Source organism: Microcebus murinus, chromosome 12 (genome assembly GCF_040939455.1).
Source record: "Microcebus murinus isolate Inina chromosome 12, M.murinus_Inina_mat1.0, whole genome shotgun sequence".
Taxonomy (NCBI): Eukaryota; Metazoa; Chordata; class Mammalia; order Primates; family Cheirogaleidae; genus Microcebus; species Microcebus murinus.
Window position 1 is genome coordinate 90,931,222 of NC_134115.1, and position 60,948 is coordinate 90,992,169.

Here is a 60,948-nt window from a genome sequence, read left to right on the forward strand (position 1 = left end):
TCGGAGTCAATGAAACCAACGCTCCTTCCTTTAAAGAGTTACAAAATTGGCGAGCCTTTCCCTAGACTCACTGAGAAAAAGGGAAGACCGAAATTGCTAAAACCAGAAATGACAATGGGATGTCACTAATGAGACTTCAGAAAAAAGAAAAAGGAATGACAGCAGGACACCGTGCGCGGTGTATGCCAGCCAGTTGGATGGCCTAGATGGAACGAACAGTTTCCCAGAAGCGCACGACAAAGTCGCGCCGACTCAAGAAAGAGGGGAGAGCGTAGGGTCAGTCATCCAGAGCCTGGCGACACAAGTGCAGAGCCCCACGACTTCACCGGTGAATCTCCCAAGCACGGAGGAGATGTAACACCGAGCCTCTGAAGCGCTTCGAAAATAAAGAAATACAAGAGGCGGGAACGTTTCTTCACTCACGAGGCCAATGACAGACTCTGAACTGGGTCGTTTCAAAGACAGGAAAAAAACCTCAGAAGGAAAGAAGATTGCATGCCACACTCCATTATGGATATCGATGTAAAATTCCTCAACGAAATGCCAACAACCAGAATGGAGCAGCAGGGTGAGAGGACTGTGCATGGCAGTGAAGTGCGGTGTCTCCGGAACGCAGGAGACGCTCAGCCCTTCCTAGTCAGAGCCCTCAGCACCGGAGAAGTAGGCGGGAACTTCCACAGCAGCGGGACAAGACAAGCACAGGGAACAAGACAAGGACTCTCCCCACTTCCTTTCGACAGCGTAATGCAAGTGAGGCCAGAGAGATTCGGTTAGATGAAGCAATAAAGGCGCCAAAATTGGAAAGGAAGAAGTGAAAGTGTCTCTTTATTGATGCCATGAACTTACATGCAGAGCATCCTATGGAATTAAAAAAATAAAAAAACCCTGCTAGAGCTGATAAAGAGCTTCAGCAAAGTTTCAGCAGAGATGATTAAGACCCGCGGAGCAATGGAATATAGCCGGGACGGGAGAAACAAGCCCGTGGGTGACTGTCAATCGATTACGAACCTGGGTACTGGGATCATTCAAGCAGGGGAAAAGGCTCTTGGACAAATGGTGGTGGGAGAAGTGGACACCCACAGGCAAGCTCGCCCCACACCCTACACGATACTGACTCAAAGTGAATCTAAGACCTAAATTTGAGAAAGAAAAGAAGAAAACACAGGGGGAAATCCAAATCATCTTCATGTCCTTTGATTTGGCTTTTTTTTTTTTTTTTTTTTTTTTTTTCTGGAGAGAAGTTCTTGCTCTGTCACCCGGGCTGGCGTGCAGTGGCACAATCATAGCTCACTGCAGCCGTGAACTCCTGGGCTCTTTTGCCTCAGCCTCCCAAGTAGCTAGGACTCCAGGGGCACACCACCACACCTGGCTAATTTTTAAATGTTTTGTAGAAATAGGGTCTCACTACGTTGCCCAGGCTAGTCTCAAACCCCCAGACTCAAGTGATCCTCCGGCATTTGGCTTGCCAAAGTGCTGGGATTACAGGTGTGAGCTACTGCGCCTGGCCGCAATGGTTTTTTAAAATATAACACCAAAAGCACAAGCAACACAAAGAAAAAAGATAACTTAGACTTCATCAAAATTAATTGAAAACCTTTTTTGCATGAAAGCACACTCCCCGGAGTGAAAAGAGAACCCACAATATGGTGGAAAATAATTGCAAATCATAAATCTGATCAAGGTCTTGTACCCAGGACGTATGAAGCGCTCCTATAACTCAGCAACAAAAACACAAACAATGCAAATAAAAGTGGGCAAAGCGCTTGATAGACACGTCTCTAAAGACGTACAAATGGCCAATAAGCACATGAAAAGAAGCTCAACATTAGGAGTCAGGGGATGCAAATCAAAACCACAATGAGTGCAACTCCACACCCACTAGGATGGCTGTAATTTAACAAACAAGAAATAACAACTGTCAGGAAGGAAGATGAGGAACTGGAAGCCACATACATTGCGGCGACGGGGCAGAATCGCCACGGGAGATGGTTTGGCGGTTCCTCAGGACTTTAAGCCTAGCGTTATGAATGACTCCGCAATTCCACCCCTAGGCGCATAGCAGAAAGAATTGAACACACGTATCTAAGCAAACACCTGTGCATAAATATTTGTAGCAGCACTAGTCACGATATCCGAAAGGTTGTAACAAGCCAAGGGTCCGTCAACAGGTGAATGGGTGAACAGAACGCGGCGTGTCTGTGCCTTGGAATATTATTTGGCCATAAGAAGGAATGGGGTAAGGACACCTGCTCCACTGTAGCTGAACCTGAAAACATTATGCTAAGTGAAAAAGCCTGACGCAGAAGGCCACGCATTTCATGATTCTAAGTGTATCAGAGATCTAGAATAGTCAAGTGGGTAGATACAGGCAGCAGGTCAGTGGCTGCCCGGGAGCGGGGAGTGACGGTTTCATGGGTATGAGGCTTCCATCTGGCCGATGCAGATGCCGTGGAGCCAGACGGTGGTGACGGTGCGCAGCACGGCGAATGTGGTCGGTGCCGCGACATTGTACACTTTAAAGGGTTTTTAAAGGCATACTTTATTTTACGCGAATTTTACAATGTAAAACACACGTAATCATAAAGCGTATGAAGAGAGAAAAAAAAAACCAGTCAGAGAAAACCAGAAAGGACGTCCTCGTAGGCGCGCGGCAGGAAGGCTGTCTGGTCTGGGGCGAGCACCAGCCGCGTCTCTGCAGGTGGCGCGGGGCTGGCTCCAGCGCCGCGGCTGGTGGCCAGGCTGACTCCGGCTGTGGCTCCGGCGCTGGGGCTGGCTCTCGCTCTGGCCCTGGTGCCGGGCTGGTGCTGGAGTCGGCTTCTGCTGTGCACACAGCGCCGGCCCAGCTACGGAGCGGGTTCTAGGTCAGGAGGCGCTGCTAAAGCTGGTTCTGGAGCTGGTTCTAGCCCAAACTTGCACTGGCTCTATCTCTGGCATTGGTGTTAGAGCAGGTCAGAGCTCTAGAACCGGTGCTAGCTCTGGCGCCGGAGCTGGGATCGGAGGTGGGGAGACAGCTGCCTCTCTCGCCGCAGTTGTGGGCATCCTGGTCCGCGAGCTGTTCCTTGCCTTGGCATCAGAGGTAGAGTTCTTGTGTCTGGTGTGTGTTCTGGAGCTCACACAGGCTCTAGCTGTGAACTGGTGCTACAACTGGTTCTGGAATGGCTCTTCCTCTGCAACTGGTGCTGGGTCATTTGTTGACCTGGCCCTGGCTTTAATTCTGGAATCTGTTTGAAGCTGGTTCTGGCTCTCGAGCTGGTGCTGGCACTATTGCCGGAGCTGGCACAGGGTTTGTGACATAACTGCCGCTAACTCCGGATTGGTTGTTAGAGCTCATACTGGAGCTGGTGCTGGTGCCAGACCTACTGCTGGAGCCATTCCTAGCTCTGGAGCTGGTGCCAGAGCCGGTGCCGCAGTGGGCTCTTCCTGTGAAGCTGGTGTTGGCTCTAGCTCTGTATCTGGCACTGGCTCCAGGTCTACCACTGCGCTGGGAGCTGGGTGTGGCTCCAGGTGAGGCCTGCCTCCATGCTCTCCTGTGCACTGTGGGGACTGTGGTGGCCGTCTGCCTCCTCCCAGGCTGGGCAGGCTGCCTGGATGGCCCAGAGCTGGCCACTGGCTGAAACAGCCCTTGAGGAGAGTTCCGTACCCAGAGAGGCCCGAGTGATGGGCCGGGGGGATGCCCCGCCTGCCCGGCTCGCCCGGATGCTCTTGTGCACGTGGCCACTGTCTGTGTCCAGGCTGACATGGGCGGTACAGCACCGCCTGCCTGCAGGCCGTGGCAGGGCTGTGGGGAGCCGTGGCTGCAGACCCCGAGACGGAGCATTTGTAGGCAGGTTTCGCCGCCATGGGCGTGCGTGGGGAGGCTGCAGGGGGAGGCGCTGCTGAGGGCGCAGCTGATGCTGGGGGTCTGGGGTGGGCAGAGAGGTTGACTCCCAGAACGGAGGGGGATGGCAAGGTCAGCAGAAGCCTGGACCCTTCAGGACACCTGAGCCCAGTGTCCGCCTCTGGGGCTTCTAGAAGCTCCAATCATGAGTCAGGACTTCATTGTCCCCTTTGTGGGTGCAGAGTGGGGGACACCGGTGTGGGGGGGCAGGAGGTGTGGAGGGCAGGGCGTCAGGGAGGAGGGCGGTAGCCACCCACCTCCCCTGCCACGGGGGACTCCCAGACGGAGCTCACGCTGAGCTCCCCCGCAGCACAGCTGCAGGAGCCCGCCAAGGGCAGCCTCAGCGTGTGACGACGTCCTTGCAGCCGAGGTGGGGCCGCACCTGAGCTGTCCCAGGACTCGCGTGGGAGCTGCCGCTGGTCCTGGGCTTCCTGCTGCAGGCCTGGCGGCTGGGGGGAAGGGCCAGACCCGCTGGGATGGCACTGGGAGGATGTGAGGGATGTGTGGGGAGGGCTCTGCCCGGGGCCAACGGGGCCCTGAGCAAGGTGGCAGTGTCCACGCTGGTGCTTTGCTTCCCAGAGCACAGAAGGCACCTGCAGCCCTGAGTGGCCTGCACGGGGGGGTGCAGCCTGTTGGCGGGCAGGCGGCATGCCCAGCGGCAGGAGATGTTCCGGTAACACTGGAGTCTGGGTGGCCTGGGCTGGCCTGGTCCCCCACGGTCTGTCTGAACTCAGCCACCCTGGGGAGGGCGGCGCTGCAGGCTGCTTAGGGCATGCCGGTGGCCCCCCTGAGTCCTTTCTGCTCCACGTGAACGGGGGCTGAGCTGGCTCCGTGCCTGACCTGTGCCTCCGTGGTAAAGGTCACTGTTGCTGGACAAAGTCACGGTGGGCGGCGCAGTTCATGGTTTAGAAGACATTGATGTTGTAGGGGTCTTCGGCTCTGGAGGAGGCGGGCGGAGGGACGGTCACCTCTGCTCACGGGGGGGGGCCGCAGGCCCGAGAGATGAGCTGCACAGACGGGAAGCGGATGGGTGGTGTCGCTGGGGAGAGGGGACGGGGAGTGGCAGCTCGGTGAGTGTGGGGTGTCCGCTGGGGGACGAGGATGCTCTGGAACTAGGTGGTGGCGATGGCTGCACTGCACTGTGCACGATGCGCTGAGTGCCCCTGAACTGTGTGGCTTCAGATGGTTGCGGTTTTACAAGATGCTTCTCTGAAGGCCAGTCAAGTGAAGCGGTGGGAGCAGAGAGGGAACAAAGGGACCTGTAACTGGTGATCGATTAGTTGTAAACACCACTGCACAAAATTTCAAATTTATAAATAAAAAACATTTAAAACGTAAAGAATAAGGCACCGCAAAACAGGAAGTAATAAAAACCAGCAAACCCATCACGGGAAAGCAGGGCGGCAGCTCGGGCGCGGGCTGGCGAGTGCTGGCGCGAGGGCTGGCTCTGGCCCCGCGGGAGCGCTCAGCTGCAGCAGGGACGCGGGAGCCAGAGCCGGTGTGGCGCCACGAGTGGCAGAGGGGCCCTGGCGGGCGCTGGCTCTCCCCGGAGCTGGCGCAGAAAGTGGCGGCTCTGAGACCGGCCGTGCCTCCCGCGGTGGCCGCGCCTCTGGCGCCAGGGCAGGCTTTAGGTCCGCCACTCGCCCCGAGCCTGCGGCTGGCTCTAGCTCTTGAGATTGTGCCGGGACGGGTGCTGGAGACGGTGCGGGCGGTGGCAGCCAATGCCGCCGCCGCCGAATTGCATGATTAAAAACGATTTATGATGATTGAAAGCTTAAATTTTAAAACATAAAATATGATGAACCATAGAAAATATGAAATAGAAACAAAATTTATTTTTTAAAGTACTGCCATCACAGGTGGGGCCGCAAAGCCCTGGCTCCGGGGCAGGCGCGGGGCTGGGGCCTGAGCGGGGGCCGGGCCGGCCTTGGCCCCGGGGGCGGTGCCCGCGCTGGGGCGAGAGCCGGCGGCGGAGTCGGCGCTAGCTCTGCAGCTGGTCCGAGTGTTGGGGCGGCAGCTGGCTCTGGTTCTGCAGCTGTCCCGGGTTCTGTCTGCACAGCCGGTCCGAGCAGCTCTGGCTCCAGGCCGGCGGCACACGTGACGTAGAGGTGCCTGTGACTCTTTAGGTGGCCCGAGTCCCAGCTCCGCGTGTGGTGCCGCAGCAGCTCGGCCTCCACCCCTGGCACAAGGCCTTGTGCTAGAGCTGGCTCTAGCTCCGTAGCCCACGCACAGGCTGGGGGCGTCGTGCCACTTGTCCGGCTGCAAGCGCCCGGGGCAGGGACGCTGTCTGTGCGTCACCGTTGTGGTTCAGGTGCAGGACTCAAGTGCAGGATGCGTGAATACATGAACCGAATGCGTTTTTTGTTTTTGAGACAGAGTCTGGCTCCGTTGCCTGGGCTAGAGTCCCGTGGCGTCAGCCCAGCTCACAGCAACCTCAAACTCCTGGGCTCAAGCGATCCTCCTGCCTCGGCCTCCCGAGTAGCTGGGACTACAGGCATGCACCACCATGCCCGGCTAATTTTTTGTATGTATATTTTTAGTTGTCTAATTAATTTCCTTCTGTTTTTAGTAGAGACGGGGTCTCGCTCTTGCTCAGGCTCATCTCAAACTCCTGACCTGGAGCGATCCTCCAGCCTCGGCATCCCAGAGTGCTAGGGTTACAGGTATGAGCCACTGCGCCCAGCCGCAAATGCATTTTTGTCTCTCAGGTTTCTCTATAAAATAACGGCGCCTACCTCATAGGGCTGTTGGATGGATCGTATCGATTCATTCATCTGTTTATTCAATAACGACTTAAACGCCCACTGTGCACTGTATTAGAGGCCGTGGAATATAGCAGTGGGTAAGCACAGTGCCCGCGTGTGTGGAGCTGACCTGAGCAGGGTTTAAATGGGAGAATGTGGGTCTCAGGCATGTGGTCTGAGCTCAGTGGGAGCTTGTCCAGCAGCTCGGGGCCAGCCTAGGGGGTGTTGCTGTGGTGGAGGGGATGTGGGATCCTTGGTCTGAATGCCCATGTCACCCCCAGTCCCCACTGGCTGTTTCCCTCACTGAGCCTCAGTTTTCCCATCTGTAAAATGGGTGTGTGAGGAAATCCACTCCTTGGTTCCCTATTAAAGTTGCCCTTGATCCTCCAAGACAGACAAAGTAGAACTCCCTGTGGTTTGTCCCCCTTTGGGTCACCACATAGAGCCAGAGTTTGAGTTTGCCGAGGGACCTGGGCTATGCACCCCCAGGGGACTAGTTAGTGTCCCCCTTTTGGATCAGACTGCAGAGTTTAACTGAGGGAGTGTGGGTCTGAGGCGTGTGGTCCGAGCTCAGTGGGAGCTTGTCCAGCAGCTCAGGACCAGCCCGGGGGGAGGGGTGCTGTGGTGGAGGGGATGTGAGATCCTTGGTCTGAATGGCCAGGCTACCCACAGTCCCCACGGGCTTGCCCCTCACTGGGCCTTAGTTTTCCCATCTGTAAAATGGGCGTGTGAGGAAAGCTGTTCCTTGGTTCCATAATGAAGTTGGTCTTAATCCTTCCGGACAAAGTAGATCTTGCCGTGGTTTTGTCCCCCTTCAGGTAGCCCCAGAGGGCCAGGGTTAGAGTTCAGTGAGGGACCTGGGCTGTGTTCCTCCAGGGCACTGGCTACTTTCTGCCTCCGGCCCGCGGCTGAGCTGGGCTGGGAGCAGGAGGGCCTGCTGCGCGGCGGCCACGGTGACCCAGGTGCCGGCGGCTCCTCACGGTGCCTGCCAACGCCAGCTGGGCGTCTGCGCGGCGGGCCTGCGAGGGCCGGGGACCTTCACGGACTGGTGCCCGGAGGGCGTCCCCTTCACTCTTGCGCCTGCTTCCTTCCCCGCCCGCGCTGTCCTTCCCCGCCTAGACGGCGGTCGTGTGTCCAGCCAGACCTTTGGGGGAGGAAGCCGGCTCGTCCCCAGTCTTCCGCCCTTGCGACCGGGCAGGCGCGTCCCGCGCGGGGGCGTTCCTGTGGGCTGCGTGCCCGGACCTGGCGCGCCGTCAGCGCTCGAAGGCCTTTGCAGCTGGGGTAGGCACGCTCAGACTGCCCCCCCGGAGGGCGGCCTGTGCCCCGACAACGGCGGGTGCGTTTGTTTCTGACTCCGCGCAGCCTCGGAGTGCGTTTCCAGACCTTTGCATTCGGTGGCTTTGAGTGTCGTGACTGAGAACGGAGCCTGTTGTCACGTGTTTAAGGCCGTTTACATTTCTTTTTTCGTGGAGCGTCTGACAGTGTCTTTTGCTCATTTTTCTGCCGTGTGGCTGATATTTCTCTTATCAGTTTCTAGGAGCTCTTTGTATGTGGGGGCCCTGAGTCATTTTACTTGAGCTATGAGTGGTCGGTATTTGCGCCCAGTGAATCGTTCCCTCCCTTTCACGGTGCGGCCGCGGCCCCGGCCCCGCGCGTGTGTCTCGAGTGGCGCTCCCCCGACCGGCCTGCGCGCTCGGGCCGTCTCCCTGCAAACGCCGCGGCGCGGAATCCGATGAGCTGGTGGCGAAACCTGTGCAGAGACGCAGAAGGCCGAGCTCGGGCCAGAGGCACCTTGGATAAGAAAGCCGGAGCGCGGATGCTGCCGGTGTCCGGACCCGTCGCCGAGCCACAGGCCACAGGCGTGGGAGCAGGGCCGCGGTGCGCGTGTGGACACACAGCCGGAAAGGGCGGCGTCCACCCCGGCCTCTCGCACGGCGCCCGCCTGAGCCCGGCACGCACGACGGAGGAAGCCAGACACACGGGAGTGTCCTGAGGACGGGTCAGCGCGTGACAGCCAGCCTGCGTGCGTCGCGAGGGCAGAGTGGAGGAGAAGGCCCCACGGCTGACGCAGACGCAGGCGCAGCACGGGACTCGACCCCTCTCCTGCTTGTTCTCCAGGCCCGACGGCGCAGCGCTGGGTTCCAGACCCCGGGACCGCAGGGTCTAGATTCATACCCTGGACCTAACCTGTTCCTCCCTAGGCGGCCTTGGCCAAGTGACTGACTCTTGAGCTTCAGTTTCCTCATCTGTAAAATGGGCTGATTACGGTACCCCGCCCCCAGTTCTGGGAGGACTTAGTCCTTGCCGACACAGAGCAAGGGCACAGAAATCGCGCTGCCGTGGCTGCCTTTGCCGGGCTTCCTGCAGCGGATCAGGGAGGTGACGGATTGTAGCCCGGGTGTGGGGAGGAGGAGAGTGAGCCGATGAGTCCAGAGACAGTCTCAGGTGCGGGCTGGGGGTGGGGGTGGGGAACAGGCCAGGCTGATGCTGGGGTGCGGGAGGAAGAGTCCAGAGGCCTGGGGTCCCTCCTCCACTCCCCGTCTGGGCCTCCTGCCGGTCTGTAAACAGGAGAGTTGAGTTAACCAGGTCACGCTGGCTGGTTAGTCCTTCCAGCGACACACCGCAGCGGCGCGGGAGTGCAGTGCGGTGGAAAGGCCACCCTCAGGGAAAAGCCCGTTGTCACAGCTGGGTTCACGCTCAAACACAAAGGTCCAGAAATCCGGGAGTCTGGGGAGGTGGACTCGCAGCGGCGGGACAGTGGGTCATTTCTGCATGCTTACTGTGCACTTCAGTGCCCTCACCTTCTGCAGCAACTATGTCACCCAGTCAGAACGCAAGTCCGTGCATGATCTGCCACCGTATGCCCATACTGTTTTGTAGCAAGTAAGAAGCCAGACACCAGGCCCAGACGGGATCCGCTCAGGGAACTGTCTCTGGTGGACAAGGACAGGCACGTGGGGGCCTCCCGGGGACGGGGACGTCCGTGGCTGCAAAAGATGCCTGGACACCTGCTGGCTCTCACCGTGGGTCTCACCCCTCAGTTTCCTGCACGGTGTCCAGCAGAGACTAGTCCAGCGTTTTGATAATACTTCACTGTTTTAATAACACTGAGGACACAACCAGGAAAATAAACTGTACATGTTTTCCTCCTCACTGTTTCTTCCTTTCTGAGACTGGACTGGACAGAATGTGCGCCTGCCCAGGACCCTGGCGTGGCGCGCGCCGGCCGCGGGCACGTGCGCGGGTCGGGAGGGGACGACTCCGCGCGGCTGAAGGCGCCGCGCAGCGCGTTTCGCCGGGAGGCGCGCGGGCTGGAGACCTCGCTGCAGCTGTGCCCAGGGGCTCTTCCCGACGGCCAGCCTGGCCAGTGTCTAGAGGACGTGCCGCCCCACCACGGCAGCCGTGGTTTCAGGTGTGGTCAACCTGTAGGACAGACGTCACCTGCAGTTACCTGTCGTGCCCGTGCACTGCGTATAAAGTCGGGAGATTCTACATGAACATGTGGATTTTTGATTTTCGCTTTAAAATCAAACTGTGGCAGTTGTGAGTTTGTATTCCACAGGCATTGCTGGCTGCAGCTCAGTGACCCTGCCAGGGTGGGTGCTGCTCGGTGTCACCCGTGGTCCCATCGTCCTTGGTGTCTGCCGGCGATCTCCACCACCCGCAGCATCCGCCCCTGTCCTCACCGCCCTCAGCGTCTGCACCTGTCTCCACCTGTGTCCACCGCCTCAGCACCTACAACTGCCTGCAACCTCCTCAGCACTGACAGCCCCGAACCCTCCTAAGCATCTATACCTGTCTCCATAGTCCTCACCTTCTGCCCTGGCTCCACCCTCCACAGCACCTACCCCTCTCCACCCTCGTTATCATCAGCGCCTGGCTCCACCCTCCTCAGCACCTACACCTCTCTCCACTTTCTTCAGCACCCACACCCTCTCCACCCTCCTCGCTGCCTGCACCTGTCTCCACCTTCCTCAGCACTTACACCTGTCTCCACCCTCCTCAGCATGTACAGCTGTCTCCACCATCCGAAGTGTCTGCACCTGTCTCCAACCTATTAAGCACCTGCACGTTTGTCCACAATCCTCAGCACCTGCACCTGTCTCCACCCTCCTCAGCACCTGCACCTGTCTCCACCCTCCTCAGCACCTGCACCTGTCTCCACCCTCCTCAGCACCTGCACCTGTCTCCACCCTCCTCAGGACTTACACCTAGCTCCAGATTCCTCAGCATCTGCACCGGACTCCACACTGCTAAGTGGCTGCACCTTTTTACACCCTCTACGTGTCTCCAGCCTCCTGAGCACCTACACCTGTGTCCATCATCACAGGTACCTGCAGCTGTCTGCATCCTCCTCAGCACCTGCACCTGTCTCCACCCTCAACCTCTCTCCACCCTCCTCAGCACCTGCACCTGTCTCCTCCCTCCTCAGCACCTGCACCTGTCTCCTCCCTCCTCAGCACCTGCACCTGTCTCCTCCCTCCTCAGCACCTGCACCTGTCTCCTCCCTCCTCAGCACCTGTACCTGCCTCCATCATCGTCAGTACCTTCAGATGTCTCCACCTTCCTCATCAACTACATCTGTCTCCACTCAGCACCCACACCTGTCTCCATCATCCTGAACACCTGCACCTGCCTCCACACTCTTCAGGACCTAAACCTGCCTCCCTTCTCATCCTCTGCACCTGCTTCCAACCTCTTTTGCACATACACCTGTCTCCATCATCCTCAGCTCCTGTCTCTACCCACCTCATTGCCTACACCTGTCTCCACCCTCCTAAACACCTACACCTGTGTGCAGCCTCCTCAGCACCTACACCTGTCTCCACCCTTCTTAGTGTCTGCACCTATCTCCACCCTGCTCAGCATTTGCCCGTCTCCACCCCCCTTAGCATCTACATATCTTCTCCATCCTCAGCAACTATACCTGGCTCCACCCTCATCAGTACCTACCTCTGTCTCCACCCTCCTCAGCACCAACACCTGTCTCCACTCTCCTGAGCACCTGCACCTGTCCCTAGCTCCTCAACACCTACACCTGTCTCCACCCTCCTCAGCGCCTACACCTCTTTCCACCCTCCTCGGCACCCTCAGCATCTGCATCTGACGTCACCCTCCTCCGTTCCCGCGTCTGTTCACCTGCCTCAGCGCCTGCTCCTGTCCCTTCCTCCTCTACACCTAGACCCGTCTCCACCACCTCTCACCTGCACTTGTCTACCCTATCCTCGGGACTTACGCCTAGCTCCGCACTCTTAGCTTCTGCACCTGTCTCCACCCTCCTCAGCGCCTGCACCTGTCAACATTCTCCTCGGCACCTACAGCTGTCTCCACCCTTATTAACACCCACATCTGTCGCACCCTTCTCAGCACCCATACAGGTCTCCACCCTCCTCAGCACCTACGCCTTTCCCCATTCTCCTCAACCCCTATACCTGTCTCTACCCTTCTCAGTACCTAAACCTGTCTCCACCCTCCTCAGACCCTGCACCTGTGTCTACCCTCCTCAGCACCTACACCTGTCTCCACCCTCCTCAGCACCTACACCTGTCTCCACCCTCCTCACCACCTACACCTGTCTCTACCCTCCTCAGCACCTAGACCTGTCTCCATCACTGTCAGCACCTATGACTGTCTCCATCATCGACACCTGTCTTCACTCTTCTCAGTCCTACACCTGGCTCCACCATCCTCAGTCCTGAACCTGTGTCCCCGCTCCTAAGCACCTGCACCTGTCTCCATGCGCCTCATTGCCTACACCTGTCTTTTTTTTTGTTTTTTTTTGAAACAGAGTCTCGCTTTGTTCCCCAGGCTAGAGTGAGTGCCGTGGCTCCAGCCTAGCTCACAGCAACCTCAAACTCCTGGGCTCAAGCGATCCTTCTGCCTCAGCCTCCCAAGTAGCTGGGACTACAGGCATGTGCCACCATGCCCGGCTAATTTTCTCTGGATATGTTAGTTGGCCAATTAATTTCTTTCTATTTATAGTAGGGACGGGGTCTCGCTCTTGCTCAGGCTGGTTTAGAACTCCTGACCTTGAGCAATCCGCCTGCCTCAGCCTCCCAGAGTGCTAGGATCACAGGCGTGAGCCGTTATGTACAGTTTTGATTCTTCTCTAAATGCATTTGCGGTCTAAATCACAGTCCAAAATTGCCTTTTCCTTCATGGAAATCATGGAAAAGACTCAGACAAGTTCTCTTGAATACTGATTTCTGATGACTTTAAGATCAATGGAGTAAGTAACAATTTCCAGAACTCTAACCAAGAAACTGGTGGATCCATGGAACCGCCAACCGCGATCAGCAGAGCAACAATTGATTACATGAGCCTAAACAACTGATGAAAATACTGTGTTTATAACTTTTTATTCAAAATCTTGTCAGTTCTTTTTTTTTCAACGCATTTATGTTATTAGCTTTATCTGCCATTATTGGTTTCTTTGTTCATGAATATGAAAGTCGTTATATGTAGTTTATTTTCAAAATCACTCAATTCTTACATTACACACTGGCTTTTGTTTTGTAGGAAGTAGGGCACTTAGAACAAAGAGCAAAGAAACAGAACCAGTGCTACTCTCGCATTTTATAGGTGAGAGAGACAAACTGGCTTGTGAGAGTCACAGCGTGGCAGAGCTGTACAGCCGCCTCCTGACTCCTAGTGCTGTTTGTTCTGAGTCACACTACCCCTCCTCGAACAGACATTTACTGAGCGCCTGTGTATTAGGCATTCGACAGCAGTGTGTTACCTATTCGGTATGCCTAATGTTGATTATTGGCTGCTTTCCTCCCCAATATTTTTCACTCGACCACTTTTTAAATGGCCTTTAGATTCAGAGTTAAAGTGGAAAAGGCTTGGTGTCAGGCACTGAGTGGCGTGACCGCGGGTCGCCACTGGTCCTATAGTGGCGATCGAAAAGGGCAGTGACGCCTTCTGACCAAGAGAGTGACTCCGGATAATCCGGGTGTGTAGCGAGCCAGAGAGGCGTGGGGCCGGGTCTCCAGGAGACGACGCCTTTGGCCTTCCAGTGGCCCCACTGGTCAGGGTTACCGGAGGAAACTTCTCCTGTGCACGATGCCTGTGCATTTGGCTCTGATGCATGGTGACTGAGGGTCTAAGCTGGCATCCGGCCAGGTCTCCAGCCCTCTCGTTCTCCACTCCGGGTTTATCCTTCCTTCCGAGTCTCCAGCTGCCGGGAGGCATTTCTACCTGGGAAACGACTGTCCCCGAAAGGGACACTCCCATTATCGCCGTTGGCCTAGAGTCCATGGCTACAGCCTTTCTCCGCCCCTGACCTGAGCCCTCTTGTCAGTTCTTTATTTTAATGTTTTGTTTTCCAGATTTAAGGAAACTTTTTCTCCTAAGCCATCCACAGTTTCCAACAATTGGGCAAAGTATACTTTTATGAACAAAATTTGAAACATTTACCTTTGCTCCCTACCCAATCCCCTCAGAATTGGAAACTATTCATGAGTATTTTTTATTTATATGGTAAGTAGTTGTTGAGCATACGTTCAATAGGAATCTGCTCTCTCTCTCTCTCTTTTTTTTTTTTTTTTTTTTGAGGTAGAGTCTCACTCTGTTGCCCGGGCTAGAGTGCCGTGGTGTCAGCCTAGCTCACAGCAACCTCAAACTCCTGGGCTCAAGTGATCCTCCTGCCTCAGCCTCCCGAGTAGCTGGGAGTACAGGCATGCGCCACCATGCCCGGCTAGTTTTTTCTATATATTTTTAGTTGGCCAATTAATTTTAATTTCTATTCTTTTTTTTTTTTTTTTAGTAGAGATGGGGGTCTCGATCTTGCTCAGGCTAGTTTCGAACTCCTGACCTTGAGTGATCCTCCCGCCTCGGCCTCCCAGAGTGCTAGGATTATAGGTGTGAGCCACCACACCTGGCCAGAATCTGCTCTCTTGATAAACAGGATACAATTGGAAATATTGATTATATTAACAAGGATTTGACTGGGATGTCACATGTAAAATTATTTATGTGTACTGCAGACAAAGTCTGAATTGCCTTGATTTGGCTTCCTAACCTTAAAGAGGTTTTTAAATCTGAGATTCCTGTGTGGCCAATTGTTAGCCTTGCCGTACTTATGTAGATAATCAGGCCAAATTTGGTGAGGCTAAACTTATTGTACAACAAATTGGCCTTATTTTTTAATATCTTTGGGGAAAATGAGGGCAACAGCAGAGAAAAATGATACTTCAAAAGAAAAGTTATTTCAGAAGAAAAGCTATAGCTCACCTGTTAGTGGACTACAGCCCTGTGTTCACTGTTCTGGAGTTTTTATCACCTGCCTGTAGACTGGACCGAATCCTGAACTCTCGCAGTTTCCCCTGGCTGCGCGCAGACACCCGGCCCTGCGTCTGGTCCAGTTCCCGGTGGTCGTTTGGTCCAATCAGCCGGCCAGCTTCAGGCTTCCTGGTTTGGAACGATCACGCAAACCGGGTTTATCGTGTCACTACTAATGTTGCTTTGCGTGGTCCTTTGCACACTTTGTACCTGTTACTGCCGCATCTCTGCAGAAGTACAACTCCTAACAGAACGGTGCCGGCCCCGCACCTTGAAATGACAGCCAGCACACACGGGACCGACGAGACTGAACTTGACAATGAACTCCAGGCAGACCTAGCCGAGAGCTACTCCTGCCACCCTCCTCGTTGCTTGAACACGGTCAAAAGAGCCTGGACGCTGACTCCCGGTTGTTAACACGGGGACAGGTCCCTCCTGGCGCTGAGGGGCAATCAGAACCTACCCACAGAATAGTGGGCCAGCAATGCTTTTGGGGAAAGGTCTTGATCAAAAGAGGGAAATGTGAAAGTTGTCAATATCAGGATGGAGTCGCATGTGTCAAACCCTAGCAAAGGTAGAGCAGCCGGGAGGTGAGGAGGGAGGGAGGGGGCTCGCGCACGCATGGCCGCGGCGAGAGCTGTTGCGAGGGGCTCTCACGCACGTGCGCCTGCAGCGAGGTCTTCTTCCAGGGCCTTCCCGGCTGCAGCCTGCTACGGCGGTCATGGTAGCGGGGTGTGCGGCAACGCTCGCCTGCCACGCCGTCTCCACCGTGAGCCAACGAGACTGGCCCCTGGAGCCAGCGTTCTCTTTGTCTCAGAACAACTTACACGCAGTCCCGTTTCCTTTATAAACGTCCCCTGCCTCAAGCTCCCCGAACGCGGCGTCTGCGTCTTGCCCACGGCCCGGCTGCACACCCCACGCCGCCGTCTTCTGCCCAGTCCTGAATAAACTCGTTATCTTTGGAGGATTTCTCTCTGTCCCTTATTCAGGTTGACACCTCACATTTACGAAGGGGCTTAAAAATGCAAAGTTCCTACCAAAGGATGACCTTGACCTCTGGGGAAGGGGGTCTTAGAGAAGCTTCCGGATCTGCCCGTGTGAGTTTCTCCATGTGGGGTTGGGAGGGCCCATCGCCAATGGGAATCTGTCTGGCAGAGCCGCCTACACCCACCCTCCACCTGGCCCCTCTCGCCCCTTGGCCTGTGGCATGCACTGTGGAGACCCAGGACTAGGCTGGGCCTCTGGTCCTTGCACCTGCTCCCCACCCCCTCCCAACTCCCAGCAGAGCCCCCCCTCCAGGGAGCACCGGAGGGGCCCCACAGACAGGCAGAGTCACCGGGGACTGCTGAAGCTCTTTATGCAGAATGGGAGAGGGGTGCAGGGGGGAGGGCAGTGGGGGTGGCGGGAAGGGTGCAGCCGGCCGGGCCCCGGGGGATCGTCCCACGTCCCTGCGCAGAGGAGCTGGGTGGTCTGCCCTGGGCGCCGGGGAGCCGAGGTGCCCCCTGACCTGGAAAGGAGTAGAGGGGTCGGTGAAGGCGGGAGGGGGGCAGGGGGACAGCAGGGTGGGGTCGCATGCTGGGCTCTCTGGGGTTGTGACATGGGGGACAGATGCCCGGTTCTTGCGGGCTGCAGAGCTGGCCCGATGGAAGGGCTCCCCACGACCAAAGACCTGCCGCCTGGGGGAGGCCTGTGGAGGGTGCGGGGGAGGGAATGGGGCCATGGCGGGCCCGGAGGGTGCCTGGCTCTGCCCACAGTGGATCCGGCGTGGATGCGTGGCCCTCGCGGCAGAGGGGCTCTCGGGCCCCAGGTGAGAGGACACCTCCAAGCCCTGTGAGCCTCGGGGAGTGTGCTGGGTGGGTGGCACACACAGGTGACGGCCTGAGGAGGGGCTGGGAGGACGCCACGCCTGATAGACCAGTGACTATGGCCCTGAGGCTTCCACCAGCGCCTGGGGCACAGGGAGCCAGACTTGGCCTGCTGTTCCCAAGTCACACAAACTGTGAACCCAGGCAATGGCTAGAGAAAAAAAAGAGAGTCCCCCAGTGTCTTGGGAATGACGGTTGGGACAGGCAGGATCTCAGAGCAGAGAAGGCGGGCTCCCTCCTGCCCCCGGGGGCATCGTGACCACGGTGGAACCCCAGTGCTCTTACTGCTGCAAGTGTCACTCACCCTAGTGTTGTCCAGGAGCGCAGCTTTCTGTGGAGACCGAGACAGACCCAGGGTGAGGAGACACGTGGACGGAGCCCAGACGCCGCCCCAGCCCCAGCTCAGATCTGCCCGTGACCCAGGCCCGAAGCAGGGTCCGGGCATCCCTGTGAGGGGACTCTTGGGTCCCGGGGGACCTAGGAGTACATGGAAGTACCCGGGGCCATGGGGGTACCCTGGAGGTCACAGAGAGACTTGGGGGTGCTCAGGGGACTTGGGCAGAGCTGTCCTCTCACCTATATTCAGGGGCACGAAGATGTCTTTCTCTGGGAATCCCCGATCCCGAGCGAATGCCTTAAATTCCTCCAGGGCCTCCGAGTTTATGTTGAGGTTCTTACCTGCAGGGGAGGTGGCCAGGGGAGCTGAGGTGGGGATCACCGCACGGCTCTGCAGAGAGCAGATGCTGCGAGGAGGTGGCCACCGCCCAGCCCACAGGTCCCCGGGTAGGGAGACAGTGGTGGGGGCTCCCTGAGCCACTGAGGGACCCTGGGGAACCTGGGTGGCTCCAGAGCTGCCCTGCAGGGTCACCCTGTTGGCACGGCGGAGCTCGGGAGCAGGAACTGGCCTGCCGGCAGCACACGGTGCTGGTGCCGGGACAGGCAGGCCGGGGTGAGCCTCTGCGGCTCATGCTCAAATGCGGCTCTGCTCGGAGGTGCGGACCTGCAGCCAGCAGATTCCAGAGCAGAAGTGGCGGGCAGGGGCTGAGACCGGGAGTAAGCAGGCCCTGGGGGGCGGGAAACTTACTCATGAGCTTGGCTACTCTGAATGCTTCCCCCTCGTACTGTCCTTCACTGTAAAACAGCAGGTGGTCCACGACGGAGGAGCTCTCCACGTGCAGGCGGCTCAGGCCCCCAACTGCGCAGGGCGGGGAGGAAGGGCACGCTGGCACCTAGCCCTGCGGTGCGGCTCCCGCCCGCCCTGCCTGCCGTGCCTCTCAGGATCCGACACCTGTTTCCAGGTGCACCAGCCTGGCCTGAGCCCAGGGCGTTGGGGTCCCCACATTCCAGAGCCACAGTACTGTGACAGCCCCTCCTGGGCAGGGTGGGGAGTCTGAGTGGAAGGCACCCGGGGGAAGGGCTCCCTCTCTAGGGGCACCGGCCGCCCCGTCTCTCCCAGGAGCCGGCGGGACTCACAGGCGCGGTATTCGCCAGGCACTTCGGTTTTCTCCAGGACGGTCTCTAGCTCTTGGCACTGACTGCTCATCCTGGGGAACAAGCCAGGAGGGCAGGGCCGCGGCCTCATGACCATTCGCACTTTGGGGGATGCACCAGGCCCTCCCCAGCCCCACCGCCAACCTTGGACCCACACAGGGGACCAGACTCTGACGCGGTCTGTCTCCCCTCCTCCCAGCGGAGCTGCCCTGGGGCCCCTTCCCTCCAGAGTCAGGGGCCTTAGGGACACCCCACACCAGTGAGACGGCGGCGGGAGGACCCGGCTCTGCAGCCTCTCCCGCCCCGACCCACCTGGTAAGAGCCCAGACCCGGGGACCTGGGAAACGGAGGACTCCTGGTGGAGCCGGGCGACACTCACATGGACGTGAAGGTGGCCTGCACGTCCCCGCTGCTCAGCACCGAGAATCTCATGGGGAACATCTTCGCCCATTTCCCCTTGTTTGTGACCATGGCCTTAACATACCACTTCCCTGACATCTGGAAAAGGTGTTTCCTTTGCAGCTGCTGCTGTTCCCTCCCCACGGTCCCTGCTGTTCCCTCCCCACGGTCCCTGCTGTCCCCTCCCCACTGTCCCTGCTGTCCCCTCCCCACTGTCCCTGCTGTCCCCTCTCCTCGGTCCCTGCTGTCCCCTCTCCACCATCCTTGCTGCCCTCTCACCACCGTCCCTGCTGTCCCCTCCCCACGGTCCCTGCTGTGCACGTGTCCCCCTGCAGCCCCCCCTCTGGTACAGACCGACCTACGGCCCCCACCATATGCCAACGCGGTCACCCCAGCCACCAGCCCCCCACCCTGCACAGCACTCACCCCCACCCATGCCCCACCCACCCCTACTGCCCACCTCCCATCTCCTCTCCCCCATCACCTTCCCCTGCACCTCTGTGCCTGACGCCATGGAGACCTGCTCTCTCCCACCCGGGGCCCTTCCAGAACATTCTCTCCGGGCCCACCCCCCTGCCCATGAGGGCAGATGACACAAGGAGGCCGTCCTGGAGCTCCCATCCGCCTGCTCTCTCTGGTCACAGCCTCGGGGAGAGGCAGGGTCAGAGCCCTAGCCTGGATCTGTCCCCGAGCACAGACAGAAGCCTGGGCTCCCTGGTGGGGGAGGGGCTTCCCCGCCAGCCCAGCCTCACGTCTGGCTCCTCTGAGGCCGGGGCGCCCTGGGCCTGCAGGGCCATGATCAGGCCCAGGCCAAGCGTCAGGAGCAGGGTCTTCATCTTGGGGTCTGCGCAGGGCTGCCCGACAGGTCACTGGCTGGGCTGGGAGAAGCTGTCCCTGCCCGCCAGTGGCCGCCCTTTATACCCAGAGGCTCGGGGTCCCGGGGAACTTGGCACAAAAGACCGCCCAGTCCCTTCCCACCATGGCCTTGGCCAACTGGCAGGGATGGTTGTCGTTTTGAATAACAGCTTATTAAGCCCTCAGGAACCAACACGCCCCTGTCCTCCCCAAGTACTAGCTCCCACCTTGGCCGCGTGGAGTAGGACGTGGGCCAAACAGGAAGAAGGAACATTTCCGCGCTGGGGAGTCCACGGGGGCGGGGGCAGGGGGGCCTGTGCTCCTCGCCCTCCCAGCCCCCCCGGCCCAGCTGTCCCACGAGGGGACAGCTGTCCCTGAGCCTCAGGGTGGTAGAGAAAGGCCTCAGGATTCGGACAGAGGCAGATGTTCCATCCAGCCCAGCCTGGGCCTGGCCCGCTCAGCCTCGGTGGTCCCCATGCGTGGGACATCCCCCAGGTTGTCCTGCCAGGGCCTGTTCCGTGATCGAGGCCTAGCTTCGGTGTCTCCTCTGCAGGGAGATCTCCCCAGACACACGGTGGAAATGTCACCCCCTCCCCTGTCAAGTCCCATTCCCGGCTTGCTTGTCTGCACAGTGCGTTCCAGCCTCCTGTGGCTGCTGCAGCGACCGACCACAAACTGGGTCTTAACAACCAGAAACTCCTTGTCTCTCAGTCAGGAAGGCCAGAGTCTGATATGACGGTGTGGGCACAGGGTCTCTCTGAAGGCTGCAGGGGGGACCCTTCCTGCCTCTTCCAGTGTCTGGTGGCCCCGAGCATCCCTCGGCTTGTGGCCGCATCACTGCACACGCTGCCTCTGTCTTCACGTGCCGCTCCCCCTGCCTTCCTGTGATAAGGACACCTGCTGTTGGGATTTAGGGCCCGCCCAGTCCAGGATGACCTTATCTAGAGATCCTTAACTTGATTACATCAGCAAAGACCCTTTCTCCTAATCAGCTCACATTCACAGAGCGGGACCCTGACACACAGGACGGGGACATTCACGTGAGCTCAGATAGAAGTGAGAATCCTGACCCCTCCCCGCGTCCCCGGAATCTTCCTGTGTGTCCTTGATTACTGTCCTCTTCCCTTGTTAGATTAAGCTACCTGAGAGTGGGGACTTGGTCCACGTGCTCACTTGGTCCCTGGGGGAGGAGCCAGCCTCTGAGAGGGGCTTGGTCATTGCTCTGTGGGCTCTGGCCTCCCTGTTGTTCTAGAGTCTTCCCGCTGTAGCCCTGTGGCCCTCTCACTCATGGGTGAGATGAGAGGCACAGACGCCAGAGACCAGACCTGGGTGTTTGCAGGGGCACCCTGCCCACCTGAGCCCCTGTAGCTCTCTGAGCTGGAAGTTCCCATTCTCTTTCCTGGGCCTGGGGTAGTTCCTGGGCTTAGAACATCTGTCCTGGGACGCAGGGCTGACCCCAGCAGGGCACCAGGAGCTGCAGGTGGATGCCAGGGCTCACAATGGCATCTTTGTGCCTCTCGGGCCCAGGGTTGGCCTCCCCCATACACGCTCAGTAACCCCAGGTGATGGAACTGTAGGTGTCAGACTGACCCAGTAATTACTCGCAGGAAGGCACTATCGAATGACACCCTGCTCTCGCCAGGTGGAGAGGGCCAGGGCCAGCACCCTCTCAGGCCAGAGACCAGCGGGCAGGTCCAAGCCAGGGCCAGCTCTGCTGGGGAAAGAACTTGCTGATGTGCATTGGCGGGCCAGAATGGTGACAGGGACATCAACCACACCAGGCTGATAAGAATCATTTCTCCACATCTGTTTATAGAGGATGTGCGTGTGTGTGTGTATGCGTGTGCGTGTGTGTTTGTGTGTGTGTATGTTGGAAAGGGCTGCACACATACGCAATAGAGCAAGATGGACAATTCGGGAACAAAGCCACACAGAAAGTGCCAATGCACTTTTTGACAAAGTTCAAAAGCAATTCAACGAACAAAGGGTAATCTTTTTCAACCAGCGGTGTCGGAACAAGCGCGAGTCCAAGGCCAACCAACCGTCCTTGACCTTGACGTAGGCTGCAGGCCTCCCTCACACAAGGTAGCTCGGCCGGGATCACAGTCTCAGTGCGATGCCAATCCACAAAACATTCAGAGGAAAAACAAAGGAGAGGTTGTCATGACTTGGGGTTAGGCAAAGAATTCTTAGGGCAGCAGAAGGATAACTCATTAAAGGAAAAGTAATGAACTGGATTTCATCAATGTTAAAAAATTTCTGTTCGGCAAAAGACACAGTTGAGAGAATTAAAAAAAAAAAAAAACAACCTACCTACTGGAAAAAGTCTTTGCAAATTACATAGGCCAACGAAAGAATATGTAAGGAAATTTCAAACTTCAAGATTAAGAAAGCAAACTACTGAATAGAAATAAACAAAATACTTAAACAGACACGTCACCGAAGAAGAAGTGTGGGTGGGGGCAACACAGGCGGGCTGGTGCAGGCCACCACCAGCCGTTAGGGAGATGCACATCAGAACCGTCAGGGACGCCACCGCCCAGCTAGTCGAATGGCAAGACATTTTTAAAAAGGACCTTCGCGATACTAAACGCTGGCAGGGATGTGGAGCAACTGGGACTCATACATTGCTGATGGGAATGCAAAATGGTGCAACTAATATTGGAAAACAGTTTGGCACTTTCTTATACATTTGGATATACCCATGCATAGGACCCAGCCATTTGTCTTGGAGGCAATTATGCAAAAATAGTGAAAATACAGGGTGACACTGGAGCTTGTACATAAACATCTATGGCAGTTCCATTCGTAATTGCTAAAATCTGGAAATAAATGCCTTCGCCGTCGGCAGGTCAAGCCGCACATCTTGTTATGCTGGACGAACCAAGCCAGTCTAGAAAGGCTGCCTACCGTGTGGTTCCATTTCTGCGGCATTCTAGAAAAGACGCAATCACAGAATCGGGTGGAAGGCTGGCGTCACCGGGGGTCAGGGCTAGGGGAAGGTGTGACTGTGAAGGGGGCAGGAGGGAGTTCTCAGGGTGACGGAGCCGCTCTGTGTGCTGGTCACGGTGGTGGCTGCGCAAATCTATGCATGCGCTAAAGCCCAAGGAACTGCACGTCGGAGAAACCTCCTTTTTCTATGTCGATATTAAAATTAAGTAATCGAAAAATCAAAACCAGACTGATGCTGAAAACAAAAGAATGCAAAAGGATGTGCCAGGAGAATATATTCTGAAAGAAGTTGTGTGGAAAATGAGGAGAAATGTTGGATGTGAACAGACAGAGAGCTCTGATGCCGACAGTAGGCATGGTCCCTGGGGGAGAAGTTGCCATCATCAAGTTGGCCACACCAAAAATATTTACAAACTCCAAATATACGAAGCAAAGACTAATTGAATTTAAGTGGAACTTCAGAAATCAACCACCAAAGTGAGATTCTCGAACAGAGATGTCTCAGAAACAGGTGGAGCAAGGAGACAAAAACTATGTGACCAATAAATTAGATCTAATAGGTGCTTACGGAGATATAAAACCTCCAAAGACCACAAATTCATTTCAAACACATATGAAATATCTGCAAAAATTTCTCAGCCATAGACCAGAAAGAAAAAAACCAACATATTCTAAGAATCGACAGTGTATATTCTTTGGGTTAAAAAGGAACCTGTGAACTATTTGGAACTGAGTATAATAATAGCAATCTGTATCAAAACATGTTGGATGTGGCTAAAGGTGTATTTTGTTGAAATTAGAGGAAATTATAGCCTTACAGGGATTAGAAACATAAAAAATAAAAATGAACGAACCAAGTGTTCAAATAAATACTAAAAGTAATAACGGCGCAAAACCAAGACGTGGAGAGGAGGGACAGTACACCAGTGAGAGCTGAGAAGCACACGGTCGGACACAGCAGGGACTGTCCTCAAAGCAAAGGCTGGCCCATTAGGAAGACTAAAAGAAAGCACCCCGCTCTGGAGAGGTGGTGAAGAACAGAGACCCAGGAGGCATAAATAAATGACATTAAGGATGGAAATAGAGGCAAAGCAAAATGTAAGCTGTTCAAAATCAGCAGGGGAGAGCATTCCGGGAGAGTGGCAGTTTGGAAACGTCCCAGGTGCCTTCTCCTCCCAAAGGCATGCAGCTCAGCTCCCAGGTGGGCTTCCAGGCAGCCTGCGAGTGAGGCCCGGGACCCAGGCAGGAGAGGGTCCCCTCACCTTCTGGGAGGGAGCGTGACCCACAGAGACCCGTAGACCTCTGCATGGAAGGCAGTGCCATGACATGCCCCAGTGCCCTGCTGGGCAGCCAGCCCCTGGCCCACCCCAGAGAGGGGCACACGGTCAAGGACCCCACAGCCAGAGGCTGGGAGGACACTGGCCTTTGCCCGGAGAGGGCTGGGGACAGAAGGGTTTCCTCCAGGAATCTTGGCAGAGGAGCCAGTGACTGCCAGACCTACGGCACTGGCAGGTCACCCCTGCGGGGGCCAAGCAGCCCTGGTACCCAGCAAAGGGAAGCAACCCCCAGAGAGCAAGGGCCGTCAGCTCACCACATGCAGGTGGCTCCTCCGGAGAACAAACTGCAGGAGGTGACAGAGGCCACCACGGATTTAAAAACCAATAGAATGCCACTTGAGGAGAGGTGACCACGGCACAAAATAAGACCAGGCCGGGAAACGCATGGCTTACAGATTGAGAAAGAGGGAGCCAGTGTCAGGAGAGAGAGAAAGCTCTGTGGGTTGAGACACAAGGCAAAGAGGAAGCCACGGCTCACAGCCAGAGCTGAGTGGGCGCCCGTGGGCAGGAAGAAGGGGCTGGGTGGGGGTCCACAGGGGCGTCTGTGCAGACGCTGGACTTCCGGGGGACGGAGGAGCCGGGAGGAGAGCAGGTGGCCAGACTAAGACAGGCACAATATTCTCCCTGGCGGAAGGAACGTCGGCGAGTATGAGTGTGCAGATCGAAAATGCACAACCAAGTCCAGGTAAGGCGGAGGAGAAAACTCACACAGCCGGGTGTGTGCTGGGAGGATTCCGGACTCCAGGATTAAAGAGAACTCTCAGAAGCTGCCAGAAAGGAAGCAGCAGCAGCAGCAGCCATAGATTATTCAGAGAGAAGCGTTGATATCCAGGAGTCCCTGTGCCGACAGGGAGAAATGTGGGCTCTCTGGGGACAGGCAAGCTCCCACCCGGGCAGAGCCAGTGCCGGCTCTCGCCAAGCACGTGAGTCACCGGGTCTGGGGAAGTGGAGGCCTGGTGACGTGTGGAGTCGGGCGAGAGGGCAGAGACGGGCAGCAGGTGAACGCCCAGTCCCCCGGCGCTGCAGCAGTAAACCTCCCGGCTCTGCTTCTGCTTGGTGTGGGCTGGCTGGGGGGCCTGAGTGACAGCTTCTAAAGGCCTCACCTGTCCGGGGGGAAGGCACTGCAACCAGCCCTCTGGGTGTATTTCTCTTGTTTTTCCACCACCTATTGGGATGGAACACTTGGAATCTTCTATCTCCCATGCATGCAACCTCTGCAGCAGGGGGGCTTGATACATACTCACGCGTCACTTAACGACAGGGATAGGTTCTGAGAAGTGCATTGTTAGGCAATTGCATCACTGTGCAACATTGTAGAATGCACGTACACCAGCCCAGGTGGCGCAGCCCAGCCTACTGCACACGCAGACTGTGTAGTACAGCCTGGGGCTTCTCAGCTGCAGACCTGCACAGCGTGTTTCTGTGCCAAATACTGCAGGCAGCTGTGACACAATGGCAGGTACCTAAACATCCCTAGACGTAGAAGAGCCACAGGAAAACTGTGGTATAAAAGATAAAAAGTGGTGCACCTGTACAGGGGGCCTACTGTGAACGGAGGGTGCAGGGCTGGCAGTTGCTCCGGGTGACTGAGTGAGTGGAGAGTGAGCGTGAAGCCCTGCGCACTGCTGTGCAGGCTGTGAACACTGCACACTTAGGAAAAACGTTTTTCTTTCTTGAAGAACCAATTAAGCTTAGCTTCCTGTAACCTTTTTACTTTATAAACTTTTACATTTTCTAAATTTTGACTCACGATAACACTTAGCTGATAACACAAACAGATCGTACAGTTGTACGAAAACACGTTCTTTGTGTCCTTACCCTATAAGCTTTTTAGTATCTTGAAAATTTTTAATTTATTTTGCTCTTTAAACTTTTTTGCTAAAAACTAAGAGACAAACACGCACATTAGACTGGGCCCCCATCAGTGTCACCGCCCTCACCTCCACACCCGGTCCCTCTGGAAGGTCTGCAGGGCAGTGACACACCTGGAGCTGGCGTCGCCCAAGGTAACATGCCTTCTTCTGGAAGACCTCCTAAAGGACCTGCCTGAAGTCGTTTCACAGTCAATTGTTTTTGTAAGTAGGAGGAGCATGCTCTTAAAATAACAATTAAAAAGTACAGTAAATCCACAAACCAGGAGCATGTGTTTATGATCATTACCAAGTACTGTGTGCCGTGCATAATCATGCGTGACTGGCCGTGCGAGAGAGTTATTGACACTAGCGTCATCACAAACATGTGAGTGATGTGTTGTGCTACAAAGTTCCAAGGGCTACTATGTCAGCAGGTGGTGGGAATTTTTCAGCCCAATTATAATCTCACGAGACCACTGTCGGAAATGGGGTCCATCGTTGACTGAAATGTGGCGCAAAGCATGAAAAAGCATGACTGAAATTTTATCTCGTCACTCCTGCTACTAGTTTTGCAAAAACGTACGTGCATCTTGTGTAGGTCCAGCTTTTTGAACATGCACAGGCCAGATGGCAGTGATGCTGGCTCCATGGAGGGACTCGGGTGGCTGGGGGAAGAGGCAGGAAGAAGATGCAGGCACATAGAGTAGCTATTTAGAATGTATACGGGTGCGTGTGTGTGTGTGATTGAATATCTACCAAAGAACCACATGGAAATTCTAGAACTGAAAAGTATAATATGGAAATTAAAGACGCCATAGCTGGAATTAACAGAAAACTGAACACTGCCAAAGGGATGATCGTGAAGGAGAAAATCATTCCGAAGACACCATCAGACTGAAACAGACTGAAAGAAAGAGAATGAAAAAGAAAGAAAGGAACATTAGGGTCTATGGGGTGCTATTGAGTAGTCCAACATATATGTAATTGAAATCCCAGGAAGCAGAAAAATATATTGAAGTAAAAATGGTTAAAATTTTGTCAAATTTGGTGAACACTAAAAACCACAGACTTGGAAACTCAGTAAGCCCCAAGTGGGCTAAATGAAAAATAAAAACTACACCGAGGTACATCAAAGTCAGGTTGCTGAAAACCAAAGATAACAAATCTTAAAAACAGCCAGAAGAAGAAAGATATGTTACTTACAGGAGAAAATGATAAATTTGAATGTTGATTTCTCAAAAAAAAAAATTCTATTTAGAATACAATAGAATGAAATCATCAAAGTACTAAAAGAAAAATGCAAATTAGAAATCTATATCCATTGAAAATATCCTTCAAAAATAAAGGTAAAATAAGATTGCTTTTTCCCCCCCCCCAGAGAAATGAAAACCAAGAGAAGTATTCCTAGCAGAGCCACCCATCGCGAACTGCAAGGGAAGAGCTCCAGGTACACAGCAAAGATGCCGGTGGAGACGCAGGCCCGCGGCATGTCGTGAAGCGTGCTGGAAACGGTGAGGTCGGCACGAAGGGCGTTCTTCTCTCAAGTTGTTTAAACTTCAACTGACTAATTAAAACCAAAAACGATGCCAGTGCATTTTATGGTTAATGATACACAGAGACCTAACATGTATGACAGCAATAGCAAAATGAGAGGGTGAAGAGAAGAGTGCGGGCGGAAGGTTCCGTGGTGTACGTAAAGCAGTGTAATATTAACTCAGTGGAGACTGGGGTGAGGTCGGGACTCACTGCAAACACTGCAGCAACCACCAAACAATAAAATAAGGAGGGACGGCAGACACGTCAGCGGAGATGAGGAAGTGGAGTGTTATGAGTAACAGATCAGTGAAAAGAAGGCCGGGAAGGAGAGATGCAGGCACGAACGACAGAGAGGCCCACGGAAAACAACAGCAATCCAGATGTGTCACTTTTGTTATGTGCAAAAGGAGTATATATTCCAATTGAAAGGTGGTCAAACTGCACACGAAAGCAAGATCTAATTACATGCTGTTTACAAGAGACATGCTTCAAATATTAAAACACAGAGGAGTTAACGGTAAAAGGCTGGAAGAAGAGCTTGCATGCAAACGATAATCGCAGGCCCCAGAGCCGTTCCCTGCGGCCCTGGGAGGCCCGGACCTGCCCACTGGTCTCTGGCCTGGGAGGGCGCTGGCCCCGCCCCTCTCCACCTGGGTAAGTACCGGTCGCACAGGCACGGGGGCACCTGCAGTCCAAGTCCTGGAGTGATTTGGAGACTATGGGGACAGGGAGGCAAACCCTGGGCCTGCGAGGCACAGAGATGCCACTGTGAGCCCCAGCATCCCCCTGGGGCCCGGCCCTCTGCTGGGGTCAGCGCCAGGGCTCAAGATGGAGCCCCAGGCCATTAACTCCCAGGCTCCCTGGAGTAGGAAGGCCAGCCCCCTGCTCACGGCTGGATTTCCATTTGGGTGACCGCCAGAGCAGGCCAGGTCTGCGGTCCTGGCGCCTCCCTTTTCCCCTCTCAGGAGGACTCGGGCGGGGAGGGTTCGACAGGGAGTTAAAGCTCCTGCAGGCAGGAGGGGCCTGCAGAATGGCCTCGCAGGGAGTGTCCAGGAGCGAGTAGTGGAAGGCTGGGACCTGGGACGGGAACCAGGCTCCGAGCTTCCGAGCTTCCTCCGCAGGGCAGGCGGGAGGGAGACGGGCCTGCTGAGCTGAGGACCCAGAGGGGACTGACTCCCTGCAGCTTCCCAGCGATGCAGAGCAGCGAGGACAGAGCCGAAGGAGCTGAGAGAAGGGGAGCAAGGACTTCACTCAGCAAACGTTTGAGGAGCACTAACACAAGCCACTGCCCTGCAGTGGGGGAAAAGCAGGGAAGGGGGAGAGAGAGAGGGGGAGAGAGAGAGAGGGAGAGACAGAAAGAGAGAGAGAGAGAGAGAAAGGGAAAGAAAACCTAATCTATGATATTTTAAAAATCAAGAAAATTGCCACCTTTGGAAATAACAGTAGCTGAAAAGGGGCGAGGGACAATTCTTTGTGTTAATCTGGGCAGCGGTCTCCCAGGTGTGCTCCTCACGCCAAATGCTTTTGATTTCTGCAATTTTCTGTACAGATGTTATACTTCAAGGAAGTTTTCATATACCAGTCGCATTGGATTAGAGAAAAAAGAAAGTTGCTATAAAAATTCGTAGCGCATATGACTGATCATAACGCACTGAGGCCGCACCCTCGCCGGCTGCCCCTCTACCCTCCTCCTGGGAGCGCCGTGTCCTGCCGGGTGTCTCCACAGATCCTGGTCTCCAGGTCCCTGGGCTGAGCCCCCCCCCAGCCTGCACCCCCACAATATGCATCTCGCTGTCTGGTGGATGGAGGGTCCCCCAGCACACTGACCACAGGGCCAGATGGTGGAATCTGGGGCCTTGGATAACAGAGCCAGCCTAGACCGCTCGGTTCTGCGAGCTCCGCGTCCCGCCAAGGTGCTTCTGGCGTCTTTCCCTTTTAATACAAGGCATTGCTGTCTTCCCAGCCTGCAGGAGCCGTGCCCACAGCACAGCAGGCTCCAGAGCCCTGCCAGGCTGTGCCAGCCCGAGTCCCGGGAGACGGCTCCACACCAAACAAGCTTGATACCTGACTCCCCGGCCGGCACCCTCGGGAACCTGCACGTGCTCCTGGGTCCTGCCCGTGCATGTCAGCCACATCCCGCGGCTGCTCTGGTGCAGGTTGCCCCCTCCTTCACACTCCCGCAGCCGGGCCAGCACAGGTGGCCACAGTCGGCTGTTTGTCCAGTGGCCGCATTGGGCAGCACCTTCTCACAAGGGTTGGCCTCGGTGGAGACTCTGCACAGTCTTCACCCAAGGGGGTGTTGGCATCTAACCAGACATGGGGGCCACTAACCTGGTTCTCCCAGTGCCTACCTAGGTACCCCAGGCCCAAGCCTCCGGGTCCCACTCCTCCCGGGGCAGGGTTCCCACTGGCGTAGGAGTTTTGCTGAGGCCGCAGATTCATGCTTCTCTGAAATTCCACCACGTTTTCCATTAGTTCCTGCACTCGGGGTTCACCTCTGTCTACTTTCCGGCTGCAGGAGATGAGGGTCTGTTTAAATGTTACTTTGAGCCTGGCGCGGTGGATCGCACCTGTAACCCCAGCGCTTTGGGAGGGTGCCAGGGCCGAGCGGAGCCAGCTCTCGGGCCCAGGAGCCATCACGTGCCCAGCGGAGCCCTCGGGGCCACAGGAGACGCGGACGTTCTCCCGGAGTTGCAGAGGGTGGGCAAGGGCGCTGCGCGGAGATCCAAGGGCCGTGGATGGAGGGTGAACCCTCGCACCGGTGTGGGACTAATGCTCCCCACGCTAGCTGCTGGGGCCGGGTGAGCGTGGAGTGGGGGCCCAGGTCCAGCCCCAGGCGTCCGATGGCCCATGAACCCGCGTGCACTGCGGTCGCTTCCCTCGTCCCGATACATGAGGGTGGGCGTGACCCGTGGGCTGGGAGCATCTGCGGGGGACGGGGTTCCCATGGCGTCTCTTCAAAGCCCTCATCAGCGGGTCCCCGTGGCTTGCAGGACGGGCCACGCCGTCTGCGGGAGGCAGCCGCGCAGCACCGGAAAGGCAGGGCCAGCACGTGTGACAGCACGATGCGCCTCCAAGGTGTCACGCTGAGGAAAGGAGCCACCCCCACGCTCACAGGCTGTGTGGTTCTATTCACGTGACGTCCTCAAAAAGACACGAGCAGAGCGAAGGACACCTCAGCGACTGCCAGGAGGTGGGAGGGTGTGTCTGTATAGGGACGCCATGGGGAAGTGTTTTGGGCGACAAAACTGTTCTGCATCTCAACTGCGGCGGCCGCAACACGCATCTGCGTGTTGCCATAGAACCGTACCAGAGGGACAGATCAACTTCAGATCATCTTGAATTTTTAATTGCAAAAATGTTTTTTTTACAGGGTGGTCTCTTTCTAAACCTTCAGAGGCCTCTCAGTGCCGTCCTTCCCAGGGTGCCCCCGGCCCGCCAGGCCATCTGTGTGCACGTCCGCTGCGTCCCGCAGCCCGGGGTTTCTCGACAGGTTCAGCCGCTGCCGCGCCAAGATGTGCCCCAGTCGTCCCAAGAAAGTCACAGGGTCCCGAGTGCTGAGAACGTCTGCCGAAGGCATTTATCAGCTTGCAGCCCTGTGGTCTCCCTGGCCAGGCACTTGCTGGGAGCCCCCTAGGTGCCAACAGCCACCTGGGAGCTGGGGGCACACAAGGACAGAAACACGGGGGACACATTGAAGCGTGAGAACACACGGGCAGGATGCCAGCCATGTGACGTTTAGGTGCATGTGGGTCTCGTGTTGATAACTGGGCTGTGGGGGGAACGGCGGAAGTTTGGTGACAACTTGGACACTCATGTGGGTTTTGAGGTGGCACCGAGTTAGGAGGCGTGCACACGGGCCCAGCCCACACCGCCCTGGCTCAGCGGGTGGCCAGCGCTTAGCGGCAGTGCAAGGGGCGGGTCCTGGACAGACTGGCCCGGCGGGATGGCTGGATGGGCAGGGATGGCGGGACAGGCAGGGATGGGGGACCCGTGGATGCCAAGACCCACGGACCCGGGGACTCGAGGCCCTCCTCGAGGGGCAGGAGCAGATGTCCCAGCCTTCGGGGCCCACCGTCACGGTCCCTGCGCGGCTGCTCGCGGTTGCTGTGTAACAGCACGTCTCTATCGTTGCAACTGGGACTTCACCCCTGCTGCTCAGACGCTTCAAAAATCCTTTTCCACCCTGCGATCAGTTGGATATTTTCACCTATTTCTTTTATTTTTACGTGGAAGTCCTTAACCCTTCTGGAATCTGCGTGGGGGCGCGGAGGGAGGGAGACGCCGCCCGCCTGTCTGTGTGGGACGGGGCCTGCCGGGCACCAAGGCCTGGCTCTGCTGGCCCCACCCAGGACCACCTGCGCCCGCCAAGAGTCAGGTCCAGGGGGAGGGGTGAGGAGAGGGTGAAAGGTCACACAGGGCGGGAGTCACACAGTCCGTCTCTTCGCTGAAGGCCCTGCGGCTCCTGGGGAGAGACGGGTGCCTGGCAGGCGTGTCCCCCGGGAAGCCCACCCTGTTTGGATTTGCGGTTTCTGGGTGTGTTTGCCACCTGTGGTGTGGTGGCCTCTCCTCTCCCACCTTGGCCCCAGTGTCAGTGCAGACCCTGGCCCCGGAGAGTGCACGGGAAGGCCAGGGTGGGGACGAGGACCTGCAGAGGCCAGGACTGGCTCTGCTTGCGGGCGAGGTGATGAGGGAGGCGCCCGTGGCCGCCCCCTCCAGCCCTGCCACCAGCCAGGCTGCTAAAGTGGGGCCCAGGAGGGTCCCACTGAGTCCCCGCTGGGGCGGGACCCCTGCCAGGACCAGCACCGTCTGCAGCCCTGACTTGGTCTCCCTGCCCCACTCCCCGGACTCTTCCCGACAGCTCCCCTCCCTCCTCTGGAGGCTCAGGCCCTCCCGAGCTGAGCGTGATCCTGAAGTGGCAGCTCTGCGGGGGACCCTCTAGGACAGCACATGACCTTGGGCCTGTCAGACGCTGAGCCTCTTGGGGTCCAGCCCCTGTGGGGTCCAGCTCTCCTAGCTTCTCTGCTGCCCCCCCAGCAGTCCCCCAGGGGAGCCGACACAAGGCCCCCTCACAGACAGGCGAGCCCAGAGCAACTGCAGAAGCTCTTTATTGGGGTCAGGTGGGGGCAGGGAGCAGGGGGCAGGGAGGGTGGTGGTGGAGGGGCAGGTCCAGCGGGCGGGGGGCTCTGTCAGGCAGCGGGGTGGGCTCCAGTGGTGCAGGCCCAGGGGCTGCTGTGCTGGGAAGAGGCGCAGAGGTCAGGGGGTGCAGGGCGGCGGAAGACGCAGGCAGACGGTCACTGCTGGGCAGCCGGGGACCTTCAGAGCGACCTGGCCCTCCTAGGACCCGGCAGGGCTCTGGGCACCCTTGGCAGGTATGCGTGGGGGGGGGAGTGGACCAGGTGGGACCAGAGCAGGGGACAATGGTGCTGAGCTGATGTGTGGGGTCCCCTGCAGGCCTGGGCCCTGGAAGAGCGCACGGAGACCTCACTGGGCCGGGCACAGGGCTCAGGGGAAAGAGGCCTTCCCAGATGTCCCAGGAATGAGCTGGGCGGACTCTGGGGTGCTGACCTCCTGCCTGGCCCAGGGGCAGGGGTCTGTCCTGCCTGTGCGGGACAGGAGGGGGCCAGAGCAGATGGACCCCTGATCTGGGAACCCAGGGCTCCGGGGTCTTCCAGTGTGTTCCACGGTGTCACTTACCCTAGTGTCGTTCAGGAATGCAGTTTTCTGCAGAGACCGAGACAGACCCAGGGTGAGGAGATGCCTGGACGGGGGCCCAGCCCCAGCTCAGACCTAAGCAGGGCCCTGGCATCCCTGTGAGGGGACTTGGGGGGTGGTCACAGGGGCCACAGGGTAGCCTAGAGGTCACAGAGAGACTTGGGGCGCGTGGGGGACTCGGCAGAGCCGTCCTCTCACCCGTCTGTGCAGGCGTGAAGATGTCCTCCTCCAGGAACCCCTTGCCCTGCACGAATCTCTTGAACTCTTCCAAGGCCTCTACGTTCGTAGCGGAATCTCTACCTGAGGGGGGGCGGCGGCCAGGTGAGCAGGGAGCAGATGCCGGGAGGAGACAGCCACCACCGGGCCGGGGACTTGGCCCTGGAGTGGCCGAGGGTAGGAGAGGAGGCTGGACCCAGGGTGGACAGGGAGGCCAGGGGTGGGGACTGGGGAAGGAGGTGATGGCCACTGCCCAGCTGACAGGTCCCTGGGAAGGAGGACAGTGGTGGGGACTCTCTGAGCCACTGAGCAACCCCGGGGGACCTGAGCAGCTCCGGAAGCCACCCTGCAGGGTCACACCCTGACCTGGAAGGACCTCGTGTCCTGGAGGCACTGGGCTGTCCTCCCACCCTGGAGGATCCCTGCCTTATGAGGGCCTCCGTCAGGACACTGCCCCCTACTTGAGGTGACCCTCCCCATGCCTGAGACCCCAGGAAGTGGCACTTGGCAGCTGTGAGTGGCACTGCCCTGCCCAGCCCAGCCTGGTCCACACCGTGCCCGGCACTCGAAGCCAGCGCAGGGCGTTCCTGCTCCCCGGGTGCCGGGGCGTGGCTGATGCCGGTTCCATGGGCTTCTGGAAGTGGAGACACGGGTCTCTGAGGGCCCCTCACCCAAGAGCCGTGCCATGTGGAACAGCTTCCCCTGGTGCCGGTTGTCACAGTAGAACACGAAGTGGCCCGTCCCCGGCAGCTCCTGCGCGTAGAGCAGCTTCTTGCCGTCATCTGTGGGCGACAGCCGGTCTCAGGCGCCTGGTCTCCCAGAGGGGACGCTGCGACCCCACTGCAGAGCACCTGCAGAGCACCGCCAGGGCCCTCCCGCTCCCACGCCCCGACCGACGACCCTGGGGGAGGAGCCTCCTCCTGGGACGTTCCCAGCCCACGCCGTGGGGCCACAGGAGGCCAGGGGACATCAGAAGCTGCAGTGTGGCTGTCCCAGCTCCAGGCAGCTGCCCCTGCCCTGCCCCCTGACCTCTAACCCTCAGCCTCCCCGATGGGTCGACGGCCGGGGCCGCCCAGAGGGAAGGCGCAGCCCGGTGTCCCTGCTGCGGGCAAGCCCTTCACACTTGGGCCACGCGACCCCCAGGAAGGAAGAGGTCGGCCCCTCCCGGGAGGCGGACGGGGCCGGGAGCTCCCCCGCCCCCCCCCCCCCCCGGGCCGTGGGGCTGGCGCAGCCCGGCCGGGACTCACAGGTGCGGAATTTGCCGGGCTCGTCGGTTTTCTGCATCAGGACCTTCTTCTGGACGCACTGATTGTTCTTTCTGGAAAACAGGAGGCACTCGGGCAGCGGCTCCCAGGACACGCCCGAGCCGCCCTCAGCTCGCCTGTGCGTCGCCCTGACCAGGCCACCCCTCACGAGCTCCAGGATGTTCCGGCTGTCCCCCCCAAGTCAGGGGGTGACGTTTCTCCAACGCCGGAACGTCGCGGGGCTGGGAGGGCGCCAGAAAGTGGCCCGGAGGGGAGCTGAGGTGGGCAACACTCACACGAAGGTGATTGTGACTTCCAGGTCTCCACCTTCCAGGGCTGTCACTCTCACAGGGGACATCTGCTTGGACCTCATCTCCTCTGGCATGTCCCTGCCCATCACCACGGCCTTCACATACCAGGTCCCTGAAAACTGGAGCCAGCGTGGCCATGGCTCGGGGTCAGGTCAAACATCTCCTCCTCAGGCCACACCGAGGGCTGCCGGGTCTCCCCCACACCTCCCCACCCCGCACCCCGGCCGCTGCCCCCAGAACAGGCTGGTTCCTGCACATCCGCACCCTGAGCTTGGTCCGGGCCAGCCCAGCACTCGGGGCTCCAGCCCCAGGGGAGGCAGAGGGTGTCTGCCCCCACACCGGCCGAGCCTCCTGCAGAGGCACCTCCCAGCAAGGCTCTGGCCTCAGCGCAGCAGGACCCCTGAGCTGAGCCTGCCCCTGCCCCCCGCCCCCCTGCTGTCTGCCGGCAGAGCTACAGGACCCCGTTCTCTGACCACTCCAGGCCGGGAGAGCGGGGTCAGAACCCGGCCTTGAAGAACATCTCCTAAAACAGGGCCCCGGGCTGCAGCCCCGGCCAGCAGGCATGGCCTTGCTCCCTCACCCGCCCAAGGGCCCAGCCCCGCTCACGTCTTGCTCCTCCTGGGCCAAGGACAGGGCAGCGACCAGGCCGAGCACGGCCGTCAGGAGCAGGGCCTTCATCTCCAGGGCTCTGAGCTCACGGTCTCCACAGGTCACCGGGCGTCCGGGCGGCTGTGCTGGCTCCCCTCGCAGTGCCCTTTATAGCCCCTGGCTGGTGGCTTGTGAGCACTTGGTACAGACCCTCCCCCTCCCCCTCCACCGTGGCCAGCCCTGCATCCGGGAAGGTTCAGTGTTGTTATTGTTGGGATCTGATGAATGGCAAGTAAGTGCCACCAGAGAAGAAAAGACACGCGATGGCGTCCAGGGCTTGTACCACCCAAAGTGCTCGCTCATGGCCAACTGCAGGGGACTTGCCAGAGCAGGGGCCGGGGAGGGGTGCAGGTCTGCACTCTGAGCCACGGAGGGAAGGCTACAGCTTTGTGACACTCCCTCCCCCACCTGTGCCCTCCTGGTGCCATGGCTGGGGTCCTGGAGAGCTCTCTGGGGGACTGGCTGTCCCACCTCCTGCTGATATGAAGGGGCTGAGCTTTAGCAGAACCCCAGCTCTCACCTGCCCTGGGAGCCCCCCTGCACTGCCCTTCCGTTGCCTGGGACGCGCCACCCTAGAGCTTCCTGGGGTGGGGGGAAGGCACTCTTTTGTGGCTGGGGTCAGTTTAAATATCTCCTTTTCAGGCCCCACTCGGGACAACATCGCCTCCCCCACCTGGTCCATTCCGTACCCCAGGATGGCTGTGTTCCTTAGAGCACTTGCTACTTCCTGGATGGTCCTGTTCATGTTCCCCGTGTGTATTCATCACCCAATCTTCCCATTTAGACAGGCCTCACACTTCATCCCTTTGGATGAATGGGCCCAGTGAGGCACTAGAGGTCACCTGTTGGCCTGTGTTCAGAGTTTCTGGCTGAGCTGGCCTGGGTGCCTGGCTTTGCTGGCCTCGTCCCTGGCTTCCTTGAGCAAGAGTTGCCTTTCTGTCCCTGACCCTGCAGTTTCCAGGCCTGCGTCATCTGCCCGGAGACCCCCAGCTGACCCAGGCTCTGAAGGCAGGTGCTGGGGCCACACAATGGCATCTTTGTGCCTCTCTGGCCCAAGATTGGGCCCCCCAGTACTTGCCAAATCATACTAATACACCCTCTCTAATAACCCCTGGAAGCTATAATGAAGGTGCTGGCACCACCCCTATTTGGCCCCAGCAGGGAAGGTGCTGCCCAGCAGAAAGCCCGCCCTTCTCAGGGGGCAGGAAAGGGCAGAGCCCAGGCTCATTCAGGACCTGAGATTAGAGGACAGGCTGGCATCTCTGTATCAACAAGAAGATTTTCCTATTCCCTGTTCTCATTCACTGTACTCCAGGCACCTTGTGTTTCTCTTGTTACATGTGAACCATTGATCTAAGTGCCTTATGGCACTGGCACCTTTAACAAAATCCTTTTAAAAGATGGTGGAACAGCATGTGCAGATGATGGAGAGGACAGGGGTGCCCCTCATGAGTCCTGTGCTCTGCGTGGCTGGTGCTCTCCAGGTGTCACACATTTCACCCTGTGTCCTGGGCTGACCTCTAGGAGTTCTCCAGCTACGTTCTTTTTAGATACTAGTTGGGTTCACTGGTAGTAGACACCATCAGGAGATAGTAGGGCCAGAGGTTGGGGCCAACCCATGGCAGGCAGGAGGTCAGTGTCAACCATGGCAGACCCCATGGGAGAGGACAGGGCAGAAGGGGAGAGATATCCTGCCCCATTGCTCTGTGGCCTGGGGCATTTCTCTGGATGGCTGCGTTCCTTCTGATGGTAGCTCTGTTGAGCTGCCCCTGCTCCACAGTTCCAGCACTTCTGGTGGCTTCCCTCACTACCCTTGCCTTTGAATCTTAGGGTGGTCCTAGTTTTTCAGGCCTTCTAATTCCTAGGTGCCTCACTGAAGCGGACAGTGTCTGGGCTTTACTCAACATTTGAGAATAAGAAGGTTTTGGTGGCATCACCAAACAAACACCTGGACCAGAAATGTGCTGGCTGGGATTGAGATATATCTAGAAAGGGTAGGGGATGAGCTTAAGATAAAGGTCAGTTAAGGCTGTGAGACATTAACTGGACAGTGGGGACTGTAGCTTGTGCCACTAACCATCTATTTTAATTGTTTCAGAGACTGTGGCCAGCCGCTGAAGCCTTGGTTACAGAATGGACCTGATTTGCAGCATAAGAGGGTCAGTGCAGGGCAAGGGATGGACTATGATTTAAGGTGTTGATAACTAGCCCTCTTAGTCCACCTGCAGCTCTTATAGACAATTCCTGGCACACTGACATATTCACAGCATCCCACCAGAAATGTGTGCATTCTTTCTTCTGGGTTTCTTCTGACACATACCAGTGAAACCCAGATGTGAAGGTGAATTAACATATCCAGTAAATAGGGATAGTAACTGATGGGATAAATGGCCTGGGCTCTTCCTTCTCAGTGGGACAATCTGATACGGTTCCACCCTATTTCTCAGGGAGTCCTCGGGAGGATTGAGTCCCAGCTGCCTGCAATGGTAACTCATTAACATATCTCTTCTTGGTTGTTCTACCTGCCAAATCTTACTAGATCTCAGACTTCTGGCCTCCAGAACTATGAGAGAATAAAGTTCTATTCTAAGTCACTCAGTTCATGGTATTTTGTCACAGACACCCTAGCAAAATAAAACAAGCCCTAGCATATTAATAATTATGTTAAATGTGAATGGTCTAAATATTCCAATTAGAAGACAGTTGATTGGCAGAGTTAATTAAAGCCATGATACGACTATATGCTGTCTACAAGAAACTTACTTCAAATGTGACAATAGAGGCAGGTTGAAAGTGAAAGCATGAAAAAAGATATAAACATTAATCAAAGGAAAGTAGAAATATTATTTTAATAACAGATGAAATAGACTCCAGAATAAAATAAAATTAATAAACATAAAGGAAAATTATGTAATAATAAATTGGCCATTCCATAAAGAAGACATGGTGATCCTAAATATGTATGCACTAAAACAATAGAGCTGCACAATCAGTGAAGCTAAATAGCTAGAACTGAAAGGAGAAATAGACAAAGCCACAATTATAGTTGGACTTCAACACCCCTCTCTCAATAATTAACAGAATGAGTAGACAGAAAACTATCAGGGACATTGAATAACTCAACCACATCACCAACCAACATAATCTAATTGACATTTGTAGAAAACTCCACCCAACAACAGCACTACACACGTTCTTTTCAAGTATCCACACAATACATATATCAAGATAGACCATATCCTGGATCATAAAATAAACCTCAACAAATTTTTAAAACTTTAAATAATATAGTGTGTTCTCTAGCCATGTGAAATCAAAACTAAGAATGGATACCAGAAAGATAATGGGAAATCCTTCTTCAGATGCTTAGAAACTAAACAACACAGTTCTGAACAATCCACAGGTTGCAGAGGAAGTCTCAAGGCAAATGAAAAATACACTGTACTAAATGAAAATGAAAATACAATATATCGAAATGTGTGGGACACAGACACGCTGAGATTCTTAACAGTCATAAGAAAGAGGATACACGGCCGACAAACAAGCACAAGGAAAGATGTGCAATGTTGTTAGCATTAGTGAAACACAAATAAAAACTGCAGTGATATAGCACAACAGACCCGTCCAAATGCCTAAGATAAAATTATAGCGATAACACCAAAGTCTGGTGAGGAGTCATGGGAACTGGATGGCTTCTGGAAAATGGTTTGGTTAAAAAAAACAAAAAAAACCTAAACATATAACAAGCATATGATCCAGCAATTGTACACCAAGGCATTTGTCCCAGTTAGATGAAAACCTATTTTCATGCAAAAACCTATACATAAATGTTTACAGCAGCTTTATTTGTAATAGCCCCAGACTATTAAGAGAAACACAGATGTTCTTCAACAGGTGAATGGTTAAACAAACTGTGGTATATCCATACCAGAGAGTATTACTCAGAAATAAAAAAGAGTAAGCTATTAATACATGTGACAACCTGGATGAACCTCCAGAGAATTATCCTGAGTGGGAAAAGAAGCCAACCCCATAATTTTATGGATGGCGTGATTCTATTTACATCACATTCCCCAAATGGCCATATTACAGCACTGGGGAGCAGATGGATCCGGGGTTGAGGGGTGGAGTAGGGGAGGCAGGTGCGGCCATAAAGGGCGCCCGAGGGCTGCTTGTGATGAGGGAATGTCTGGTCTTGACTGTATCCATGTCAGTTTTCAGGCTGTGATGTTGTCCTACCTGTTGGAAGATATCCTTGGAGCAGATGGGTAAGATACACAAGATCTCTGCAGGAGTTCTCACAACAGCATGGGAATCTGCAATTATCTCAGAATAAAAAGTTTAGTTTAGAAAAACCACAACGAGGCTGGGTGCAGTGGCTCACGCCTGTCATCCTAGCGCTCTGGAAGGCCGAGGCTGGCGGATTGCTCGAGGTCAGGAGTTCGAAACCAGCCTGAGCAAGACTGAGACCTTGTCTCTACTATAAATAGAAAGAAATTAATTGGCCAACTAATATATATATATAAAATTAGCTGGGCATGGTGGCGCATGCCTGTAGTCCCAGCTACTCGGGAGGCTGAGGCAGGAGGATTGCTTAAGCCTAGGAGTTTGAGGTTGCTGTGAGCTAGGCTGACGCCATGGCACTCACTCTAGCCTGGGCAACAAAGTGAGACTCTGTCTCAAAAAATAAAAAAATAAAAAATAAAAAAACCACAATGAGCATAAATACTTTTTTGGGGGGGAAGCCAATTCTTTTTTTTTTTTTTTTGAGACAGTGTCTTGTTCTGTCACCCCAGCTAGAGTGCAGTGGCATCATCACTGCTCACTGCAACCTCCTGGACTCAAGCAATCCTCCTGCCTCAGCCTCCCGAGTAGCTGGGACTATAGGCATGCGCCACTATGCCCTGCTAATTTTTTCTATTTTTAGTAGAGATGGGGTCTTGCTCTTGAACTCCTGGGCTCAAGTGATCCTCCCAACTTGGCCTCCCGGAGTGATAGGGTTACAGGTGTGAGCCACCGCGCCCGGCCGTGGGAAGCCAATTCTAATTGTGGAATTGCCTGGGTGTCCCGAAGAAGATAGGAGAGGCAACATGAAATTCACACTTCCCTGACCAAATAGTTACAACAATAATACGATAATAGTAATATTTTGCATCTGGATAGCACTTTGTCTAGTGCTTATGAAATGCATTCATGTGTGACACGTCCATAAATACTTTTTAGAAAGCGCATGTAGCCTAGAACCGAGCAACTCCACGCAGAAGCATCATGACAGCAGACACACCCTCTCACACGCACAAGGGGAGTGGCCAATGCTTTACTTACAATCTTGGAAGTACCTTAAATATCCATCAAAACAACAATGACTAAGTAACAGTTTGCATTTCCATGAGATGATATAATACGTGGGGCTTTGAAGGAAGAAAATCAATCTGTTCATCTGTTTGAGGATCTTTACGCGTTTTCTACACGCCGAGCTCTCTTCTAGGCACAAGGAACAACAGTGAGAAAAGCAGACAGCACATCCTGCTCTCACGGAGCTTACCTTCTAGGTGTGGGGGACATAAAACAAACAGAATAAGCGAATTAAGGTGCCAGCTATCGATGCCTTACCTCCAGCCCCAAGTACACCCTTCACTGCCTGTTCTGTGATAATGGAGCTGACCCAGCAGGCCTCTCTCGCGTGCACCCGGCACGATGCCAAGCTTTGTTCGTAGAGGCTGGGCAGGAAGGGCCTCCCTGCCTGGTTCCAGGATGCTTCCACTTTCCCCTTTTCCTTTCCTTTACTGTACAACTGGCAGTGGCACAAACAGGGGACATCTGGGGCACTCACCCACATGAACCCAGTGGACCCCCATGAATGCCTTTCTACTGAGATTCAGGGGCACCCCTGCAAGTAGATTCCCAGGGAATCCTGTAGGCTGCCCAGCCCCTGCCCACCTGCCCCTGTGAAGAGGGGCAGACAGGCTTCCTGCCCGCCAAGCCCAGCCTGCATCTCCCTGCCTGCTGACCTCTGCCCTGACCTGGGCCAGCTCTGGGCCTGGGAAACCCAGCAGGTTTCTCCACCATCCCTTGGGCTGCAACCACAGCTTCCCCACGGGGCCTGAGCCCAGCCTGTGGAGAGGACCTCTGCTCCATTCACTTCTTCCTTACTGCCCGCCTGCGATTCTGAGCTATTCTTTGTAGTTCTCTTTAAACCTTGATAGTTAATTGTTCATTATCTAAACTACCCCTGTTCCATCTATTGTGTGGTTTCCGTGTCGCTATTCTTTGTAGTTCTCTTTAAACCTTGATAGTTAATTGTTCATTATCTAAACTACCCCTGTTCCATCTATTGTGTGGTTTCGTGTCCTGATCCAATGCTGATTCATATAATTATATATTATTTGCAAAGGTGACAAGCGAGGTGGAGGAAGAGCAAAGCGGACCGGGCTGCACAGGGAGTGCCGGGACAAGGGGCTGTTTGTACTTTAACAGAACGACCAGATTTGGCCGAGGCGACGTTCGAACACACAATTGAAGACACGAAGGAAGCGAGCCGTGAACTAACGAGTGGGGAGGACTGCAGGTGCAGGGCGGCCAGCGCAGGGGGGAGGGGGCCTGGTGTGTCCCAGGAACAGCCTCGGGCAGAGCGGCTGGGGCAGGTGTTCCAGGAGACCCGCCAAAGAGGAGGCCAGGGAGAGGGCAGGGCCTGCCGTGCCGGCTCGTGGCCACCACGGGGACACCGGCTTTTCTCTGCGCGGATGGCGGACTCCGGAGAGCTCTGGCAGAGCCAGGCTGCGGCTTACATGTTTGAAGGTTTACTCCGGCCGCTGCGCTGACGGAGGTTTGGGGGTGGATGTGGAAGCAGAGACGCCAGCTGGAAAGACGCTGGCGGGTGCCAGCGTGGTGCAATGACTCCAGGGTGTCAGGAATAATGTACTCGCCACAGGTGAGGGGGAAACGGTCAAAATGCACGAAACGAGAGGGGAGCAAGTGAGCCGGTGTCGTGTAGAGTAACATGTCGAGTGCTCTAATAGTGCAGCAATAAAACGACAAATAGCCCAACTGAAAGTGGGGAATGGCCTTGAGTAGACGTTTCTTCGGAGAAGATAATGAAAATAACCACGAAGCACAGGAGGAGAAGCTTCAGGTCATCAGTCGTCAGAAAAACGCAAAGTGCGAGGAAATGGCACTTCGCACCCATCGGGGTGTCTGGGACAAACAAATCCGACAGTAGCACGTGCTGACGAGCGCGTGGAGAAATCAGAAGCCGCGTGCGCTGCTGCCGGGCATGTAGCATGGCGCAGCTTCTCAGAGAAAAGTTTACCCAACAGTTAAACACATCATGACCCCACGCCGCGGCAGCCCTGCTCCAGGCGTGCGCCCAGGATAAACGGAACGTATCCTTCTGCATGGATGTTCATTGCAGCATCATAAAACCCAAAAGGCAGAAACAGCTTAAGTGCCGGTCAGCGGATGCCTGGATAAACAAAAGGCATTATCCATGCAGTGAGTGTTGTTCAGTCACAAAAAGGAGTGACACCGACAGGTGCCACAGCGTGGGGGAGCCTTGAGACGTTGCGCTAGAGGGACAAGCCAGTCCCCAGAGACCGCGTGCCGTACGAGCCCACGTACGTGGACAGTCCAGGGCGGGCAGCTCCGCAGACAGGAAGGGGATCGGCGGCTGCAGGGGCCGCGGGAGGGGAGGGGGACCGAGTGCTCAGGGCAGTGGGAACCTGCTCAAGGTGACGACACCATTCTGGAATTAGATAACGGTGAGCATTTCACAGCCTCGTGAACCTACGAAAACCCATTGACTTGTGCGCTTTCAAACTGCGAATTTTGTGGCATGCGAATTATATCTCAATAAAAAAATTTTACCGATCGCCTCCCCCAATAAGCCTCCCCGGACCCCACTATGGAAAGATGTGCCGCCCCCATCACTCCCCCATGCTGTATTCTTCGCAGGACACGTCACTGCCTGGGGCGTCCTGTTCGTTTACTTGCGACCCTACGGACTGTCAGTTTCCCCCAGCGGCAGGTGAGTAACGGCCCCCAGAGATGCCCTGTCCTGACCCCACACCTGCGAGTGTGTGCGTGGTGAAGGGGCTTTGCAGGTGCAATTCGGGGAGGGACCTTGAGCTGAGAAATGATTCTGCGTTGTCCGGGTGGCCAGTGCGATCACAGGGGCCTGTGAGAGAGGCCGGAGGGGAGAGGTGGGGAGGGGTGTGCACATGCGGACAGAGCGGAGGTCGGAGGGGAGAGAGGACATGCGCTGCGGGCCCCGAGGACGGCGCGTGGCAGCTGCTGGAAGCTGGGAAAGCCCGCAACAGTCTCCCCTGGAGCCTCCGGGAGGAGCCGGCCCCGTCCACGCCCGAGCTTAGCCCGTGAGACACTGAGAAGAGGAACTGGAAATGAGCGTGTGGACCCATCTCAGCGGAGCCTACACTTGCCGTCGTGGTGGTGGTGTCGTCGGCCAAGCCGGGGCAGCAGCTAAAGGAGCCGCGGGCCCCAGGTGAAGGGGAGAGCTCTGCTCCCAGCCCCGCCGCGCCGGAGAACGGAGAACGCACCTGCTCGCTGCTTCCCCGCAACTCAAGGCGGGAAAGCGTCTAGAATCACTTTCCTTCTCCTCCCCATCGGTCAAGGAGACCTTTGGGACAGTCCCCCACACTTGCCAGCCACAGGGTTTTGCATGGTCTGTGCGCACCTGTGTGTGTCGCATATACATGCACGTGTGCGTGTCACATGTACATGTGTAACTGTGTGCTGTCTGTGCCGGTTTGCATGTCACATGTATGTGTGTCACGTGTATGTGCACTTGCAGATCACGTGTGTGTGTGCACGTGTGTGTCATGTGTATGTGCAGGGGGTGCGGGGGGGGCACCCTGTCGATGGCGGATGGGAGGTGCACAGCATGAATTGACACCACAGTTCCCCCGAACCGCTGGCCTCGGTTGCCCGCTGGGCGCAGCCGCGGGAGCGAGGCTCTGGGAAGCCCACACCACGGCTCTGGCCACAGACGCAGGGTGATGGCCGCAGGGTCTTCGGGGTGCGCAGCGGCTCAGACCCCAGCGGAGCTTTCAGAAAGGAAACGGCAAATTCCGAGCCTGAGCAACAGTCAAAGCACTAGAGACGTTCCGCGACAGCCTTAAAATAATACGTCATTCTTTTAGCGGCGGAGCAGAAAGGGCTGAAAATTAGACCCACGATTTAACAGTGTGGGCTCGCGATTTGCATAGTGAGTTGGACACGAACCTCGCCAAGGCTCTTAGGCGGAAGTCGGGACATTGAGCAGGGAGCGGGAGCCTGACACACAGGATGGGACACTCACGTGCGCTCAGGTGAAAGTGAGAATCCTGACCCCTCCCCGCGTCCCCGGAACCTTCCTGAGCAGAGTCTTCTGCTGCCCCTTGGCCGAGGAGAGCAGCCTTCCCGGTCGTGGACGTGGCCCGCGGGGCAGTTCGGTGGGGACAGATGACGATCCTCAGGTGTCCCACATTCAGTGTTGATGGAAGCCGATTTATCAGTACGTGCGCGGAAGCCGCAGACGCCCGGCAGGAGGCGACTCCGTCTGGACCTGCGCGCGGGGGCAGAGCGAGCTCTCACGTGGCTCCCGGCAGCGTGAGCCGCGTCCCTGGGCCGGCCCGGCCCCCAGCGCCCGCCTGCTGCTGGGGGTTCGCTGTTCCTCCCGGCGAGAGCCCGCCTGCCCTCCCTTTCTCGGAGCACTTGCTGGACACGGCTAACCCGTGCCCCTTGCTCTGCCGCTTCGGGGCGTCTGTGCGTCCCCCGAGCTCGGGAGGCTGCTCTCCAGGACCTGGAGGCCCTTCCTCTGAAACGTGGCCATCGGGGACGACGGGGCCTCGTCTCCAGCTCTGCGGGAGGACGGCGCCTGACTCAGGTCACGGCCACACAGCCGGCCTGACCGCGGCCACACCGACCAGCCCTGCACTTTCCCGGGAGCCCCCGCTCCCTCCGGGGCACCCCGCTGCCGCCTCTGCGCAGACTGGGGCGGAGCTCAGCTCTTCCCGACCCGACGCGCAGAAGCTGAGCTACATCTGCTCTCACCACCGCAGTGTCCAGCCCGACGTTGACGTCCCCGTCAGAAATCCCTGCGTATGACCGGGCGCTGTGGCTCACGCCTGTAACCCTAGCACTCTGGGAGGCCGAGGCGGGCGGATCGCTCAAGGTCAGGAGTTCGAAACCAGCCTGAGCAAGAGCAAGACACCGTCTCTATTAAAAAAAAAATAGAAAGAAATTAATTGGCCAACTAAAAATGTATAGAAAAAAATTAGCTGGGCATGGTGGCGCATGCCTGTAGTCCCAGCTACTCGGGAGGCTGAGGCAGCAGGATCACTTGAGCCCAGGAGATTGAGGTCGCTGTGAGCTAGGCTGAAGCCACCGCACTCTAGCCCGGGCAACAGAGTAAGACTCTGTCTCAAAAAATAAATAAACGGTGCTCGCTGCGGCAGCACATATACTAAAATTGGAATGATACAGAGATTAGCACGGCCCCTGCATAAGGATGACATGCAAATTCGTGAGGTGTTCCATATTTTACGGCCTGGGAGGGTGGGGTGACAGGGGCGACATATGTAGCCCTAACAATATTTGTGCCTCCATGATATAATGAAATAAAAGGGAAATAAATATATAAATAATAATAAACGAAATCCTTGTCTAGTGAGCTGGCCGAGCCGCCGGGAGCAGCTCTAACAATGTGGGCGCGCCGGGGTCGGCAGAGGGAGCAGGAGGAGAGCGCAGCGGGAGCGTCAGTGGGCATCCACAGCGCAGGGCCGCGGCCGGGCGAGCAGGCCCGGGTTGGCTGGTTTGAATAACTTCATCAGGCTTTGGGGTGTAGGGGTGTCCAAGGGTCTGGTACCCGGCTCTGGGGGACTGGGGCAGAGGGATGGGGGCCCGAGTGTGAGAGTGGACAGAGCAGGGGGTGCAGGGGGTCTGGGTTGGGTGGTCTGCGTACAAAAGGCAGGCTCACAGGCATGTCCTTGCTGTTTCTAGAAATTACTAACGCTAGGAGGGGAGTCTGTCCAGGATCAGCAAGGCTCCAGATGGTCTGTGTGCACCTGTGTGTGTTGCATATACATGCATGTATGCGTGTAGCATGTACACGTGCATGTGTGTACGTGTGTGCATCGCATGTATATGCACGTACGTCACGTGTATGTGCATATGTATACATGTGCGTGTTGTGTGTGTGCATGTGTATGTGTCATGTGTACATGCAGGGGGTGCAGGGGCCTCAGACACAGAAAATAAAAGGCCTGGGTGACACAGCAGGGGTGTCAGGGGACAGGAGGCCGCACAGTGACCCCAACAGGCCAAGTTTAAGATAAAGGATTATTAACTGGTAGCAGGGAAATGGCTACTGAAGGGCAAAGAGAACTCCAAAAAAATATAGAAATAGCAGAAACAGGAGCAAGTTCTGTCTCCAGGACGGAGCGTGAGCACCCAGTGCAGGAACCCACCTGGAGGGGTTCAGTCCTTCCTGGAGAAGGGTGTCTGTGACCCCTCGGATGGCAGAGAAGTTTGCTGAGGTTGGTGCTCATGGAACTCATTGGAAAGCCACCCCCGAGGGTGCTGCTGGATTCACTGTGGGGTAAGCTCCCCCGGGCATCCTGCCGGCCAGCCAAGCCCCCAGGACGAATAAGGAAGAAGATCCCTGGGGCCTAAGGGAAGCCCCTTCCTCCAGCGATCTTCCAGCACCCTCTACGGACAAGGCCCAACACTGCGCCCGCTACACAGGAGACCCGTCCACAGGGGCCAGCTCCAGTGTCACGCGTAGGGCAACGAAGGGTGAGTTTGGAGCCGAGGGGCATTCGATCCATAACTGGCACAGAACCCGAACGGATAGGGACACAGAATGCTGGGTGCACACTCGCCCACCGCATCCCCTTCTTCCCACCGTCAATTTCTTCTTTAATGTTTATTGTTTCCTCTCTTCTGCCTAACTTTAAGCATAATTTCTTGTTTTCTTCTTAAGGCGGAGGCTTGGGCCGTTGACTTAAGCACGCATTTTTTTCTAGCAGAGCCATTTAGAGCTGCGCGTTTGCCACCCCTGCAGCCCGAGGCTCCGCAGGTGAGAGCTCTGGGTGAGCGCGAGGGGAGCCCTTCAGCCAGCGCTCTGCAAATCCTGCCGCGGTGCCTCCTGCCAGGTCATTCTGGGGTCCTCACTGGTGAGCAACCGAGCCCGATCATTGTGAGCTGCGGGAGCCGCCGCTTAGGCGGAGCAGGAGGAGTAAGTCTGGAACCAGGGGCCTGACGGGAGCACACTCTGGCACCTCCACGCCCAGCGATGATCAGGATGAGGCCACCGCAGTGACGATGGCCCGGCAAGAGCCCTAAGCCAGGGCTCGGAGAGCAGTGCAGGCGGCCCCGCTGGGCGAACGACGTGGAGGGCAAAGGGAAGCCAGGATGGGTGGTGGAGGGGAGGATGGTGATTTCAAGTAAATCCCAGAATCGCCTGGAGCAGCAGGGACGGAGCCTGCCCCACCAACCTTCCCACCGGAGCTTTTTCTTTGAGAGAACCGCAGTGGCCAGAGACCATGAAGCTTTAGTGGCGGTCACCTGCCGCGCCTATCTGAGCAGCCTGCGGGGTGGAGGGCAGATGGTGACGGAGGGTCCTACCCCTGTCCCCCCCAGGTTTGGCCTCCCTGTGCGATGGGCAGCTCCCGGCCACGCACCCCGACTCCTTGCCTGAAGGTTTTCTCTGGGCGCACGGGGTGCCCGGAACACACGCAGGCAGACCGGAATCTTGGGTTTGCCACGTCCCGGGAGAAGCCCTCACCCAACTGTAGGCCAGACCAGGGGGGCGGACGCTCCGAGGGTGCTCTGTGCAGGGTCTAGGGAACCCCTCCTCAGACACTCGCTTGCTTTCTCTTCGTGGTGGCCCTGCACATCACGATGGTCCCTTTTACTGGTCAACATGAACCGGGTTGGATTTCCCGGGAGGCGCAGTACCCAGCGACTCTGTGTGCAGAGTAGAAGCCACGGACGACTTGGGCCATTTCTTAGTCCCAGCACGCCCCCTTCTGTTGGGGCGAAAGTGCGTTTCCTTTACCAAGTGGCGGGGCCGTCCCTTCCCACCTTGGCCCCGTAGCTCCCATCTGACCAAGCCGCCCTCAGCAGCGACCATTGACTCTGGACAGAATCTAAACACAGCTCCCCGGAGGCAATGAAGAGCAAGCAAGGCACACAGTCCGCAGGGCAGGCGGCACTTGGAAGGAGGTGACGGCACCGAATGACGTCCCCGCTCTTGCCGCTTTCATCTGGACGCGGCCCCTGTCTCCACCGCACGGGGCAGGTGCGGCTCTGAGAGAAACCCTGCAGTCCGGCTGGCTTGAGGACCAGAGGACAGAGCCCAGCGCCGGGAGAGCAGCTGGGACGTGGAGAGAGAAGTCCTGGAGAGCAGAGAGCCAGACAGGGGGAGCCCCGAGTTCTGCCACCAACTGTGCAAATCTCAGGCTAACCCCAGGACACAAATGCACAGGGAGGGCACCAAGCCGCCCAGCCACGGCTACAGAACTGGCTGAGATGTGAGCTGAACTGCGGCTCACCACAGGGGGGCAGAGCTCATAGTTTGAGCTCGGTCAGAGTAGCTTCCTGCTTAAACCCCCCCCCCCCCCCCCACACACAAACCCCAACACTCTTCAAAGGAACTTAACAAAATCCAGGGTTTATACATCATTCACAATGTTCAGGATATAATAAAAAATTACCAAACCTATGAAGAAACAGAAAAATATGATGATTCTTAAGAGAAAGGACTGATTCTGAGACAACAGGGATATTAGAAGTAGCTTTCTTAGCAACGCTTAAGCACGCAGAGGACAATATTCTCTTACTGAATGAAAAGACACATCTCAGTGGGAAAATAGGACTGTAAACACCAACCAAATGGAAATTCTAAAACCAAAAATTACAACGCGTGACATTAAAAAAAAATTTATGTCACGTGTTTGGATAGGGCTATGCCCCAAATTGAGAAGATTCAGAGAAGAATCTGTATTGATAGAAATAATCCATTTCTATGAATAAAGAGAAAAACGACTGAAGACAGAAGAGCCTCAGATGCCTGTGAGGCAACATCGGAAGACCTAACATACGTGTAACTGAGTCTCAGAAGAGGTGAGGCGCTCAGCCATGGGCAGGAGAAACACTGGAGACGGTAATGGATGGAAATGTACCAAATTTTATGAAATCGTAGATACAAAAGACTTAGAAAACCCTATGCAGAGTAAACAGAAAGAAAATGATACTAGGTACATCAAAGTCAAAGTGCCAAAAACCAAATTTAATGACAGAATTTGAAAGCAGCACTCTGGGAGGCTGACGCAGGTGGATCGCTCAAGGTCAGGAATTCGAAACCAGCCTGAGCAAGAGCGAGACCCCGTCTCTACTAAAAATAGAAAGAAATTAATTGGCCAACTAAAATTATATATAGCAAAAATGAGCCGGGCATGGTGGCGCATGCCTATAGTCCCAGCTACTCGGGAGGCTGAGGCAGGAGGATCGCTTGAGGCCAGGAGTTTGAGGTCGCTGTGAGCTAGGCTGACACCACAGCACTCTAGCCCGGGCAACAGAGTGAGACTCTGTCTCAAAAAAAAAAAATTTTTTTTTTTAAATGAAAGCAACCAGAGAAAAAGGACATGTTACATACAGCAGAGCAATGAACTGACTAAGCATGGACATGGCCCCAGAAGCCATGTGGGCCCAAAGACAGTGGAATGACACTTTCAAAGTGCTAAAAGACAATATCTGTCCGTGGAGAATTCTGCATCTGTTGAAAGTATCCACCAAGAGTAAAAGCAAAGAGAAACCTATTAGGACGAAAGAAAAGGGAAAGGGCTTGCGGGCAGGAGGCCCACGGCAGGAGAAGCGCTGCGAGACATCATTAGGGCTGAAGAGCAGTGACATGGGATGGAAACTAGGACCCGCGGGAAGAGCCAACGAGCGTCAGAAGCAGGAGGTTTTGTGAATAAATACAAAACACGACGTTGCCCTCTTGCTTCCTTTATTGTCTAGGTGACGGCTTGGCGCAGGCGTTGCAGCCCCATGTTGTCTGTAACATGAGCAGGTGTGACGTGTGGGCCAACACCAGCATGAAGGGGGCCGAGGGAGAGTGGACCCATGTGGCTGCAAGGTCCTTACGTCTTAAGTAAAGGGGCACAATACTGGTTCCAAGTAGACTGTGGCGTGCAGGCTGTCGTCGTAATCCCTAGAAAGCCACCTTTCAAATAATTCGAGGAGGGACAGCTAAAACGCCAAGCTGGAGTTTGAGTGGATGGTGCTGTTGGGGTTGGTGGCTGTCCCCCAGCCTTCCAGCAGCGTGTCCACGACGGCCACTCGTTTGCTTCTCTTGCTTCACCACCGGCACTCCCAGGGACGCCTCCTCTTCCAAGCCACGTGTCCCCCCTCCCCCTAGCAGGCCCTGCTTCTGCTCCTGCACCTTGCAGACTCCCTTTTCCAAGTCCCCTGCTGTCCACCTGTGAGTCCTCGGTATTTCCCACGCAGGGTGGGGTGCTCCTGTCTGGGGGGAGCCCCAGTTTGCGTGTCTGTCTTCTTCCGTCACTGACAGCCCATCATCCTTTCCTCTCTGCACATTCGCCCAGACTGTCACCGAGGCCTGGGCCCTGACGCTGGCCCTGCAGGCGTGGACTGCTCCCGCTCGGAGGTTGTGTGGGGCATGTGGCTCCCTCTGGGCTACAGGTGCAGCCCTGGGCGCTCGGCACCGATCTGTGTGGCGTCTGGAAGAGTGGGCAGAGACACTCGGGCACCTGAGATCAGGCGTGGCCGCCTGCGTGGTCACATCTGCCAGCCGCAGGTGACCCTGGAGCCTGGCTGATGGGCGGTGGAGAAAATGCTGTCTTGTCCCAGCTTTGAGGTGCTGGGTAGAGGCTGTCTGTCCCCTTCCTGAGCAGCTGATCGCTTCACACCCCAGTCACTGCCCTTATCAGACCCTCACACTCTGGGGCCCTAGACACCAGCCCTAACTGTCCCTGGGCCAGGCCAGGCAATTAGGGATAGCCCTTGTGCCCCAGGGCCCCCAAATTATTCAAATTAGCCAGCCCATGGGTGCCCGAGCACCCAGCTGCCCCCCTCGCTGCCCCCAAGCTCCTGCTGGCTGCTGCCTGTCCGGGTGCAGCCACCCCGCGGGGCCGCCTGCAGCCTTCTGTCTCCCTTGGAGCTGCGAGTGACAAAGAGCCCTGCCTCTCATCTCTGCGGCCGCTGCGCTGTGTCACGCCATCAAGAGAAGCTTCAGATCTCATAAAGCGCCAGGATGCGGGGAAGGTGTCTGATGCCTGCGGGGCTCGTCCCCGGCAGCTAACTCGCTTTCCCACACCCGCCCTGGCACAGACCAGGGCAGCTTCCAGCAGGCCCCTGGGGCAGTTCAGGTGCGCACCCCTGAGGACAGGGCGGGCCCCCTGGCCAGCTCAAGCCTGGCCATGCCCTGCCCTGAGCTGCTGTCCCCCCACCCCCACCCCCACACCACGTCCAGCCTGCTCAGACGCAGGGTCAGTGCCAAGGGCCCAGGTGACCCTGTCCAATCCCCACCTGGAGCAGAAGCTTCGCTCTGCCCCTGGCCTGCCAGGTCTTACTGGTGCAGCACCATGGCCACTGCCCTACCCCGCCGCCCGCTACACCTGCCACCCGGCATCGGAGCTCTGTGGGGCAGCAGACATGCAGAAAGCACCAGGGACACTGCGGCAGGGCCGCCTGCACCCACCCTCTGCCCAGCCCCTCCTGCCCCTTGGCCTGTGTCACCCACTACAAAGAACGAGGACAAGGCTGGGTCCCCGGTGCTCCCTACCCCCGCCCCCTCCCAGCAGACCCCCGAGGGAGTGCCCATGGCAGCCACCCAAGGGGCCCCACAGACAGGCAGAGTCACTGGGGACTGCTGAAGCTCTTTATGCAGAACCAGGGGAGGAGGCATGGGGGGAACTGGGGGTCGCAGGAGGGGCGCAGCCGGCCAGGCTCCAGGGACTCCTCCCACGTCCCTGCGCAGGACACAGGAGCTGGGTGCTGCCCTGGGTACTGGGGAGCCGAGGTGCCCCCTGACCTGGAAAGGAGTCGGGAGTCAGTGAGGACAGGATGGGGGTGCGGGGCTGTAGGGTGGGGGCACATGGGGGCAGGGGAACACAGGGTGGGGGCACATGGGGCCAGGGGGACACAGGGTTGGGGCACATGGGAGCAGGGGGACACAGGGTAGGGGAACATGGGGGTAGAGGGACATAGGGTGGGGGCATATGGGGGCAGGGGACACAGGGTGGGGGAACATGGGGGCAGGGGACATAGGGTGGGGGCATATGGAGGCAGGGGATACAGGGTGGGGGAACATGGGGACAGGGGACATAGGGTGGGGGCATATGGGGGCAGGGGACACAGGGTAGGGGCACATGAGGGCAGGGGACACAGGGTGGGGGCATATGGGGGCAGGGGGACACAGGGTGGGGGCACATTGGGGCAGGGGACACAGGGTGGGGGCACATGGGGGCAGGGGGACACAGGGTGGGGGCACATGGGGGCAGGGGGACACAGGGTGGGGGCACATGGGGCAGGGGGACACAGGGTGGGGGCACTTGGGGGCACATGGGGGCAGGGGGCACAGGGTGGGGGCACATGGGGCAGGGGGACACAGGGTGGGGGCACTTGGGGGCACATGGGGGCAGGGGGCACAGGGTGGGGGCACATGGGGCAGGGGGACACAGGGTGGGGGCACTTGGGGGCACATGGGGGCAGGGGGCACAGGGTGGGGGCACATGGGGCAGGGGGACACAGGGTGGGGGCACTTGGGGGCACATGGGGGCAGGGGGCACAGGGTGGGGGCACATGGGGCAGGGGGGCACAGGGTGGGGGCACATGGGGGCAGGGGGACACAGAGAAGGGGCACATGGGGGCAGGGGGACACAGGGCTCTCGGTTTGCAGCCACCAGCTCAGAGCAGACAGAGCAGGGCCCTTCCCGCAGGCTGCCCACAAAGCTCAGCGTGTGAAGAGGTGACAGGAGCTTTCAGGCCAGCGGGAGGGTGAGGGAAGGACCCGATGCTGTTCTGGATTCTGGCTCTGCCCACACCTGGGCAGGTGACCTTGGGCAAGTCTCTGAGCCTCCAGTTCCCAAATGACACGCAGCCATGTGGGACCCAGGAAGCCCGAGTCACTGTGGCACGCACGCCAGGTGCCTGAACCTTGCAAGCAACTCATCAGCTAACGGGGTCACCGTGACTGCAGAGGGGTGGGGGGTGCTGAGGAGGGATCTGAGTCCCACACCGGCCGCAGGCCCCTTGGGGACCTGGGGGATAGGCGTTGTCCCCCATCAGCCGCCCAGCAAAAGAGGTGCTCGCCACGGAGGGTTTCCCAGCTGCCCACGAGCTGCACCCAGACCGGGGTCACCGAGGCCCGGGGGGAGGGGGACAGGGGTGGGTGGGAGAGAGACCGCATGGCCTCTCCAAGTGCCACTGAGCCCCAAGACTCGGATTTTCCCAAGTGTCCTCTAAAACTGTTACTTACCTAATAGCTGCCTGGAGGGCAGGTTTCTGCAGAAAGAAGGAAACACACCTGGCTCAGGAGCCCCCAGGGACCCAGGGCCCTCCGTCAGCCAGCATGTCCCGTGACCCCAAAAGGACAAAGTCAAAACAGGATGCAACACGTTCCCGTACAACGTCGCTCTGCTGGCTTTCCGCCATGGGGACACAGGAGGGCAAAGCAAGTGAGTCCTTCCTACCCATCTGCTTGGGGATGATGACCTGCCCCGAGTTGAGTCCTCTGGCCGCTGCGACCTTCTTAAAGTCCTCCAAGGCTTCCTGGTTGTTCTCGGGGTCTCTGCCTGCAGGCGACCAGGAGGAGCCGTGAGCGGCCTGCAGAACTGGGGGGCCGCAGGCGCCTCCGTCCAGCCTGGAGGGCTGAGGAGCCGCTGGGCTGGGGAGGAGGACGGTCCACTGCGGGGACCCCCGGGGCGCTGTGAACCTGCCCCGAGGCTCTGCGGCAGCAGGACCAGGAGAAGCAGGCCGCGCTCTCCACTCGGCCCCAGCATTGCCGGGGAGGGAGGGTGGGCAGCGGGACCCCAGCGTGGAGGAGAAGACGAGTCTCCCCCCCGGGGGCACCAGGGCACCACGCCTGTCCCGCGCTACTCTGTCCTCTGTCCTCCGCACGCTCCCCGCACCAGGGAGAACGCTTATCTTCAGACGGGAGTGGCCCTGATGCCCCCTGTCTGCTGGTGCCACGGAGTCCGGGCTGTAACCCCAGGAGCGGGAATCTCCTCTCCACATAGACCCCTCTTCACACCCTCCCCTGCCGGACACCCCCAGCGGTGGTGCTCAGGGGTGGCACTGCAGGCGCCCACACTGTGGCACGTGTGGCCTTCGCATCTGTGCCCACAGCGGCGGCTCCTTCCTGCAGGGACCTGCACCAGGACACCCTGATGCTGGACTCTGGGGGCGGGAGCCGGGGCTCCTTCAGGAAAGTCGGTCCTGAGGGGACTGCAAGTGGGTTCCCGTGTCCCAGCGGCTTCTGCTGTAGGTAGGGGGTGCAGGGGGCGAGGGGAGGGCGCGGGAGGCGGGGCTCACCCATGAGCTTCGCCATCCGGACCTGCGTGCCGTGCAGCTCGCCCTCCCAGTAGAGGACGTAGTGGCCCTTCACAGATGACGGGATGATGGACACCTGGCGCCTGCCCCCGTCTGCAGAAGGACAGCGACACCAGGCCTGAGTAGGTCACCTGCGCCTTCCCAGAGGATCCGGGGGACCACCTAGCTCCTGGCCCGGCACACCCCCCGGCCGCCCAGAGCTCCCGGACCCAGGTTCCCCACCAGGCCTGAGCCCCAGTCTCAGCCCAAAGCAGTGGGTCACAGGGAGGTTTCGGGGTGTGAGGTTTGCAGGGGCCGGAGCCCGGGGTGCTCAGCACTGCCGGTCAAATACGACCCTTCTCCTGGCTCCTGCCAGGACACGTCTGAAACCACAGGGAAAGCCCTGGGCGGCCCCGTCCCTCCAGGGACGAACCCACCACACCTGGCATTTAGGGTCAGGTGTTTGGATCCGTAACTGGGGAAAGGGGAGGGCGAGCTTTTAATGGCATCAGAATGGAGTGAAAGGGTTCTCAGGTCAAAGGCTGCCGCAGAGAGGTGCCAGGTGCCAGCTGCCACCCCCTCCAGTGGCGTGTGGCCCCGCTCAGCCCCCAGGACTCACGGGCCAAGTATTTGCCCGGCTCCTCAGCTCTCTCCAGGACGTCTTTTACCTCCTCGCACTGGCCGTTTATCCTGGAAAACAGAAGCTCCGTGGGCAAAGGGGTCCTGGCTGTGCCTCCCCTGCCTCGGAGCAGCCCCGCTAACACGCCCGCAAAGTCCAACACGCCCAGGTCTGCGGCGGGGCCGGGGGAGGCTGCTTCTCCGATCGCAGGCCTAGGCACCACTGGCCCCTCTGGTCACACGTGGCGGCCCCGGCGGTCTCGTGGTGGCCAGGAGCTCTGCACCACTGCTCGGGGGCTGCCTCCCCCCCACCCACGCTGGAGCTGGGGGGACCACGGGCCTGCGCCCTAAGCCACAGTTCGTGGACCTCTTCCCCCCAGCGTCCTCTCCTGCTGGCCCGCTTCCTTTTGGAGACATTCAGGGACGAGGCCCACATCACCAAATCTGGCCCAGTGAGAGGCTGAAGTGGGGGCTTTGGGGGAAAAATGCAAACATCTGGGTCATTTCTGGGTCAATGGCTTCCTAAGGGTTGGCCCCAGGACCAGAGCACAGACACTGCTATACCACGCAGGTGGGAGCTGCACAGGTGTGAACCACGCAGGTGGGAGCTGCACAGGTGTGAACCACGCAGGCGGGAGCTGCGCAGGTGTGAACCGTGCAGGCGGGAGCTGCACAGGTGTGAACCACGCAGGCGGGAGCTGCACAGGTGTGAACCACGCAGGTGGGAGCTGCACAGGTGTGAACCGTACAGGTGTGACGTCACTCAGGCGGGAGCCACACAGGTGGGGAGTTGTGTAGGTGGGAGCCTCACAGATGGGGAGTTGTGTAGGTGGGAGCCACACAGGTGGGGAGTTGTGTAGGTGGGAGCCACACAGGGATTTCAAAGGAATCTGCCTGCCTGGTATCTCCCTGCTATCTCACCTCCTCTCTCGGTCATCCTGAAAGCCCGTGCCTGTGGTCTCCAAAGCAGACAGTTACTGCAAGTGCAGAGCCTGCGAGGCCCCGCCTGCCAGTGCTGACTCTGGCCTGGGCGGAAGACACCTTTTCCCCAAGGGGCCTGCGCGGCAGGCAGGTGCTCCCCAGGCAGCGGGCGGGGTGGGCAGTGCCCTGCCCCTCACAGCCACGAGGTTTGATCCGGGGACGCCCTCAGTGGCACCGTTTGCCCTTGAAGCTGCCCGGTGCTGAGTGTTTCAGAAGGGGCTGAGAACGGCCCCCCAGCGTGGTCTGCCTACCCCTCCCCTGGCCCCTGGGTGAAGCCCAGGTCCCCGCCGCCTGGCCCCAGACACTCACGGCATGGTGATCGAGGTTCCCAGGTTGCCCCCCTCTAGGGCCGTGATGGTCAAGGGAGTCACAAATTGCACCTTCCTCCTAGGCATCTGCTTGTCAGCTGTTACGGCCTTCAGATACCACCTTCCTGACAGCTGGGGAAGGCTCCTCTTCATTAGGGCTCAGGGAGACCCCTCCAGGGCCTCCCCCTCCCCTTGTCTGCAGCCCCGGAATCTGCCCCCGCCCAGAAGGGCTGGAGACGTGCAGCGTTTCCCAGTTCCTCACCCAGCCAGGACATCGCCAGCACCTGCTCCAGACCCACCAACGCCGTGCCCAGCCCCTGCGAGTCAGCCAGGACCCTGGGACCCTCACTCCTGGGGGACAGGCGAAGCCGCCTTTCACAGACCCCCGTCCTCCTAATCCAGTGCCCTGGCACCCTGGGCCCACCCTCTGCTGTCTGGCCATTCCTCCAGGGTCGGGTTTAGTGCCGACCCTAAATGCGGGCTCTAACCAGCAGCCTCAGCCTGTCCTGAAGCCCCGGCCCGCCCGCCTGCCCCGTCTGGGCCTCACATCCTCAATCTCCCCGTCCTCGGCCGAGGGGTCCTGGGCCTGCAGGGCGGCAACGAGGCTGATGGCCAGGAACAGGGTCTTCATCTCTGGGGTCTGCGCTCACAGCCACCGACGGGACACTCGCTGCAGCTCGGAGAGGCTGTGCCGGCTCCCGCACGGCGGCCCTTTATGCCGCTACAGGCGTGTGCCCCAGGGCACTTGGCTCCCGGGACTGACCGGCGCCTTCCTGGGCGTGAACCGTGGCAGCTCTGCAACGGAGCAGGTAAAATGTCATTATTGTTGGACGTTGATGAATAACAGTTTGTTCAGTCCCCAAAGGACCATCTAGACAGGCCACAGTCCAGCACAGCGGACTTGCAGGTTGCACCAGGAAGGAACTGAGTCTGAGTGCATGGGAGGGTGTGCAGACCTCCCATGTGTGGGCCAGGGCGGGGCCGTGTGTGGTGGCAGCAGACACCACTCAGCTGTCCCATACGGGCCCCTCTGCCACTGACGAGCACCTGCCAGAGTCTGCAGGCTGGAGTCAGAGGGGCGTGGGGCTCGGCCGACCTTCCTGTGTCCTTGGGCAGGTCACTCACCCTCAGATTCATCATGGAAAAGAGGGACCCTCTGGGGAGAACAAGGTACCATGTGCGTTTGAAGAGCATGTTCATGCTCCTGAGCAAGGTGTGCAGTGAGGCCCCTGTGTGCTCCACACACACAGCATGACAGGTGAGATATATATATATATAAAACCAAGACAGGTGTGTGTGTGTGTGCACATATGCATGTGTACACACACACTTACATAAAACCAGGAATGGAAGAGAAGCACAGAGTGGTGAAGGGGGCGGAGGCCAGGACCCCTGGCTCCCAGCCCTAAGGCGGCAGAGAGGGCCTGGGGTCCAGCTCCCGGGGCGATGGGTGGGGACCCTTGACTCCGGAGAGGAGGCTGAGAAGCCCTTCCCGACACATCCGGGGCCGTAGCTCGTCATAACTGAACGGGGAGCCGTGGGCGCAGGGAGTGAGAGGGCATCAGTGCAGCCTCCGGAGCAGAACGGAGACACGCTGTCCTCTGACAGGGTGACTTCATCGGTGACACCCTCACTGTCACAGCAGAACAGAAGCTTGGGACCAGGGACGGGGGCAGAGGCTATGAGACGCTGCTGCGCAGAGAATGATGACAGCAAGGTGACAAAGAAATGCAGACATGCACAGACACGACAGCCTCGCCTTAAAACAAGCCAGCAGGCCAAGGCTCCAAGTTACCCAAATACACACCACACTGGGAAAGACAGACGACAAATGAACCACTGGTGCGGGAATTTATTCCACCTAACAAAGTCTGACAGGCACGCTAAAATTGCAGTAATATGATGAGGATGCCTAAAGATGAAAAAGAATAAGAAATTTTATTCTTGGTTTTTGTTTTGTTTTGTTTTGGTTTTTTTTGGTAATATTAAAGTCAGATTCTAGGAGAAAGAATAAGAAATTTTAAATTTAGACCTGGTCAGGACATTAAAAAGGAGATATGAAATAGAAATAGTTATAAATCTTGGAGATGAATGATAGAGCAAATAAAAAACTCCTCAGACAGGATAAAGTCTAGACAGGACAGAGTAGAAAAGAGACTTAGTATAATGGAAGGTAGTACTGCTAAAAATCAGTGAAAATGCAAAAAATTTTTGAAGGAGAAATTGAGATGTTAAGAATAGATTCAGGAAAAAAAAAGAAAAAAAGAATAGATTCAGAGTTTCCAGCCCATATCTAGAAGTGAAATGGTATTGAGGAAACCAACCAGAGTGCAGCAGCGTCTCTGAAAAACAAAAGGAAACACACACACACACACACACACACACACACACACACACACATACGTGCACACAGAGAATAGATGAAGAGGCTCCAATATAAATGTAATAGAAGTTCCAAAAGAAAAGCATTAAAAAAAAATGGCAAAAAAGCAACATATTGGCTCAGAATGCTCCAGAATTAAAAAGACATGAGATCCAAGATCTAAATTTCAAACAAGTAATGATCGAAACAGGGAAATGCAGTCCTAGAATATTATAGTAAACGGCAGAGCATCCAGGATAGACATAAAAAAATAGAAGCTACCAGAAAGCAGAGACTCCTTACCACAAGGGACGTGGGTGTGGACTGACAGCAGAGTTCACAGCAGCAACACCTACTTTCAGGAGACAATGGATTAACACCTTTAACAAACTGGCGGGAAATAGCATTCACCTCTGAATGTTAGCTCAACCTTCATAAAATATTGGAGGTCAAATAAAGATATATCAGACATAAAAAAATTATCAAAACTGGGAGAGTCTACTACTCATTGACTTGTGTTACAGGAATTTTTTTTTTTAGACAGAGTCTCACTCTGTTGCCCAGGCTAGAGTGAGTGCCTGGGACTCACTGGCATCAGCCTAGCTCACAGCAACCGCAAACTCCTGGGCTCAAGCGATCCTCCTGCCTCAGCCTCCCGAGTAGCTGGGACTACAGGCATGCGCCACCATGCCCGGCTAATTTTTTTTATATGTGTATATATATATATATATATATACATATATTTAGTTAGCCAATTAATTTCTATTTATAGTAGAGACAGGGTCTTGCTCTTGCTCAGGCTGGTCTCAAACTCCTGACCTCGAGCAATCCGCCCGCCTCGGCCTCCCAGAGTGCTAGGATCACAGGCGTGAGCCACCGCGCCCGGCCTGACAGGAAGTTTTAAAGGATGAATTTCAGCAACACTGTGCACACCGGGAGGGACTCATGGGAAACACGCAGCAGGGATAAGCGCAGCGATGAACAGAACGTCAGCAAAGTTAATCAAGTGTGGACTCTAAAAACACTGATAGCTCATTTTGTTACATGAGGTGGGAAAGAAATTTCTATTTTAGTGGATATTTAAAGGGTGCTAACCGCACGGAAACAAAACTATACCCATTCGCATGGGTTCACACAAGCAAAAAGATGCACACGAAGCCCGTGAGGGCCGTGATCCCTGGGGAAAGCGAAACAGGAGTTGGGTGAACAGGTGTCATAAATAAATTTTTAGAACAAATGAAGAAGCCTATTAGACAAATAGGTATAATGTTTTTGCATCGACTGAATAAAAAGGGAGCCAACATAAACACAATCTATCAAGAAAATAAATACTTGGCCGGGCGCGGTGGCTCACGCCTGTGATCCTAGCTCTCTGGGAGGCTGAGGCGGGAGGATGGCTGAGGTTGCTGTGAGCTAGGCTGACGCCACGGCACTCCAGCTGGGGCAACAGAGTGAGGCTCTGTCTCAAATAAACAAATAAAAACAACACTGCCCCTTGCTTTCATTCTTCCATGTGGAGGAGACGAGAGCCGGGGCGCTCACGGCGACAGCGGTGGCAGTGGCGCTGGCAGGGCCGCGGGCTGGTTTGCGCTCAGCGGGGCCTGTGGACGCTCACAGCCCCTTTGGCGTGGGGCTGGGCTCCCGGCCTTCCTGGGGCAGCCCTGGTCGTCAGGAATATTCCTACCCGTGTCCTTGCACCTGGCATCACCACGGAAGGGTGCTGGGCTGCAGGTCACACCAGGGCGTGAAGGCACGTCGGTGGGAAGTGGAGGGGAAATGAGCTTTGTTCTTCGTGAAGCCAG

The 60,948-nt window shown here is 56.9% G+C and overlaps 1 protein-coding gene and 1 non-coding gene across 2 annotated transcripts; one reads left to right on the forward strand and one right to left on the reverse strand.

Annotated features, from left to right (window-relative positions):
• The first annotated feature begins 45,761 nt into the window (after nucleotides 1–45,761).
• On the forward strand, nucleotides 45,762–45,865 carry LOC142874648 (U6 spliceosomal RNA). The gene has a single exon (XR_012922306.1). It is a non-coding gene; the product is annotated as a U6 spliceosomal RNA (small nuclear RNA).
• An 8,013-nt stretch (nucleotides 45,866–53,878) lies between these two features.
• OBP2B (odorant binding protein 2B) lies at nucleotides 53,879–57,415 on the reverse strand. The gene is made up of 5 exons (XM_076008440.1): nucleotides 57,332–57,415; nucleotides 56,786–56,916; nucleotides 55,497–55,567; nucleotides 54,881–54,991; nucleotides 53,879–54,141 (listed from the first exon to the last, which is right to left on the reverse strand). Exons 1-5 carry the CDS (start codon nucleotides 57,413–57,415, stop codon nucleotides 53,879–53,881), a joined length of 660 nt encoding a protein of 219 aa, XP_075864555.1.
• Nucleotides 57,416–60,948: the final 3,533 nt, after the last annotated feature.

What these genes read in the sequence shown, in the direction of transcription:
- OBP2B (XM_076008440.1), bottom strand. Translation starts at nt 57,415, where the DNA reads ATGAAGACCCTGTTCCTGGCCATCAGCCTCGTTGCCGCCCTGCAGGCC. An exon ending in AGGACGGGGAGATTGAGGAT is followed by an intron (nt 56,917 to 57,331) that starts GTGAGGCCCAGA and finishes AGCCTTCCCCAG; the next exon opens with CTGTCAGGAAGGTGGTATCT. An exon ending in GGAACCTCGATCACCATGCC is followed by an intron (nt 55,568 to 56,785) that starts GTGAGTGTCTGG and finishes TCTGTTTTCCAG; the next exon opens with GATAAACGGCCAGTGCGAGG.